The sequence below is a fragment of the Vulpes vulpes genome, chromosome 6, assembly GCF_048418805.1.
Source record: "Vulpes vulpes isolate BD-2025 chromosome 6, VulVul3, whole genome shotgun sequence".
Lineage (NCBI taxonomy): Eukaryota > Metazoa > Chordata > Mammalia > Carnivora > Canidae > Vulpes > Vulpes vulpes.
This window is the reverse complement of record NC_132785.1, coordinates 4,964,590-5,035,472: the sequence shown is the minus strand read 5'-3', so window position 1 is coordinate 5,035,472 and position 70,883 is coordinate 4,964,590. Positions and strand designations below refer to the sequence as shown.

The 70,883-nt window shown below is 49.5% G+C and overlaps 1 protein-coding gene and 1 long non-coding RNA gene across 12 annotated transcripts in view; both read right to left on the bottom strand.

Annotated features, from left to right (window-relative positions):
• Positions 1-4,492, bottom strand: part of LOC112933920 (uncharacterized) — a 9,603-nt gene extending 5,111 nt beyond the window's left edge. For 2 of the 5 annotated variants that reach the window (XR_012001976.1, XR_012001978.1), the window contains exons 1-4: positions 4,333-4,492; positions 3,958-4,064; positions 2,569-3,785; positions 1-132 (exon numbers count right to left, since the gene is read on the bottom strand). The exon at positions 1-132 is cut by the window's left edge. This is a non-coding gene — a long non-coding RNA (uncharacterized lncRNA). The remainder of the gene's footprint in view (positions 133-2,568; positions 3,786-3,957; positions 4,065-4,332) is intronic. The other 3 variants (XR_012001980.1, XR_012001977.1, XR_012001979.1) reach the window with 3 other exon arrangements.
• Positions 4,493-18,263: 13,771 nt separating this feature from the next.
• On the bottom strand, positions 18,264-57,565 carry RUBCNL (rubicon like autophagy enhancer). 7 transcript variants are annotated; one of them, XM_072760576.1, is made up of 14 exons: positions 57,399-57,565; positions 43,059-43,474; positions 38,565-38,641; positions 37,843-38,053; positions 32,735-32,836; positions 32,129-32,189; positions 31,427-31,559; positions 29,928-30,073; positions 27,937-28,001; positions 24,511-24,749; positions 23,505-23,566; positions 21,266-21,419; positions 20,531-20,621; positions 18,264-19,232 (listed from the first exon to the last, which is right to left on the bottom strand). In XM_072760576.1, the coding sequence occupies exons 2-14, from the start codon at positions 43,372-43,374 to the stop codon at positions 19,120-19,122; spliced, it is 1,770 nt and encodes a 589-aa protein (XP_072616677.1). In that variant the 5' UTR covers positions 43,375-43,474; positions 57,399-57,565; the 3' UTR covers positions 18,264-19,119. The 7 variants fall into 7 exon arrangements, with proteins under 7 accessions (XP_072616677.1, XP_072616675.1, XP_072616676.1 ...); XM_072760574.1 differs by lacking the exon at positions 57,399-57,565 and adding an exon at positions 56,764-56,896; XM_072760575.1 differs by lacking the exon at positions 57,399-57,565 and adding an exon at positions 51,559-52,204.
• Between the last annotated feature and the right edge of the window lie 13,318 nt (positions 57,566-70,883).

Here is a 70,883-nt window from a genome sequence, read left to right as displayed (position 1 = left end):
TCTGGTCTTCTCATTTTTGTCGTCTAGAATCCAGACTGCTTCTGAGTGACCATTGCCCAAGAGGATGCCAAACAGGGAGACAGAGAGCTGGGTACAGGAGAAGTTGGTTTTGAAAGATCCGAGTAGGGTCTCCTGAAGGTTGAGAACATGAAACAAGGGTGTAAGCAAGAGAGAGAGACCTTGCCAAGAAGAAAGAATTTAGCAAGAATGAGACCAAAGAGAAAAGTGGAAAAAAAAACAAAAAAAACAAAGAGAAAAGTGGACAGTAATGGAAACAAAGACAATGGAGAATGTATGAGAAGAGAACGAAAGCAATACGAAAGAGAGACATGAACCCAACACAAAGAAAGCCAGCACCGTTAACCAGTAGGTATTGGTCTGAACAGAATTGAAGTTAGCCCATTCATTGGCTCAACAAATACGCAATAAATCTATGAAGGAGTTACCATGTACAAGCCTGGGTAGGAAGGAATAAAATAGGCCAACAAACATTTTTTTAAAAAAGAGAGAAAAGGAAATATCAGATGGTAAGAATTAAAATAAATGTAGTTGAGTGACAAAGTTGTCTCCGGGTGGTGGTGGTTTAAGTTCAAATTTGAATGACAAAGAGGGAAGGAACCAGCCTGCAGAGATCGAGGCAAATGATGAGCAAAATGCAAATTGAAAGCATAATGAGCATAATGAGCTATCATATCACTTTAATACCTATCAGACTGGCAAAAATTCAAAAGTTCGGCGATGCCAAATATTGGCAAGGATATAGAGCAACAGGAATTCTTATTCACGGCTGAAGGGAGGACAAATTGGTGCAACCAGTTTGAAAGTAATTCTGTGTTACCTGGAAAGTAGTGACATGCTTATATCCTCCAAACGACTAGTCCACACCTAGGTATGTGCCACAGAGAAACTTTTACATGTATACTAGGAGATGTGTCTGAGAATGTTCGTAGTTTTGTTGTAACAGCAAAAGGTGGGATAGGCTCAATGTCCACCAATGGTAGGCTATAAAATCGATAATTGCATCTTGATATTTTAGTGCAATAAAATACGATATAGCAGCGAAAAGGCATGCCTTACACCCCCATTCAACATCATGATGAACCTCAGGAACATAGAACAGAGTGAAAAAAAAGCAAGTGGCAGAAATACTATGATTTCATTAACACGCAATCTAAACCCTGTTTAGAGATACAGACCAACCAACCATAAAGAAAAGCAAGAGGATGCTCGATACAAAATTCAGGCTAGCATTTATCTCAGAGTGGGCTGGGATCAGGGAGGAGCTCACAAGTTTGACAGTTAAATGACTGGTGATTGGTGGGTACATGAATATAAGGTATGTTGTTTTTCTTTAAACGTGATATGTATCTTATAAATATTGCATGTATTCATCACAAATTGCTTTTAGCTAAAAAACAAAATGCAAAAAGTGGGGCGATACTGTAGGCAGAGGAAACAATGAACACCAAGGCTAGATTTTTCTACAGGATGTGAGAGAGGAGGCCGGTGTGGCTGAAGCCCAGCCGATGAGCACGAGGTAGAGAAAGATGAGGTCAGAGGACTGAATATATGGGGTGACTGATAATGAGAAGAATAAGGGCCAAGATAGTGAGGGATTCAATAGTGTTGAAGAATTGCTGGAGTGAGGATAACAGAAGTATTCGTGTTTTCCAGAGAAATACAGACAACAGGATATAAAAGAAATTTATCGTGAAGAAGTGGTTCGTGTGACTATGAGAGCTGAGAAGTCCCAGGGCCTGCCATCTGCCAGCTGGAGACCCAAGAAAACCAGTGGTATAATTCGGCCCAAGTCAGAAGACCTGAGAACCAGGGGCCCCGTGATGTAAATTCTAGTTCAAGGGCAAGAGGAGATGAGACGAGATGTCCCAGTTGAAACAGCAAGGCAGAAAAGAAAGGGGGGTTGTGAGTTCCTCCTTCCTCCATATTTTTGTTCACTTCAAGCCCTCAACCGATGGAATGATGCCCACCCACCACAGGAGGCCCATCTACTTTACTGAGTCAACCAATTCAAATGCTAATCTTTTCTGGAAACACCCTCACAGACACCCCCCCCCCAAAAAAAATCATGTTTAACCAGACAGCTGGGGATCCCTTGATCCAGTCACACATAAAATTAAGCATCACAGTGGAGTAAGTGGTCTGGGGGGTCAAGGGATGATGCTCAGACAACAGGAGGCTTTGAAGTTAAGATTTCAGAGGTGAGGGGCGCCTGGGTGGCACGGTCAGTTGGGTGACCGACTCTTGGTTTCGGCTCAGGTCTTGATTTTGGGATCATGCGATGGAGAGTTGCATCTGGTTCTGCGTTCACTTTGGAGTCCGCCTGGGATTCTCCTTACCTCTCTCTGCCCCTCCCTCCCCCACCCTGCGTGCACATTGTCTTTCTCTCTCTCTCTCTCTCTCAAATAAATAAATCAATCTTAAAAAATATATTTTGGAGGTGACAGTGATGACGATGTCATAGGATCTTAAGAATGAGTAGTCAAAAGGGTTGAGAAAGTAGAAGGCAGGTGGGGTGTGGGACCTGGACTAATCTGACAAGCCACTTACCAGACAGCCGTGAGGGCCACCGCGGGGTCACCTGTCCTGTCACCTCCAAACCAGCTACCTTGAGATCCAACTTTTTGTCCTAATCTTCAGTTTCTGTGGGAAGGGGGAAGTTTGGTTAATGAATGGACCAAAGGGGGAGCATGCCCGGGCTCTTGGTGGCAGCAGAGTTCCAGGGGGCCGACACACTGGCCCCAAGAGGGCAGAAGGCCAGTCAGTGGGCCACACGGTATCTTCCCACAGCCCCTCCAATCTTCAAGGAGCTTACTAAGCTCAAAAGTGGTGAGTATGTTGAATTCCTCTTTGAAAATGGGGAAGAAGTCGAACCCCATGTCTAAATTTAATGCAGCATGCATAGGTGGGGCAATCTGCAAGAGAGAAGAGCGTGAGAACCAAGGCCCAGAAACAGAAATCACAGGAAGGACTTGACGGGCTGCCAGTCTTGAAGTGAGGAGCCTGTCCAGAGTTGCCACACCTGTGACAGGCAGTGGGGCACCAGCCACGACCTTTCAAGAGGGCACTGGGTCTCGGAGACATTAGCTATTTGCCCAAGATTATTCACTTGCTAACATGCTAGAGGCAGGATTTGAACCCAGGCCCACTGGACTCCGCACCTGTGTTCCTTACCACCATCCAGCAGCTGGAGAGAGGAAGTACATCCACTGGGTTCTGAGGCTGAGTGGGGGCCCTCCAGGGAGGAGGGGAGAAGGGAAGACGAAGGGAAATGGTAGCAGGCTGAGGAGCGCACGGGGCGAGCAGAGCCAGGAGATGAGCCACCGCACTGTGCACAGGCTTCGGCGGAGGCCACGCCAGCTGACCAGGTCCCCAGGGCCACACACTTTCTCACCTCCAAGCAAGGGAGCTGCTTCCTCCCTCCAGAATTACTTCTCCTCCGTCTTCACCTCAAAGCTTTTTCTTACTCTTCAAAATTTATTCCAGGGGCCATTATATCGATATTCATTTTCTGATTTTCCTTACTGACTTCTGATTATGTAAGACTATGTCCTTATTTATTTATTTATTTATTTATTTTGAAACTACCCACCGAAATGCTTGGGGGTAAAGGGGCACCATTCCTGCCATTATTCACAGAAGTCTCGGAATCACATACCTACATACGCCCAGAGAAGTGCTGGTGAGATGCCCACACTGGGGGGAAGCTAGGCCGAGGCGAATGGGTACGCTCTGCCCTGTGTGCGCAACTTCCGTAATTCTTGAAGCTATTGCAAAATCACAAAGGTGTTTACTGTTAGAGCTAAGAAGCAGGAAGGGAAAGCCAAGAAAGAGAAAGAGGAAAAGGAGGGGGGAGGGGTGGGAGAGAAGGGGGAGCATCTCCTGCTCCGCACCCCTGCAGGCTCTCTTACAAGGACATTGCACTCCTGAGACCTTCACCTTCCATGTTGCTGTTGTCATGGGGTCTCCAACCTGATATGGAGCCTTCAAAACTCTCTTTATCTCCACTAAGCAATGTAGGTGCAGGAAACTAGAGACCCAGGTTTCTTCCAGAAACAAAACAAAACAAAAGGTGGAGGAGTTATGCCCCAGGAGCCCTCCCTTCCCAGGTGGTCCAAGGGCACATGGTCCCCCCTCCGCCCATGGCCATACCGGTGGTTTCCCTTCCTTTCAGCCCAGCATTGCTGTTAACCCATTGGATGGCTTCTCTGCTTCCAGAAAAATAAGACTGTCTGTCCTGCCACCCAGCACCACGGAGACTATCCCCGAAGCCGGTTTTCCTGCTACTAGGTCGGTTTCCCGAGTCCCACTCACCGGCTCCTCCTTTAACCTCCCGTGGCTGAGAATTGCAAAATCCAAAGAGTGGATTAAATCATCCGCGGGCTCTCTTCCAGCCCTGCCATCTGCGGTTCTGCGGCTCTTGAGAAATCAGACCTGAATACCCCCAAAGGGGCCTGGCCTTCCTAGGAGATCTAAGAACCTTCTCGGCCTAGGCTGGGCTGCCAGCGCCCTCTCGTGAGCAGATCTGACCCGCCACAGAGCCAGGAAATGACGTCGTCAGGAAATGGCAAAATCAAAATAGCAACGAGGCAAGCACCTAAATATTAAGGGTTGACCTTGATCGGGGCCTTGGATGCCGACCTGCAGGCCGCACCAGGCTTACCCCCTCCACCCTTGCAGCACCCCCATGGAGGGAGCCGTGCTACTTCTGCCATTTTAGAGATGCCTTGTCCAAGGCCGCCCAGCTCCCACCGCAGCCCTGAACTCAGGCAGCGGGATTCCAAGCTGTCTTCAGAACTCACACTACCGTGTCCCATCAGAGGAAAATGTCTTTAAGAGGTTGTCAGAAGTGGAAAACTACTTTAGGGAGCCCCTAGCCAGCATCTCCCCCCCGCGTGGCCCACTCTAGAGGCGGGTCCGCAGAAGGGTGGTGAGGTTATGGGAGCAGGTTGGTGGGGGTGCGGAGACCCAGGGGTCCAAGATCAAACAAGTTTGACCAATTCCAAGTTGAAGAACATTTAAGGTGACGCAGCCCCCTGCCTTCATTACGCTCGGGTGAAAGAAAGAATGAGATAGAATAATGAGAAAGAACGTGATCGAATGTGTCACGTATACCCCCAACTCTTTAGTTTCTCTTTAGTTCCTCTATGTCAGAGCATATCAGGCCAGGTGGCTCTTTGCTGTGGGACCTTTCTTGTGGGTGGCAGGACAATTAGCCCCATCCCTCGCCTCTGCCCACTAGATGCCAGGAGCACCCCTGCCCTCTCCTCACGTTGTGACCACCAAAAATGGCTCCAGACATTGCCAAATGTGAGGGGCAACAACGCACCTGGTGACCCCCTTGTTTTAGGCCATCGAGTTCTTGTCTTCATGGAGCGACTCAAAGGACTAATGCTGCAGGGCACTCACTTCCAGAAACACCGTCCTAGCTCACTGATGCTCGGCTTGTAGGCGAGGAAATGAAGACCCAGGGAGGTGAGGTGACTTGCTCATGTCAGTTAGGTCACTGGGGTGATGCCTGTAAGAGCCATTTCCACAGGGGCTTCGGGCCTGTCCTAGCACCTCCTGGGTGACTCTGACAATGGGGGCTGAGGGCGGGATCCAGAGGCAGGTCCGTGAAGCCCTTACCTTGGTCACCGCCGCTGTTTCACAGATACTCAAATCCTCCAGCCGCGTGTTTTCCTCCTATTGATGCAGCTGGTGGACCCGGGGACTCAGACACTTGTCAAAAGAAAGACCAGCTCATGACTGACCCCGCCGTCAAGGTCATACTGCAATGAATTTCTCTTTTCCAACCAAAAGCACTGGGAGGCTAAGTTCAGAAAGAATCCCTTTTCCTTAAGAATTCCCCTGAAGTCCCCTTCCTCATGGGCTCCCCAACAATGGTAGTATTGAGGGCCAAAGGTAACATCCTGTGTCTCTTTTTCCCCGAGGAACCTTTGGAATGGGGGCAGGTTCCATCTACTGAGGCTGATGTGATGTGGAATCAGGATCAGGTGCGTAGATACTAGGGGGTCCGATGGAGTCTTAGAGAGCAAATGCTGTGCTTTCTAGAGTGCTCCTCAAGCAGAGGCCAAATTCTGAGGTCAGGAGGACCCAAAGGAGGGGGAGGTTGGATGAGGTATAAACTTAGTACCTACCCTTCCTCTCCATGGGCTAGCGTATAGATCATTCCAGAAGCAGGGACACACTTTATGCCTTTCTCGGTCCACTGCAACTTTGGGTTTCAACCCCCTAGATGCTAACCTTGGAAGATTAGGGGGATAGTCTATGGCCAGTTGCTTCCGGTCCACATGGTGCTCTAGAGAGAGCTGTGCTTGCCCAGGAGGTGCCCACACAGTGTGGACAAGGCTAGCTGCCGTTCCCACTGTGCTTGCCACGGGGCCAGCGCTGCTCTTCATGCTTTGCCCTTATAACTCATTTTGAGTAAGGAAAGGGTTAAGGTATAGGCAGGGAGCGATGGGGACCCCTGACCAGGCCCTAAAACTATTCCTGGTAGGCAGAAGCTGCTTAGAGTGAAGGAGAGATAAGGGACTAGACCAGACCACTCGGCCTTGCGTGCTGGGCCCTGCGCGTTTCTTTGGCATCTACACTGTAATCACAGAAAATGGGCAAAGCTCAAAGAAGTAAGTCATTAAGGCCATTGCCACCAGTCCCTGCTCAAACCCAGATGGCATAAGACTCCCGAGGCCACAGCTTCCTGGTCAAGTTCTCCATGAAAGGCCAGCCCTGAACACTCTCCGTGGCAGCCCACTGGGGACCCCTCCCCAGAGAGCTTTTCCTTTCCTTGCCGCTCCCACCTTCACTTAGTAGATGTTCACTTCCCCCCCAACCTCCCCCCCAACCCCTCCCACCCCCCCGTTGTGTCTGTGAGACCCGCTCTCCGACTCGGGAGACAAGAACCCTGCCATCCTGCCCCAGGTTCATGTCCACAAGCTCGCGTGGCAGGCACTGCTATGATGCCCGTCTGCAGATGAGACACGAGCATCAGATAAGTTGCACGAGGCCACAGAACTAGTAAGTATGGGAGCCAGCTTTGAAATCCAAGGGGCCTGGACCCAGAACCCCCCCCCCACCCCTGCCCCCCCCCCCCATCCCCACAAGGCTGAAAACACAGCTCTGGGAGCCCTGCCGTTAAGGTGATAAAGACACCGTGGACTTGGCGGGGAACCACCCAGGGCACAGTACTGACACGGGAGAGCTAGGTTCTTGTCTCCTGGAGTCGAAGGATGAATCTCAGGGACAATGGAGAATGAGTAAAGCCATAGGAGTTTAGTAAGCAAAGATGCAGAGAAAACTCTGGGAAGTGAGAGGAGTCCCAACAGGGTTGCCACTGAAGGCTTTTTGGTTGGCCTTTTATTGAGAACCTAGCCAGGGAACCCAAAGCCTTGAGATCCTCGTGCTGTCTTGGTTTGAGCAGGACTATTGATATCATCTTTTTTTTTTTTTTTTTTAATATCATCCTTAATGTCTTATTTCTTCAAGGTCTGATGAGTTTCTATGATTACTTGGTAACCATTAAAGGAAGATACTCCCTAACATTTTGGAGCTAGGGAGCCAGGTTTATTATTATTATTATTATTATTATTATTATTTTCACTGTCTTATCTCTGTTTCCTTAGGGTGGGTAGGAGCCTGACTCTGGGTCCTCTCGGTGTCTTTGGGATTTATGGGAGCCTGACTCTGGGCCTCTCTCTTGTCTTCCCCACCTAGCCCCGTCTCAGAACAAGCTCTGTAATGACTGGAAAGACAGGAAAAACCAACTCTTCCTTTTCAAAAGGCGACGTGTTGCCCTTTTGGGAAAATGACATATATAAAGCAGAATCTGATCAACCATCTTCCTAAAGGGTGATTTTCTAGACAAGGATAAAGACCCGAGTAAGTGCTTTTCTTCCCGTGGGGACACCACGATGAGCTAGAAACACTTGATTTTGGTCCCCTTGCTGGGCCTGCTGCTTTGCGTGAGGCTCGTGATGTGTGGAACCCAAAGCGATGCTGCCATCTGCTGTAGAAGTGGAGGATTTCCCCCTCTCTTTCCTAAACAATTTAACAGTTGGAGAAATAAAGGAGAGAGAGAGATTTCAGTCTCAATCCATCTCCCCATGTGCTAAGTTGGTGCCTAGTTGTGATCATGGCCAAAGACATAATTTTGGTTCACCTCCCATGAGAGTATATTTCAAGGTCTTTTTTTTAAATAAAGATTTTATTTATTTATTCATGAGAGACACACAGAGAGAGGCAGAGACACAGGCAGAGGGAGAAGCAGGCTCCCTGCGGGCAGCCGCATGTGGGACTCGATCCCAGGACCCCAGAGATCATGACCTGAGCCAAAGATAGATGGTCAACCATTGAGCCACCCAAGTGCCCATATTTCAAGGTCTTAATTGCAGTGTTGATGCTTAACCAACAGACCACTGACTTCCCTCAACCGCCACCACCACCACAGATATCCGGGCATGGTGATCTCTCACCTGGCCCTGGAGCCACTTCCAGCTAATCACCTGCCACTGTTTCCTTCCCTACACACTTTCTTCTCCAGGTGATCACCTTCAAGGAGGGCAGAGCACATACTCCCCTTCGTGCAACCCCCGGCGGTCCCCCAGGGTCAAATGCAGACTCTTAGCATGGCCTGGGCAGCCCCACCTCATCTAGCTCCTGCCTGCTCTGACCTCTGGGTTCCTCCAACCATGACCTTCTGTCTGTTTTTTTTTTTTTTTTGCACGAGAAAGGCTCCTTTGTGCCCCTTGGATCTTCTGTATTTGCCATTCTTTCTGCCAAAAGGTTGCTCTGGACCCCAGTCTCTGCAGTCTGTCTCCTCTGTGTTACTTAAAACTTAGAATCAATGTCACCTCCCCAGGGACACTTTCTGGCCACTTATTTTAAGACATAAAGCCTCCGTCTCTACTACATAACAGATAAATGATAAATATTAATTTCCTTCTGTTTACCAGACAGCACAGGCTCTGATGCTGTTGATCAGAAACAAAGCCACGAGCACGGAGAATTACTGTGTGGAGCCCTCACCTGCCCCCGGCTCTGATGTTGGCACAGGATTGGGAGAGCACATTACCAATTAGAAGAAGTTCATTCAGCTGAGAAGGCCGAGGGAAGAGCTATTAGCGGGTGAGTTGGGCTTGTCCCCCCTCCCGGGCCCCCCCCACGCACACACGGTGGTCCTTACCGTCACCCACACCCCGGGTCCCACACAGCTACCATAATCCATGTTCATAAAAAGAGACACCTCCGGATCTCCTCTGGTTTCTCCTCTCAGGCTAAAAGTCAGAGACGGATCTCAGGCATAAAAGCCATGGAAAAATGCACTTTGGATTGTGAATCACCTTCCTGCTGTTTTCATTAGAGAAAGTCCTTAACCATGTATGGAGTGTCTGAAAAAGACAACATTTGAGCGACATTTTACAGGCTGCAAATGCTTTCACATACAGGGTCTCGATTATATCCCATCACGACCTCTACAGGTGAGGGTGGCTACTGGCCCACAGATCTAGCAAGCAACCAAACCCAAGTCGCATGCCCAAGGCATTGGAAGTATTTCTTTTTCATAAATCTGGGCCCGGGAAAGAAGGTTCTCCCAAGTGGAAATTTGTTGGAGAAAATATTGTATAGAATGAGAGTGTCCACTCTGAGGGTTTGGAGCGTGATCACTAATTCACCTCCGGCAGGTACTAAAACACACCTGTTTCCCAGGGGAGACTGGCGCACTGACCTACATTTACAAACCAGTGATCACAGGCTACTTAATGATCATTTCTGTAGTAACAAATCTTTCCAGCGACTTGCTGGCTTGAACTCTAGGTTGAGAAAAATGACATATTTTTAAGCATCGTCTTACCAGGCCCCGGATGTACAAAAAGTAGACATCCAACATTTTTCAATGTTAGCCGATGCAGGCTTTGGCAACGAAAGAGGGTTGGTTGGGAAGTGACTCTCTGAGTTCACCCCGGCCACCAAGAGTAGCCCCCTGGATAGATGACTGGCCAAGACGGTGCCGTGTATCCTGGAAGATGGCCAGGAAGTGGTCAAAATGTCACGTTAGCTCACAGAAAGCCAGTAGTGGTTCACATGTGCTTTGAGAGTAGAAACCACAAGCACTGGTTTTCTCTGAGCTTTCGCATCAGAGGAGAGTAGGTGTTCTAAGTCCTAGCTCTGTAGCACTTGTGCTAATATTATCTTATTTGATGCTCAAACCAACCCTGCAAGGTGGATGCTTGCGAGGTGCTACCTCGCCTTCCAGATAAAGAAGAAAAGACGTGGAGAGATTAAAGGCTCTGGTCAACATGACACAACCTGAAAGCATCTGAGCCAGCAGCCTTCAAATGTGGGTTTCCTGACTTAATCCTCTGCTTCGCATTTTCATCATGCTCATGGGCCAATCACCTTCTCATTCCCAAGACAAGTTATGAGAGTTTGCAAAGCAAACTCTTAGGGAACAAAACCATAGTTGTAGTGCAGACGTGATTTTCAAAATGATGCATCCTCTAGACAGGAGAGCTTAGAAAAGAGATTTTTTTTAAAAAAATATTTTATTTATTTATTCATAGAGAGAGAGAGAGAGGCAGAGTCACAGGCAGAGGGAGAAGCAGGCTCCATGCAGGGAGCCCGACGTGGGACTTGATCCCGGGTCTCCAGCATCATGCTCTGGGCTGAAGGCGGCGCTAAACCGCTGCACCACCGGGGCTGCCTGAAAAGAGATTTTTCCAATCTCACTATTTGGAGATATTCACCATTAAATAAACATGGTAAATCTCATTCTGGTCTAGTTTTTCCATTTGGGCAGTTAACATATTGTTAAAATAAAATTATAATCATGGCTTTTAAGAAAACATACACAGGCAACCATGGCAGATCCTCCTAAGGGACAGACTAAGATGAAAGCAATGACATGACTATTGAACGTGGTAACAAAGATATTATTAGTGACCTGGACAGTTTGAGTGGAAGAGTTGAAATAGAAACTCTGTTGGATTAAGCAAAAAAGAAAAAGAAGAGGTGTGGGAAATAAAGACAAAAATTAAAGATTCTTCTTTGAAAAAAGCTGCGAAAAGAATGTAGAGGGAACAATGGAGGGACACTCGGGTGACTCAGCGGTTGAGCATCTGCCTTCAGCTCAGGGAGTGACCCCGGGGTCCTGGAATCGAGTCCCGCATCCGCCTGCTTCTCCCTCTGCCTATATGTCTGCCTCTGTCTCTCATAAATAAATAAAAATCTTTAAAAAAAAAAAAAAAAGAAGAAGTGACGGTGGAGATGAATGCGAAGTCAAAGAATTTCTTTCCCTCTGCTTATTCATTTATTTTTTAATATAAGGGATACTGGATGATAGCGGATGACCGACAGTGGAATGAATAGCTTCTGCCGTCTGTATGACGAACCTGCCCCCTCTTGCTGATCCACTTGACCATGGGCATCGGGACCGCCTACGTTAGTCAGGAAAGGCCGCGTTATGCTGCAGTAACAGGCACTACTAGCAAATCTCTGTAACCGAACAAAATCGAAGTTCGCTTTGAATCACGCCAAGTCCACGGCAGATGCCATTCTTAGGAGTAGGTCTCCTTCCAACAATCACTCAGGGTTTTGGGCTTTTTCCCACGTGTAGCCCTTTGCTTCTAGATGGTCAGAGAGGATTGAGAGAGGGGAAAGGCAAGCAGGACGTATAGGGCCAGACTGGAAGGAGCGTGCAGCACCCCCACTAGTATCTTGATCCCGCATTGGCTCACCCAGCGGGAGAGCATGTAGCTTCCAAGTGGGCTAGAGCATGTAGCTTCACCGTGTACCCATGAGGAGGGGAGCCTGATGTTGGCGGGCGGGCCACAGGCTGTAGACACCCCTCTCTTCTCGGCTTCTGTACAGCCCCATGGCTGATGACGGAGGCCGTTGTCTATCAACTCGCTTTAATAAAGATTGTCTCCCGGCTGCTCGTAAGCCATTTCCTGTTGGATATGGACAGAGAATCTGTCCCCCAGGGCCTTCCACCTTCAGTGGTACGGCGATGCGCTTCTGTCTGGCACCCGTGGAATCCATAATACGCAGAGCACAGGGGAAAGATCTACAGTGAAGCCCAAGGGCGTCTCTATGTGTCTGCCAATAGTACTTGGTCAACATATACCCTACTGGATGGCTTCGTTATTTTGCTTTTAATGTTGAAATTTGCTAAAGTGGTTGGGACTGAGGATGAGATCGATGTAATATGGGTAGGAGGGGATGCCTGGGTGGCTCAGCAGTTGAGCATCTGAGCCGGGATCAGGGCGTGATCCCAGGGTCCTGGGATCGGGTCCCAGATCGGGCTCCCTGCATGGAGCCTACTTCTCCCTCTGCCTGTGTCTCTCATGAATAAATAAAAATCTAAAAAATAATAAAAATACGGGTAGGGAAGTGGCAAAAGGGGATGCTCCTCAAATGAGCAATTAGAAGCTTCTCTACCTCTGCCTAGGGTGGTGGCCGGAGAACTGTGTGAGTGGAAAGCTAGTATGCAGGCAGGCCCCTGACCCTGGCCACCAGGTCTGGAGATCTAATACCTCTACACAGCACCCTCTGCACCCCGGGTTCCTTTTCTTGCTGAAAGAACCTTGCAGACTCACAGGGAGGAACTGGGACTTCAGGCTTGCCACCAGGTCTCGGGGGGTTCAACCTCAGCCAAACACGGCATATAGGGATCCTCCAGCACGAGCCTTCTCAGGTCACCTCCAAAAGGGAGTGAAGTAGAGAATCACATCGTCTCATTTGTCAACATCCTCCCCAAGCATGCTTCCGTAAAACGAGCTCTGTCTTTAAATAAACAATTCCCCAACTGGTGTGAAACGAGAAATGGCCCTTTTCACTTCACTAGACACTAAAATAGTGCTTTGGTGAGGGATGCCACGGTAGGTCGACTGCAAACACAACTGGAAAGTCTCAGGGTAAAACTGAGAAAAGCCACCTCTTCCGCTTCCACCCTCAGGGGCAGCGCCCTTGTCGAGAGGTCTAAGGAACCAAGAAATTAACCGTAGAGCTTAGACAAATCCTGCCCTTTCCTCTGCGCTTTTCGGGCCTCTGCCTGCATCTCCAGGCTTCTCTTGTCCCCGGGCTGCCCCTCACCCTCATCTTGCTGTATCCCTACCTCCTGCACCCCCTACCCAAGGTCACTGTGCATTTAGATCTAGAAACCAGAGGCCCTGCCGTGTGGCCTTCCTCTGGCTCCGTCCCTCCCCACAGGTGATGGAACAAAGGCCCAGGGGACAAACCTTCCTATACAGCCCCCGCCCCTCCCTCCAGATGGTGCTCTGGGGAACCTCAGCATTTCCTCCCCTGTGGCCCCAGACCACTCGCAGAGGACAATCAGGACCTTGCCCTTGGTCCAGTGTCTTGAAGGTGAACTGTGTTGCCCCAAGACCAAGACCAAGACCAAGACCAAGACCAAAACCAAGATGGCCTGTGGGATGGAGCCAGAGACAAGAAGAGAAAGAGGTCAGGCCTCAGAGGCTAGCCCTGAGCTCTTGTGATCCAGAGCATGACACCAAGGAGTCTGAGGTTCTGGACTCAAACGTGCCTCCCCCAAGGTTCTGATGAAGGTCTGGTCATCAAGGGAAGAGGATAAAATAAATCTTGTGTAATTTCTACATATTTAATGCTCTGGCACATGGGCCTCTATTTGTTTTCTGTCAGGGGCTCTGCAAATGTTTCTGGTGGCCTTTCCCCTCCTACTTCCCGCCCAACGTCCTCAGTTTTCAACATATTGCCCATGGTCACAGTGTCTCCTGTGTTCTTCCCCGGAGCTGGGATCTGGGGCAGATGCCTGAGGCCAAGGTGAGCCAGTCCACGGTAGGATCCTGTCTTTATTTGAAATGTTGATATTTTGAGGGGCCTGAGTGGCTCAGTAGGTTAAGCATCCACCTTCGGCTCAGGTCATGATCCCAGGGTCCCAGCCTGTTCGTGCTCTCTCTTGTTATATCTCACTCTCAAATAAATAAATAAAACAAAATAAAAAAGAAATGTTGATATTTTGAGGGGCCTGAGTGGCTCAGTAGGTTAAGCATCCACCTTCGGCTCAGGTCATGATCCCAGGGTCCCAGCCTGTTCGTGCTCTCTCTTGTTATATCTCACTCTCAAATAAATAAATAAAACAAAATAAAAAAGAAATGTTGATATTTTGTTCATGGTGAATTTTTTGACATTATTTTTTTAAAATATTGCCCAAAACATGATTTCTCTCGAGTCTTGAGTTTTCGGGTTCCCTTGAACTTTATGCCTGAAACGAGTACCTCGTTCCCCTCCCATCAGCTCCTCCCCACCTGTTCCAGCATCTCTCCCCTCCCATTTCTTCCATGACAGCCCTTGTTCAGAGCCTCATCTGGTCGGTTGGTCAGCCTGCAATTGCCCACCCAACCTCAACCCGGACCCAGCATTATCTTCCTATGCATAGGTTGAATTGTGAGCCTCTCTCTCCCTCTCGCTCGCTCTCAAAATCCTTCAAAGCTTCCCTGCCTCCCTTAGAATCCAAAGCCCATCATGCTCACTGGTAACATGTTCCGAGTCCTGCTAACCTTTCTGGCTTCATCCCTAGCCAAATCCCTCCACTCTAGGCCAAATCCCTCCATTCTAGGCCCGCCTACTGGTCCTTCCCCAGAGGAGCCTGTGGTGGGCCGGATGCTTGGTCTCCCGGGCTGCTCTTCCTCTGCTGGAGCCTCTTGACTCCCTCCCTTCCCTGTGGAGTCTGGCTGAGCCTCCAAGGACTAGTTTCCAGAAGCACCTGTGGTGTCCCACATAGATCCTGCTGCTCCTACAGTGCTTTGACTCAACCTGCTCTCTGAGTTAGACTTAATCTACCTGCCACTCTGCCCCCCCATCCCCCCCCACCTCCGGGGTGACCATAGGTCCCTTGATCAGTGAGCCTGCACCCTGCTTCCAACCCACAGGGCCGGGCGGCAACACCGCCCAGTTACTCCCTGGCATGTCCTCAGCCTCCAGTTCATACTTGGACAGACATTCTGCTTATCTCCTTCATGGTCTCCATAATGGAGCTTTCTCCTCAGCAACACGGATCTTCTCTGACTGATGGATGTCCCAGTGATGCCTCAGACTTGATCTGAAGTTGGAACCTTCTCCTAGACTGATGCTCTAAGCACCTGCGGCAAAGGGCGACAAAAGTGACACCACAACACCTTCTATTTGACAGTCTCTCTTCCCATCTGAGGTCCTCCCACAAGAACCTAGGAGAGGGCAAGGCCACCAGAATCCATCGCCCATTACACACAGACACCCCTGAGTGTGGCCGGCAGTGAGCACCAATCCCCCTCCAGCCCTCTGTAGGCAATGAGGGAAAGGAGGCCTTTTTTGTGCTCCCAGTCAGCGCCTCACCCAAGATTGGTCTGAAGGTATATTCCAATTTCTGTGAATTCTGAAAATCAAGATGGATTCGCTTGTTTTTTAACGTGAGGTAACAGCCACTCCCCAGCCACCCTTATGATGATTCAAACTAGCACCCTCCAAGCTCGTGGCTGTCCTCCCCGTCCTTGCACCTGAACCTCCCCGTTGGTGGCGGTTCGCTCCAACCCTCGAGAGTGGAAGTAGAAGAGGTGGAGGTGGTGCTCAGACGCGTTGCTGTGTTTGGGGATCTCCGTCCGTACCCCCACGCACAGATCGATAGATGGTGTTGTTTCTATGCTGTTGTTACCGTTTGGAGTCCATTCTCCGGGTCTTGACTCCTGAAGGCGAGAGACCCAGAACCAGAGGATGCCAGGAACTGTGCCAATCACTCACCATTTAGCCCTCCTGACAACCCCAATGTGGGAGCATTTGGTTTCCCGGGGCTGTGGCAACAGATGACTGCAAATCGAGTGAGTTAAAACAACAGACATTTATTGTCTCCCAATTCTGGATGTTAGAAATCCAAAGTCAAGGTGTGGGCCAGGTTGGTTCCATCCTGAGGCTGCGAGGGAGAACTTGCTCTGCACCTCCCTTCTAGCATCTGCTGCTTGCCAGCAGTCTTCACTGTTCCCAGGCATATAGACACAAGGCCCCAGTGTCTGTCTCCTTCCCATGGCATTCTCCCTGTGATTTCTGTGTCTGTATTTCTGTCCAGATTTCCCTTTTATTATAAGAACACCAGTCATTGGATGAGGACCCGCCCAATCCAATATGACTTCATCTTTTTTTTTCTCAATATGACCTCATCTTAATTACATCACCAAAGACCTATTTCCAAGTAAGGTCATATTCTTAGGTACCTGGAACGAAAACGTCAATATTTCTTTTTGGTGATGGTGGGGCGGGTGCCAAATCAAGCCACACTAGCAGGTATCGTTCTAACTCTCATGCTAAACTGAGACACAGAGTAACTTACCCAAAGAGACACAGAAAATAGGTTTTTTAAAAAAAGATTTATTTAGTTACTCATGAGAGACACACAGAGAGAGGCAGAGACACAGACAGAGGGAGAAGCAGGCTCTGATGTGGGACCCGATCTCAGACCCTGGGATCACAACCTGAGCCAAAGGCAGACACTCAACCCCTGAGCCATCCAGGTGCCCAGAAAATAAGTTTTTAATTTGTCTAGATCTAATTATTACCACTTAAAAATTACTTGTACCAGGCCCTCTGCTGGGTGCTTCATTTTTCACGTCTAATCCCAAACTGACAACATGTATTTATTATTCCCCCATTTTACAAACAGAGGCACAGAGCATTTAAGCAGCTTGCCCAGACTCACACAAATAGAAAGTGGCAGATCTGGGAATGGATCCAATAATTCTCACCCCAGTCAACCCACTAGAACGTCTCTGAGATGCCTCATCCTTCTTCGCTCCATGTCCCCTGCTGTCAGTCCCTACCTGCAACTGAGAATCATGACTGTAAAGGACACGTTACTAGAACTTTCCAAGTGAACAGTGTATAGGAAAAATTAGTCATTGCGATCGTAGTACTGCAACTGGATGCCTCATGGCGGGTGAGAATCTGATGAGAAAGACCAAGTCTTCATCTTCTTTCCAGCAGCCAGCAGAGTTGCACGGAAAAACCAGGACAGTGAATAAGACCCATTAAAGAGCAACATATGTCAAAAATAATCACGTCCCCACAGGGTGCTGCACATGAGCTGAAGCCGCTTCTGGGCTCTCACGGGCACCTCACTGGGAAGATGCAACTACCACCACAGTGGGGAGGAACCGCATCTCAGCCAAACCTATAGAGTGGCTATTTATATTGCCTCATTCTTCCTCAAAACGAAAAGTCAAAAGCATCACTTCCTGGCAGCTGCTGCGCACTCTTCCTTCCTCAACATTAAAGATGTACCACACACACACACACACACACACACACACACACGTACCAGTGTCTTGCAAACACAGCAGCCTGGACACGGAGCCCTTCAAGCAGTGCCTAAGCCACAGAAACTTCCTCAAGCTGATGCAAGAGAACGAGGGAGAAGGCATTCGGCCCAATACTGCAAAAGTATGACCAGCACTTACAAGCTAGAATTGGTTCTGCTTGTATCACCTCAAAAAGATATCACACGGGTAGGGACCAGGAGCACGGGCTTTGGAGGCCGGCAGCCTTGAATGCCAACTCCAGCTCTCCCGTGCACGGCCCGTGGGAACTTAGGTTATTTCTCTTCTCTCAGCCTGTTGTCTCACTTGTGCAATGAAGATGCTGACATGAACCTCCCAGAGGTGTTATAAGGCATATCGACGTGCCACTTGATTCTGGACTCCTAAGAAGGAATATAAGTGACGGGTAAGAATAAAACACTGCTTTAAATTTGATCTCAGTTATCTTATCCCACGGACCTAAATTTTTATTTAAAAGAGATCGGGTTAAATCATGAATGGGAGCACAGCTCTGGATGCATCTGGGATGGGAAACCAAGTGACGGAAAGAGTAGATACCAGATTAGTAGGACACATCCATTTCTTTCATGTTCTCAATATTAACCCCTGAATAAAATACACACACACACACATGCACCTGCACACAACTAGATGGGGTTAGGGAAGGACAGGTCCCACTCTATCGTCCGCCCCTACTGTTTGAGAAGTTCACTTGGAATAGGTTTAGTTGGGGCACGTGAGTCCTGGGGTGTGCGACCCCCATGCTCCAGGCGGAAGATGTGCTGAGAAAGGACGTGGGCCCGGGACCCTTCTCAAGTAGGAGAAAGTATACAGGAGGTAGAAGGAAAAACAACAACCACAAAACAGACCGACATGCCTCAAGAAATCATCTAGATAAAAGAAATATTAGGAAAAATAAATTCATAACGGTTGAGCGATTTACCTCACCTTTTTAATTGAGGTCCATGATTTTATTGTCATTACTAAAATCACATTGCTCATTGATGGGACTTTCCCACAGATTAAGTCTGTCAATACCTTATGTTCAGTTTTATATCCACGAGACGAAATCCTAAAGGGCAGGGATGAGCTTCGACTCAGCCATGCGGCCCTTGATTCAGTGTGTGGAAGGGAGAGGACAAGTACAGGGTCGGTGTGTGCCTGAGAGTGGCCCGCAGGGGTGACACCTTCGAACGGCAGCTGCAGCCCCGCTAAGCAGCTCACACTCATCTGGACATAGATGCACCTGCAGAGGGAACAGGGACTCCCTGTGCCAACCCCGGAATAAGTAAGATCTAAAACACGGATGCAATTACAAAGTGGCATTTAAGTCGGGGGGGAAAAGCCCCGGAGTAAACAGATCATTGTTCGCATTTTTGTTCATTGAAAGTACCAATCTGTTTAAAACTAGCTTTGTAGAAAGACGAACTGAGTAATTTGCCTTGTCAGTTAACAATTCATAAAAAAATAGGCTCCAGTATCAGCTGAATGCAACCAAAGACAATTATAAGAAGTATCAAAAAAAAAAATTCTTAAGAAAAAAACAGTAGCAGCAAAAACACTGAACGTTTGTAAACAAGACCACCAGTAACAAACCTATGCTTAATAACAAAAAAATGTGCATTCTTTGTAACACATTAAATATATATATATATATAATAAAAAAGATTGGCCACTATTTTTTCTTAATATACAATACTCAAAATCTGAAACATGATTGTCAATAATCGACACAAATCGGTGTTATAAGGCATGTTGAACAGTCTTTTCCACCGTGGTCAGGGGCTCATGTTGCTGCAGAGGGTAAACTTTCCAGAAGTCTTCTCCTGGCTGTGATCCTGGCACACCGGGGGCACTCGGAGGACTGGAAGCACTGCTTGTGAAAGCAAGCTCTGCACCCTACGAGCAGGGGAGGGGGGACAGCCGTCAGCGAACGGGCTACCTGGCTTTCCCACCTACTACAGGTGCTCATCCCCATCCCGGGGAGACAGGTGGTCCGAAGCCAGAAAGCAGAGTCATCCAACTAGAAATGAGGCAGCTCCACATGGAGGGATTCTAAAGCCCCCGGTAGGTCACGAACGGGAGGCTGAGAGGGCCTGATATCCTGGGGACGAAGTGCAACCCCCCCACCCCCTGCACCCGGGGCTGCCCCAGGGTGTTGGTGGCCGACCCCACAGGAGGCGGCCCTCCCTGGAAATGGCCCAACTGGAGAGACCTGCCTCCCCCCTTTCCAGGTCATCTCAAGGTCATTTTCCCTCTGGCCGGGATCTGGTGACCAAGCAACACTGGGTTTAAGGATGCGGCTGGGCCCTGTCCCCACGACGTGACAACGCTGAAGGCCGAGCTGCTCCAGCTCCAGAGCACCCTGTGGGAGTTGCTGAGCCTTCTCGGCTGCCACCCACAGCTGGACTCCTCCCTCTGCCAAGGCCTGCTGACCCCCCCCCCCCCCCCAACAGGTGCTGGCCTGAGAACAGGCCCCGTGAGCTTCGTGCATGCAAATCCGGGCCGGAGCTTGTCTGCTGGGGAGCCTGTGCTTGATGCCCCCTAAGGGGTCAGGGGAGACAGCGGGAGTGGCCTAAGGGGAGGAAGGGCTCCTGTCAAGGCTGAGGCTGCAGGCAGGATCAGATGGCTCCCAGGAGCCACTTTAGGGATCACAGGATTGCCTCGAGCATGGACACATCCAAACAAGGCTGCCACGCTCTCCTGGAAAGAGCCAGACAGTAACTGTGCTGGGTCCCCCCGCCTCCATGGTCTCCATAGCCACTCGGCGACTGCCACTGTCACGCAGAAGAAGCCGGAGCTGGTGCCCAGGCCTCAGGCACGATTGCGATCGATTGTGATTGATTGTGATCTGACTGTGATCTGATTGTAAAAATGGGCCGCGGCTGTGCTGGTGTAAGAGAGCTGGGGCGTGGGCCGAGGAGCAACCACCCCTCTCCCCAAACCCTACACGGGGAGTCCTCACCCTTGGCCCCTGCCCCACCCAGATCCTCTGCACCCGCCCCCTCCCCCCCCCCCCCCCCCCCCGCCCCGCACCCAAAACTCTGTTAGCTCCCATCCAACATCCGGGCCCATGCCAGCACCACGATGCTTTAAACAACGTTGTTGTGCTTAAAGTATTGAGTTGCCGTTAAGTTAATTCTGTCTCTCGGTTGTTAAGCTATTATTAAGCGCATGTTAGGAAGTTATTAAGATACCTGCACATCGTCTACACGTTTCGGTCTGAAATGGGAAGATGACGGCTGTACTCTGGCAAAATTCGCAGATGAAGCCCTTTCCTTGACACAGCTGTAAGGGAAGGTGCCAAAAAGTTAAGGCCCCCATTTGGCCTTCTGATGGAGGAGCCCCGTTACTACTTGTACAGAACCTTATAAACGTCCGTGTTTAAGCGTCTGTAACCCCAGCTTCTAGAAGGAATGGGAAGCTACATCATACTCTAGGGTAGCAAGTGGATTCAAACGGCACATGTGCACTGGTTCTGCGTGGAGACATTTCACAGCCTGGGAGTTGGAGGCACCAGGGAAAGATCTTGATTTTGCACGCGTGCTTTTTAATGATCTACTTTTGTTTCTGATGGTTGTGCCACCGTTCCTACGTTCACGCAGACACAGAGCGCCTGTGCCACTGGACTGTGAGTCCCCATGGCTGTACGTGGCACGGCAGGGCACACGGGGGTCCAGGGAGGCCCCATGCAGGGCTTTGGCCCCCAAGATGAAGAGGTCACTGGACCCAGGCTTGCATCCCGGCCCTGCCACTTGCCAGCACGGTGATCTCAGCTGTTCCTGAACAGCTCTGAACCTCATTTCTCTCATCTGAAAATACTGTCCTCACGGCTGGTGGGCGTTAAGTGAGATAAAGGCCAGAACACCCATCATAGGTCCTGATGGGTCAAGGATAGCTTGGGGACACAGCAGTCCCAGGTGAGCCCTTACCTCACAGCTGGCCACATGTGCGAGGGAAGCTTTGAGAATGTCCTTGAGCAAGGGCACCAGCAGCCTCTTCTTGACCCTGACCAGGTCCTCCAGAGAGAACAGGTGGAGATCGTCGGTCAAGTGCCTCGGCACCTGCTCAAATGCCTTTAACGTGCTGCCAGGGGGGAAACAAAGAGCAATTCAGACACCCACCCGCACGGAGGCCAGGAGACAAGAGGGGTTAGCAGGCACTCGCACTTAATGTTTTGGAACTCAATTTAAAAAAAAAAAAAACAACTAAAACTAAAAGAAGCCCAAGGGCCAGTTAACCTTAACTCGTCATCTTACATTTTGCAAGTATGTCAAAGATCCTGGAAAGCCAAGATCTTAAAATTCCATAAAAGCGGATTTCAGAAAGCTGAACCAGCAGAAAAACAAACCCCTTGCAGCCTGCCCATGTTACACTGCGCAAAAGACACCTGCAAATTTGTGCTTCAAGTCTGAAAAACATGTACTGAGATTTAAAAAAAAAAAAAAGGAAGAAGAAGAAGAAGAAGAAGGAAGAAGAAGAAGAAGAAGAAGAAGAAGAAGAAGAAGAAAAAAGAAGAAGAAGAAGAAGAAGAAGAAGAAGAAGAAGAAGAAAAAAGAAGAAGAAGAAGAAGAAGAAGAAGAAGAAGAAGAAGAAGAAGAAGAAGAAGAAGAAGAAGAAAACTACTTGATTCTCCATTCTGGCTCAATTTCAAGTCCATCTACATGCTGACTGTTGTCCAGCTGCCCGTAGGCAGGCGTGTGACACACCCCCCCCCCCCATCCCCATATCCAGGAGTCCAGCCCTGAGCATCCAACTGGGAGCAGATCAAAGCCACCTGAGTGTCCCAAGGACACCCAAATATTGAATGTAGCTTTCCCCGACCGCCAGTGACCTCTTCCCGAATGCCCCAAATCGGGTAGTGGCATTATCATGCACGCAGCCCCAACCCAGCCACGGCCTATGCTAGACGTGGCCTTCCAGTCGTGCCAAACTGCGTGGAGTTCTCCATCTGGCCTGGGGTGCTTGCTCACACCGCTTTATTGGCCGGGGGACCCCTGACACCTCTTCGGTCCAACTCACTCTTCAAGCTCAGGCATTTTCTCCGGGAAGCTTTGTGGCCCTCTTCCCCACCTCACCCCTTCAGACTTCAATGTCGCCTCTTCTGCACCCTCAGGGCATGTGCGTATGTGTCCAACACAGTCGGGCAATGATCTGTTTGTGCTTTCTCCCTGGACTTTACACCAGTCACACTGATTTTGTATTTGAAGCACAGAATGGATACTCGGGAAATTTTTGTAGACGGTAATAACTATGGGTCTTGTTATATGTTACGCACAAGAAAAGTGACAGCCTGAGAAGTAATTGAACTGTCACAACGTTGCCATGAGGTAGAGCTTGAGGCCAAATAACTATAGGAGACATGCTCCTCCTCAAGAAATCTAATTCAAGGGGTGTCTGGGAGGCTCAGCGGTTGAGCATCCACCTTGGGCTCAGGTTGTGACCCCAGGGTCCTGGGTTCGAGTCCTGCATGGGGCTCCATGCACGGAGCCTGCTTCTCCCTCTGCCTATGTCTTTGCCTCTTTCTCTGTGTCTCTCATAAATAAATAAATAAAATCTTAAAAAAAAAAGAAATTTAATGCAAAAGCAATACATTATCATTAAATGAAGATCAGAAGCTGAAAGAAGCTTTAAAACAAAACAAATTTTTAAAACTATATCCTATTATAATACATAATCTTCACCCCTTGAGTAATCTGTTTTTTCACTTAAAAAAATTCTATCTCTGTCAATGAAGGCACGCCTATACCTTTGTGTCATGGCTTCCAGAAATTTCCACTTCTGGAAATTTATCTTAAGGACATATTTTCAGATGTGCACAGAGATTCAGCTAAAGTCTAGTTTTTTTGTTTTGTTTTAAATAACCAATGGTATTACACATCTAATGAAGTATCTACTAGGTATTAAAATCTATTAGGTTTAATATCTACAAAGATATTAAAATCTATTTTAAAATAAATACATTAAAAATCTATTCGATTAAAAATCCACCGGTAAGACAACAAAACCGAAATTAGAAGTTCACTACTAGCGAGCCAGGGAGCGACCTAGGGAGAGACCATGTGGATCGGAGCGGCGGGGACCAGGTGGCACACGGCACAGGCAGGTGTGTGGAGGCTCGCAGCCCTCCCCAGCTCAGGCCCGGCCCGGCCCAGCCACACTAGTTAGTACCTTTCAGCAAACCTGCAGGTCTTCAACAGCTTCTTGATCTGAAAAAGTTGCTCCTGGATTTCCTAATGTGAGAAACCAAACAGGGGGAAACGTTAAGGCGATACATGACACAGGAAACGAGTAAATCAAATGCAACTGTTCTTTCTAACTTGGAAATGCTGCAGCTCTATAAGACGAGCCTCTGAAGTTAACCGTCTATGTAGCAGAGGTTCATGGCTGAGTCCAGAGATCCTCAGAGGGTCCAGGTGGACCCCAAGCTTCATGGAGTCTGAAGCTTACACAACCGTTGGGGGCCTTCTTTGGGGAAAGCAGAAAGCTAATGTGCCAAAGGTGGAGATCCTGCCGTTTGTGGCAACAAACATCCAGGTGGATGAACCTGGAGGACATTATGCTAAGTGACATAAAACAGACACAGAAAGAAAAAACCTCCATGGTCCCACTTACATGTGGAATCTTAAAGAAAATCCAATACACAGACGCAGAGGTGAACGGAGGTCACCAAGGATGGGGAGGTGGGGCAAACGGGGACATTTTCCAAAGGGAACAAAATTGCAGTTGCGTCGGATAAGTCTAGAGGTCTGATATATGACATGGGGACCACAGTGACTCATACTCTACTGAATACCGGAAATTTGCCAAGAGGGTGCGGTTCAGGTGCCCCCGCCGCACACAGGGACACACATGATGTAACGGCGAGGAGATGGGCACGTCCACTAACCTGATCAGTAATCATTTCACTTGCATTTGTGCATCTAATGCTCACGCAGTAAACCCCAAATGTAGAGAATTCCATTTTAAAAATAATAAGTAAATTTCAAAAGTTACATATAAACACAAAATGATGCATAAATAGGAAACGGGTTCTGAGGCCTTGGAGAGGGTCCTGAGGCTACTGCTCCAGCCTCTGATGGTCGATGGGCCCCTTGGGGTGGGGGTGGGCTGTTGGGGTCCCCGGAGACGGTGCAGCGTGCCCCTGGCCCGGCCTCCCCGCAGGGCAGCCGCTCACCCTGGCTCGGTCCAGCTCCTTGACCTTGGTGTACAGGCTGTGGCCTGCGCTCAGCAAATTGAAAATGGGCTGGTGCCACACGCTGTCCAGCAGGCGCTTGGAGAAGTTGCTGACGTAGTACCTCCTGAAGTCCCACGTGCTCAGGATCCGGGCCGGGATGCAGGTGTCTGCGTAGGTGTGGCAGCAGTCACAGAAATACTTGCCCAGGTAGTCGCAGTACCGCAGGCGCCTCACGAACTCTGCAGGGCGCACAGGAGGCTGAGCGCAGGGCACCTCAGAGGGCAGCCTACCCACCGCTGTCCATTCCTCCTGCTTCCCCGTCCCACCTCCCCTCCTCGTACCAGGTGCAAGGCTCAGATTGCTGGGTGTGCACGGCTGACCCCATCACTCGACCTCACGACAGCTGGGAAAGCTGGGGCAGCCACCCAAGGCCGTGGAGGATGGCCATGAGTGAGCTCTGCTTTCCAAAAACAGTTGTCAGAAAAAAAGAGAGAGAGAGAGAGAGAGAGAGAGAAATCTCCTAAAAATACTCCTGAATTTGGAAGAGGGGCACTGGAATAAACAAGAGTGTGGCCAAATGAGCACGAGATTTAGGGTCTAGAAATCTGGGGGGAGTCCATGCTCTGCCTCCCGTTGGCAGGCAGACTGAGGGCTGGTGGGAAACTCTTCAGGTTAACTATCCTGAAGCCATGAAAAGCAACCCAGAGTTAGATTATGGGATATCTCACACATGGGAAGGGCTTTGTAAATTATGAAGCACGCTTTGGAGGCTCTTAGGGAGGAGCACCCCAAAGACCTCCTGCATAGACCGGTGAGGAAGACCTTATGGAAATGCGCGAGGGATGGGAACAGGCAATACAGGGAAACGTGGAATGCGGATGACTGGTGACCACGTGAGAAACAGTCTCGGTAACAAGGACGTGCAGGTTATGAACTACTTGGTTTTGCATCAGACTGTCACCGTGGTAGAGGATCTGGAGCAGGTGAGGTGCAGAGGGGTGGGCGCCCCCTGCACCCGCCAGCTGGCAGGAGGGCTGCTTCCTAGGAGGACGTTTACCCGATATACTTCACCTCTTCGTTGTGTAGCAGGAATCCTACTTTTGTAACATGAGACAGAAACGCTAACGCACACACGGAGAGATCTAGAAGGGTGTTCCTACAGCACATTGATAACGCAGGAGAGGTAGCAATCTAAATCTACGTTAAAGAAGCAACTGGCTAGGCAAGCGCACTCAGCAGTGGAACGCCAGAGAGCCCAGGAACGCGTGGGTGAGCGTGCGGAGTGGACATCCCGTTCCAGATCTGTATGATGCGATCTTGAGTTTGCTTTTGAAAATACACACATGCACAGTCCAAGAAGATCCCCACCACAAAGCCACTAGTGAAGACTTCCAAAGGGTGGGAGGAAGGATTTTCGTTCTTTGCATTTTTTTCGTTTGCTAAAACGGGCAAGCGCTGCTTTCGGAAATACCTCGAACAGAATATGGTGGCACACAAAGGTATAGAGACGAGTGCAACAAGTCCCTGGGTACCCACCACCCAGGTTAGAAGAAGACAGCAATTCAGTTAAGTCTCCCGCGTGTCCTTCCCTCCCTCAACTCCTTCAACTCCTCTCTAAGTCCAAAAATATCTAAAAATAAAAAGTAAAAGGGCGCCTGGGTGGCTCAGTCAGTTAAGCATCTGCCTTCAGCTCAGGTCATGATCAAGCCCCGCATCAGGCTCCCTGCTCAGGGCTCCTTCCTGCTTCTCTCTCTGCTCTGCCCTTGCCTCTTGCTGGGGCTCTCTCTCCCTCAAATAAATAAATAAAATATTTTTTAAAAAATTTAAAAAAAAAAAAAGGAGAGTCAAACTATATCCTAAGAACTACATAGGAAGTTGATAGGCAAAGTCCAAAACCGACAACACGGCTGATAACGCATCCACCACGTGTGCCCTGGGCGCCTGTGATGGCCTGCTTTCTCCTCTCCGGTCACACGGGACTTCTCTGAAACCACTGCAGGCCCTTTCTTTGCTCATGGTGACCTCTACCCCCATGGCACACGCACACACATGCTTCTGGGCGCGATCACTTCCCTACAGGACTTCCCACTCCCAGCCCCCCAAGCGCAGATTCAGTTCCCGCGCTGTCAATCCCACAGCACTCTGGACTTTCTCTTTCATCACAAGCACCACCCTTGCTGTTCTCTTGGCTGATAGCTATGCCCTCCAGTAAGCAAGTTCTACGAGGGGAGGACCACGTTTATGCCACCAGCGCAGGCCTCCATCTCCATCGCTGAACCAACTTAAGGGAACACTTTAAGAGCTGATGGAGTCATGGTGACGTGTCCATAACTTCTGACTCATGCGCTCAGTCCTGTGCTCAACACGGAGGCACCGGGATACAGTGGTTAACCGAACAGGGTCCCTACTGGACTAGCTTGGGGATAGGGGGGATGAGTCATTTAAAGGAAACTGGTTTACAACTGTGATGAATGGCTAGAACTGCCATTCAGTGTGGTAGAAGGAATCCCAGACAGACTTCTGTTTTCTATTTTTATTTCTCGAGGTGGAGTCCTCAAAGTCTTTTCCCTTCCATGACTTCCCATCGAAGGCCAAGGGAACCCTTTCCGGCAAAGCTCCTCTCCCCAGCTTTCCACAGGGCAGACCTGGGGACACCCTCATGAGCAGAACATGTGATTCCCAGTCTTCAGTGGGCAATTTGCATTTCTGACTGGAAGAAGTCTGATTTTCTAGGCCCCAGCTGACCCAGGAATGATTCCCCTCAAGCCACCTCCTCTTGGAGGGGTTTGGGTAGCTCCTCCATAAGCCACACAAACCTTCCACAGGTATCTTTTGGGGAACAGCTGTGTACCGGGTGCTGGTGTAAGACGCAGGGGATAAAGCAATGAATAAAACAGACAACACGTCTGTCCCCACGAAACTTAGAGTCTAGATAGGGACACAGGCCAACAATGAGAAAAATCAGTAAAATCTAAGAGTATTTTAGGAAGAGAAGCACAAAGGAAGAAGGAAGGGTAAAGTGTATGTTTGTGGCCAGGAGTGGGGCAAGGTTGACGTTTTCAATACGGGAGCCAGAGGAAACCTCCTAACTTTTGAGAGAAGAGTGAAGTAAGGGAAATCATTCTAGGGAGAGAAAACCACGAATGCAAATCCCTAAGTCAGGAGTGAGCCTGCCTCCTTCGAGGACCAGCAGGGAGGCCACTGGCTGGAGCCGAGGGCCCCATGAGGAGGGGACTAGGGGATGGAGCCAAGGGCACCAGGCCAGCCACACAGCCCTGATAGGTCAACGTGGCCTCTTCATGAAAGAAAGGGCAACATCATGACGTCCTTGTAACAACCTCGTCCACAAAAGCAATGCACGCTCCGACTGGGCTCCTCTTCGCCCTGTCGCCACATACTAGGAAGGAAGCCACTGTCCGTACTTACTGGGTTCTATCGGCGTGCCACAGCCAGCACACAGAAAGTTCTGGGCTGCTACCACGAGATCCCTCCTGAGTACAGAAAACGGTAAGTTACATTTCGGAAATAGCCAAGGGAGCATTTTTCACTGACTGGAAAGGACATTGACATCATGGTGCTTTTCCCGCCTTGGGGCCTTTTTTTGGTCATTTTTCATTATAGGATTCTTCAGTAGAGTTTTCTAGTTGAGATCTCTGGGTCTTTTGTTTAAGTTATTTTTTATTTATTTTATTTTACTATTTTTTTTCTATTTTTGTTATGTTGGGGGGGATCTCTGGGTTTGTTTTTTGTTTTTGTTTTTTTTTGTGTGTGTGTGTTTTGTTTTGTTTTGTTTTGTTTTGTTTTTCTGATCTCTGGGTCTTTTAAAAACGTCTGCTACCAGCCAAGCAGAAGTTGGTATCATGAATAACTCTTCCACCACGGGATCTTTAGAGACTGCTCAATACGCGGGCACAGGAGCCCCGCCAGAGAGAACCGGAGACCCGTAACTCATGGGAGAAAGCTCAGGAAGACCAAACACCAAGAGGTGATGCACTCGGGAAGTTCACAAATGGATCCAAAGAAATCTGGAGGTCGGGTAAGACGTAAGCATCAAACATCTCCGTTGAGCAACAGTCTACTGACGTGTTTTCTACTGGACTGTTTGATGCCACAACTTCACATGTGATTTGGAAATACAAAGGTGGTTGTAAAGTTTTATTACAGTTTAGGATCAGCCAAAATGACCCAGGTAAAAATATGTGGAACCCTACCCGTATCCCTAAGAGACGACGTAGGAAGTTCTAGAGAATAAAGACACCCCTTGCTAAGGAAAGTGATCCCTCTCAAAGCCTAGGGAAGGAGCTCTCCCGCCCAAGCACCCCAGAGGCCTTCACGGTGTTCTCTCAAAAGAAAAACGTAGGGGGCAGCCCAGGGGGCTCAGCGGTTTAGGACTGTCTTCAGCCCAGGGCCTGATCCTGGAGACCCGGGATCGAGTCCCATGTCGGGCTCCCTGCATGGAGCCTGCTTCTCCCTCTGCCTGTGTCTCTGCCTCTCTCTCTGTGTCTTTCGTGGATAAATAAATTAAAAAACAAAACAAAACAAAATAAAAAAAAATGCATGACAGAGCTTATGAGGCACTTCCGTGGGTCACAGGCAGTCACCATCGCCAGTCCCTTCTTTACGCTGCAGTGTGGGTGCCACATTAAATACAACCCAAGAGGAATGGAGAAACTGCAGCTGGTTAAAATGTCCCCTTATAATGTCATATACTCTCAGAGACAAATAAAACTACTACTTTAAATAATTACATATTGTATTTATACAAATACATCTATAAAAATGAGTTTATTTCTTTTTTTCTTTTGCATCCTCTTTGTCGTTTGTCTTTTAGGATTTGGTTACTTCTTAGAGAACAAAGTTTTTTTGTTTGTTTGTTTTTGTTTTTGCATTCTGTGTCATTTCTTAACTACAGGAGCTCTCCTCAAGAATAGATTTTCCCTTAAAAAATGTATCCATTGGGGTTTTTTAAATTTTTAAAAAAAATTTTAAAAATTTTTATTGATTGATTGATTTTTTTATCCATCGTTTTTTATTTCACATTGCACTGGTGAAAAGAGCCATCTTTTAAAATTCTTGTATATGAGTTTTAAGGTCCCATATTAACCCCTTAAAAAAAAATCTCCACTTGAACTTATTTAATTTTCAATTGCTATGTAACATACATGATGCAGGACACAGTTAAATTCTCAACTTGTCCAACTACGGAGCCCAACCCCCCACCCCACCCCCAAAACCCATGATAAACAGGGTGCTAAGAAGCTGACTCAGAAAAATATGCCCAACTTGCCTTTTCCTAAAACAAACTTTCCTTCATCCCTTGGTGTGTAATTTTCTTCCCTTTACCTCCTTCCACGGGGAGGTGGGACCCATCACACCTTGTCACCCGGCCTGGAGGCCCAAGCAGCAGCCCCACTTACTTGAGTGGTGGATGAACATCAAATATGATTTGAAATCGGGGGGGCTCCCAGTCTTCAGCCTCTCTGATCTTCGACTGAAGTTTAATTTCCTGAACCACATCCACACTGGATTCAAAGTCTTTCCGGACGCGCTCTTCATTTACAACCTGTGTGTAACACAGAGGAGGATTTCAGAGCGTGTACCTGAACGAGCATATTTCAGGAACTGAAAGAAAAAGAGCATCCAACTGTGTCTCCAGCATTAAGATTTGCCATGAAAAATTAAAACTGCCCTCCACTGAACGAGAGGAGCCCTCCCCGTCCCTGAAGCCGTCTGCAGGATTGCTGGTTGGAACACCACCCGGCTGAGATCACTTTTCTTATTTTGGGGAAGTTCATTTCTTTCCAGACTTGGAGTTACTGTAAGTAGGTCACTGGGACCTGGAATGCTTTGATTTCCCAGCAGGAGCCTCACCGCTCTGGGTGGACAGACTGACAGATGCTGCCAACCGGACCCCCCAGCTGTTGTCAGACTTCCCCAGAAACAGCTCTTTTAAGCCCCTTCCCCTGCTTAACAACATCCAGTGGATCCCAACTGAACCATTCAATTCTCCTGCAAAAATTTAAAATGCAAACTCCAGGGGATCCCCAGGTGGCTCAGAGGTTGAGCGTCTGCCTTTGGCTCAGGGTGTGATCCCGGGGTCCTGGGATCGAGTCCCACATCAGGCTCCCCACATGGAGCCTGCTTCTCCCTCTGCCTGTGACTCTGCCTCTCTCTGTGTGTCTCCCATAAATAAATAAAATATTTTGTTAAAAATAAAATAAAATGCAAACTCCTCGAATTAGCATTTTATGTCCTCCACAATTTGACCATCTTCAAACCCAACCTCCCAGGAAGATCAACCTCCCTCACCCCAACACAGATACACACAAACACGTGTCACCCCCACACCAAGCCGCCCTGCTCAACAAATAACGCCAGGTGCCCTCCTCCCTGTCACTTTTGCCGCAGCTGCCCTTAGCCAAGATCCCCTTCCACGTGTTTCTACCTGCTACCATTTCTCAAGTCCTGAGATCTCCAGTTGGCCTTCCCAAGTCCCCCAAGAAAATGAAACACTCCTCCTCTGCAACGTGCAGAGTGCTTTTCTCCTACCCCAGTCCTGGCTTTGCTGCAAAGTCCTCTCCCCGCGGTGGGCTCCCCGCTGTCAGGGGGCAGAGTGCTCCCCAAAGGACCAGGCTGGGTGGGCTCCTGCTCTTCCCCTGACCAGGCCCCCCCCCAGGTGCTGGGTCTAACGCTCTAACATCTACTCAGTAGGATATTTGTGAGAAAGAAAATGCAAAATGCTGAATTCTCGGGGAGAATAATCCACCCTCAATAAATGCCAGATCCATCCATCTGTTCCTGTCTCCCCCAACACCCGGTGACCAAACAGGGAAACGCATAAATGTCTGAAGGGAACAGCAGGCAAAATGAGAACTTAGGAACTTTCGATTCAAGGCCCATTTCTTTTGATACTTACTATGGAGCCAGCAGCATTGGGAGAACCTTCCAGCTGATGATGAACTTCTGACCACATCCAGCACTTCTGGAATACTCGGTACAACTCTTTGGCTATTAGCTCAGCGGAATTGAAGTCTGGCTCATAAACGATACTGAAAGGTAAGGGATGCAGAAAGTGGAAAACTATATTCGCGAGGAGTATGTTATGGGTCTTCAGGTTTTCAACTCTCTTTCCCGCTCCAAAAACTCGGAAGGGGTGTCACATGAGGCAGCATGCACCAACCATCCACTGGTTGTCTTACTCAACACAATTGCCCCGTGCTCAACAGAGCAGCTTTCATTTAGGTATTGAGGGTACCGAGACTGGGAAATGTGGTAAGAAGAGCACTGGATTTGGAGCCTTCGGCCTTGAATTCAAGTCCCACCTCTGCTCATTTAGCAGCACTGTGTCCTGAGGCACATTTAATCTGAGCCTCAGTTTCCACACTTATAAAATGGGAGTTAACCCCCAACCCCCCCCCCCCCTGATTAAATGAGAATGTATATAAAGGCCTCTTAAACTCTGTAAAAATTATAGCGGTGATTGTTCCATTGCTAAAGAGTAATCCCTGTCATCGGAACTGGCTGAACTCGGTCTGAGATGTCAGGGGTTGGGCATTCACAGTGCCTCAGAGGTCACGGCCCAGGGGTCCCGGCCCAGGTGGACATGGGAGAGAGATACCTCTTGGAAGAGCTGCAGGAGCATCCACAGGTTTCTGTGATATTGCTAAACTCACCAAGTTCTGCAAGCAAATAGAAGAAAGGGCATTAAAATCTGTCAGTCTGTTTCGCTTACTCATACTCGATTTTGTAAGACTACAAAAATAAATCCCTGCACCGCAGAAAGAACGAGTTACTCAGCATCTCCGTACTTCAGGTTCTTTGGTTTCTATTATGAGAAAGTACAGCTAATGACCGAAGATGGCATTTCAAAATACACCATCCCGGAATTCCACCCAAACGTAACTGAGAGGCCAGACAGATCTCAGACTACAAGGAGTATCTGCTTTTTTTTTTTTTTTTTTTAGTATCTGCTTTTGTGTTCAATTCTGTGAGATGAGAAAGATGGATCATCGAGACATTTGAAATAAGAAGGACACCTTTTTTTTTTTTCTTTTTTCTTAAATCAGGGACATAATCTGATCCTGGGAGAAGTTCCTTTGAAAGCCACTATAATGTGGGATGGCATGTGATGCACGTCAACACGTCTGTGTGTGTGTAGCAGGAGGTGGCGGGGGGGGGGGGGGGGGCGGTTACGAGTCACGGCTGGTGAGTTTCCAAATCTTACCTACGACAACAAAGTCATCAAAGTCACATTTACAGGCTTCTTTGAGAACGTCACCGTAAGTGGGTGTCCCAGCCACCGGGCTGCCCTGTAACACAGCACAACCTAGAACAAGAGAGGAAGGGGGTTCCATCAACAAGAAAAAAAAAAAGAAAAACTGTACCACCTGTCACATCCAACTAACCAGAAACTGGGGAATAAAATGGGCCAAGAGTTTACTTTCAAAGAGTTTTAAAACCCAGTTTTGAGAATTCAAAAATGCAGGGAGCTATTTTTGTGTTGTTCTTACATTTGCTGTGATTAAGCGAAACAGATGGATGAGGATCTGTGACGAGGCCTTCAGAAGAGTGAGCGGCCCGCTTTTAGGCGTGTTTGAAATTTTCCATGATACGAAGTTTAAAAAAGAATGAAAGAGGGTAAAAAATCAGCCTCACGGTGAGGCAAAGGGTAGAGGCGACATAGAGGGTTGAAGAGAGTCCTCCCGAAATTCATATCCACCCAGAGCCTGTGCATGTGACCTTATGTGGAATTAGCCCCTTGGCAGAGGTGATCCTGTTGAGCTGAGGTCATACTGGATGAGGGTGGGCCCTAAATCCAACATGACTGGTTAGATTAGAGAGAGGGAATTATGAAAAGAGGGAAATTTGGACACAGACACTGATCTCCGGAGAGAAGGCCCTGTGAGATGGAGGCAGAGACGAGAGTGACACGTCTATAAGCCTAGGATGCCCAACGACCATGGGCAACCACCCGAGGCCAGGAGAGCCATGGGACGGGTTCTCCCTCAGAGCCTCCAGAAGGAACCAACCCCTCCAACAACTTCATTGCTGACTTCTGGACTCCCCAAGTGAGAGAAGATACATTTTCTGTTGTTTTCAGCCACCTGGTTTGTGGTATTTTGCTCCAGCAACCCTAGGAAACTACTTCCAATACGTCTAGGTTTTTCTATCCCAAATGCTAGTCTTGGAATTTATCCTAAGAATATCATTAAAAACAAAATTAAGGGATGCCCGGGTGGCTCAGTGGTTTAGCACCGCCTTCAGCCCAGGGCCTGATCCTGGAGACCTGGGATCAAGTCCCACGTCGGGCTCCCTGCATGGAGCCTGCTTCTCCCTCTGCCTGTGTCTCTGCCCCCCCGCCCCTCTCTCTGTCTCTATGAATAAATAAATAAAATCTTAAAAAAAAGAAAAGAAAGTTAAAAAGCTGAAAAAGGCGGGCTTTGATCGTAAAGGAACTATTGGCAGTCCATTTAAATATTAAAATATGGAAAGCCACCTACGTGCCAAATATTGGTAAGTTAATTTTGCAAATCACGTTATGAACTCAAGAAACACCATCGTGGAAACATGTGAAAACCGTAGCAACTTGGAAAACTGGTTATGAAATAGTGTTAATATGATATGATCATATTATTAATGGAATTACAGTAATACGAGTACATAATCACTATGAAACTGTACTCACATGATTAAGTTTAAGAGAAAAACACACACACACACAAAACATACACAAATAAATAAATAAATAAATAATTTAAAAAAAAAGAAAAACACAGAGAAGTGGATACAGTCGTTTAGGGAAATATTCTAGGCCACAGGTTACACAAATGGGCTTCAGAAGGGACTGGCCAGGGCTTAAAACAGCACTGCCTGGGTGGTGCGGTCAGTTAAGTGTCTGACTCGATCCTTGGAGCCAGCTCAGGTCATGATCTCAGGGTCCTGGGTTCGAGCCCCGTGTCTGGCTCCGTGTGCTCAGTGAGGAGTCGGCTTGGGGTTCTCTCTCCCTCTCTCTCTCTGCCCCTCCTGCTCATGCTCTCTCTCTCTTTCTAAGATAAATAGAGAAATCTTTAAAAAAAAAAAATTTAAAAAAAAAAACCACCACCACACTGCCCCATCCTAGCGAGGTGACCATGGACAATCAACTTCTCAACATTGATTTTCTCCCGGGCAAAACAGGGGCAACGTCACCCTACCTGTGTGTTCCCCACACTCTTTTGACCATGTTCCACAGGAACATGCATTCACATTGCAACTCAGTACAAACACAAAAATATATTTCACCGATTAAACAAACAAACAAAAAAGTTCCAGGACACATTGCCTCCTCTAGGTGAGGTGAATGCTGACACTTTCCATTCGTTTTCAAATGCTCTCAAGACCACCCTGCAACTTGAAGTATGCTGACCTACCCCAGAGGAGAAAAGCTACTACTAAAAAGCTAATGTCCCAAGAGAGAGACTTAATAAAAGATGCATATTTTTTTATTGGGGCAATAGAAATATTTTTGAGATTTCATTTAACATATTTATATTCATATTTAAAATATTCAGAGGCACCTGGGTGGCTCAGTGGGTTAAGCATCTGCCTTCAGCTCAGGTCACGATCCCGGGGTCCTGGGATGGAGCCCCCCACCCCCTGTCGGGCTCCCAGCTCAGCTGGGAGTCTGCTACTCCCTCTCCTTCTGCCTGCCGCTCTCCCTGCTTATTTATGCTCTGTCTCTCTCAAATAAATGAAATCTTAAAATAAATAAATAAATAAATAAATAAATAAATAAATAAATAAACTCAGCTAGCATTTCAAGAAATATTTATGAAATACCATCTCAGGCAAGGTACTACTGTGCAGAAGGGAAATTCAAATGGGAACAAATACTTGTCCATCCAAGAGCTTAACACCTTGTAAGGGAGCTGAGACCCCGACGCACATCACCCACCGTCAGGAAACAGAGGTGCGTGCCATGGGCCTTCAGAAGGCAGGGCGGCTCCACCTTGCACAACTCCAGGGGGCGGTGGGGCGCACACACAGACAATCATAGAGCATTGTGGAGCACAACTTACACTTAATTTCACATGAATGGTGCCCCTGTCTTGTGATGCGAATCTGGGAGCCTGTCTCGGTGCTGGTGGCAGGAGACTGCTTTCAAAGAATGGGGAGAATGAAGGAGCTCATGTGAAGTTCCCGGGGACCCAGCATTCCAGGGAGCCTAGCCAAAGCAGAGGGTGGGGGGCAGAGGCTCGTCTGCAGGCAAGTTTACCAGACTAGGGTATCTGAGGGACAACCTGGGGAAATCAGGAGATGCCCGTTGGAAAGCTGCAGCCCGCAGGCCTAAAAGTCCCAGGATAAAACGTGGCACAAACTCGACAGGCCATTTGAGAGGCGCGGAAGCTGTTCTAGGAGGACAGATGTGTGTGGGATCGATGAAAGGAGAGAGGCCGCAAGTCAAGAGAAAAATTAAAGGCAGCAAATGCATCGTGAGGACCTGAATGCACTTCTGGTAGAATGACCGGCCAGAGGCTGCGGCGATGGTGCAGCTCAAGGGCAGGAACAGGGACCGGAGGGAGGGGATGTCACCATTACTGAGAAGTCAGGGCTGATGTGTTCACTAGAAATGGGGCCAGGACACAGGCCAACCCCCCACCCCCCAAAAAGAGTTAAAGATAAGAGCGCAGAACTAGCAGGTGCTCACTATGTTCATGCCCTGGGAGATGTTCTCCACGGCAGGTGCTCCTCCCTGGGACCTGGACCTGGGGTCCCGTGTGCCTGGGTTGGGCTGCGCAGCCCTGGCCGGGCGCTCAGGAGGACTGCAGAGCTGCAGAGCCCAGGCCAGATGCTGTGGGGCGTGGAGGGCATGGGGAGAGGAAGTCAGGCTGCAGGAAAGGAGAATGAAGTCATCGCACAAGGCGAAAGAGGCCACAAAGCCCCAGAAAGGGCAGGTCCTCTATACTGGTCAGCCCTGTGTTTCCCACCACTGGGTTGGGGGAGGATGCTCTGTATCCTGTAAAACAAAACAAAACAAAACAAAACAAAACAAAACAAAACAAAACAAAACTTCCTGGGATGCCTGGGTGGCTTAGCGGTTTAGAGTCTGCCTTCAGCCCAGGACATGGGAGTCCTGGGATCAAGTCCTGCATCGGGCTCCCTGCATGGAGCCTGCTTCTCCCTCTGCTTGTGTCTCTCTCTGTGTGTGCATCTCTCATGAATAAATCAATAAAATCTTTAAAAAATAAAATAAAATAAAATAAAATAAAATAAAATAAAATAAAATAAAACAAACTTCCCTTTCACTCTGAGCTAGGTGGTGCATTCAACAGCCAGCTATTGTGCATGGATCTGGTGCCAGGCGTCATGCTCTATGGTGGGAGCTGGAGTGAGTTCTCCCCTCATTACTGAGAAGCTCCTGAGGAAGACGCTTGGTCAAGGAAGCCAAGAGGAAAAGCAAACTTTAGTTTTTCATCTTTTTTCTTTTGGTAAGAAAGGGGTTGGGAGGGAGGAACAGATGACTAGTTGAGACAATGTTAAGTTCGTTACTGCCTGCCAACCAGGTAAACGTGGCGAGCAGGTCCCCGCCGCGTGGAGCAAGCACTTGTTAGGAGACGGGCAGGAGGGGAAACAGATTTGGGAGGTTCCAAGGGAGACGGAATCCTGGGCAGACACCCCGGTGCAGAACATCTCCTGGGACGTGAGTACAGACGAAGCTCCTAGGGCTGGAGCAGGGCTCCCACTTAGGAAGGGCAAATGCTACCTGCAGTTCTCAGCTTAGGGACCTTCTCTTCCAGGAGGGACTCCCCAGTTCCCAGGATTAAGCCTGCTCCTCCCGCTCTGGGGCCTACAGTGGTGGGGGGGGGCTGCCACTGCTACCCTGGGGACCCCATATGGCGTCCTCAGCCTCCACTCCTGCATCCCCACAGGGATGCTCCTGCAAGGAAGGAGCACGGCGTGTTGCCCCCATTGATACCCATCTCCCAGCCCCTCGGGCTCCTGGTTTGTGGGATAAAGGACAGAGGAGTCCTCGGGAAAAGAAGCAATGTGTGAGAAGAGCTGGGGGACGGCCAGGTGACAGAAAACAGAGGAACAGGGAAACCATCAGCCACTGCCAAGGAGAAAGTACAATGGAGTCGAAGGGGGAAAAAAAACCCAAACCAAACATATTGATGTACCAACCGAGTGGAACATGATGACAACCAAGGCCAAATCCCAAAGGCAAAAATAGCAAGGACAATGGTTATTCAGGACCTTTTAGACAAAGGATATGAAGATCTACTTTGGGACATGCCCGGAAGAGACGTAAGCACAGAACACAGCATAGAGTTCCCCTGATTTGCCCCCACTTGCCTTCATAGCCGCTGTCAGAAGAGTTGGAAGACCCAGATCCTTGCTTCATGTTGCTATAGAAGGTCGTCTCAGCATCAGCGTGACCACTGCCGGGTGCCCCCCTGGCCTCTTCCTCACCCCAGGGGTCTGGGTGCTGCTGACTCAGGATGGCGTACTTGACCTTCTCCATTGCCGCTATAATCATATCCGCAACGTAGAAGTGGGCGTTTTCCTGCAGGGAAAAAGAAAAGTATCAGTTAAAATACTCACAAGCGTGATCGCCTGTTTTCCACGGAGGGTGTATTGGGTTGAAAAATCAAGAGGCTACATCTAAGTGGAGCCAATGCACGGAAACAGAAATGTCCATTTACCTGAGGGACCACAGGTCATCATCGGAAGGACGGCCCATATCTTCCAGACACACACAGTTTAGCCCCCTGCGACCAACAGACAGCCCACGCTGGATTTCTCGTGATGGAAAATGACCCCCGGGGTTGGCAGTGGCCCGGGGGGTAGACGTCAGTCATGGAAACCTGCCCAGCTGAGCGCACTGACTCAGAGCCCGCCTTAGCTTATGCTCCTGCCAAAGCCTGGAAGGAAGCCTACGTGCCACGCTTCATCAAGTGAAGTTTCCAGATTTAAATCAGAACAGTACCATCTATGGAATTAACACCCTCTGTGGTTAAAAAAAAAAAAAAAAAGAAGAAAAAGAAAAAGAAAAGAAGAGAGAAAGATGTGTTCACCTTTTCAACATCGACAGGGAGCAGGAATGCCTCTGGTGAGAAGGGATTCAAGGTTCTTCCACTGACTTGCACAGCACCTGCCAAGGCAGCAAGTTATTAAAAAAGGAGAAAAAGAAGTTCAAAGAATCCTAAGAAAACCAAACAATTGTAGGCAGTGGTCTTTGAAAAAAATTTTTTTTAATGAGCACAATTCTAGAATAAATTAGGATGCCAGAAGAAGACAGATCCTTCTGGTGGTTGGTGGTAGGCATCGCAGATACTGCCCGAACAATGATCCCAGCACCCAGGGATCATTTCTAGCCTCTTGGAGCAACTTGGAGGGACTCTTCAGAGAAGGGATGGGAGACGGAGGAGACCCATGAGGAGGCCAAGAGGGTAGAAAGAGAAGAAGATCGTGGAAACTCCCTACACGAGGTGGAGAAGGGCAAGAAGGAACAGCCTAGAAGCAGGGCCCTAAGGGTCGTGGGATCCCTCCTCCCGGGCGCTGCACCGGACCTGAAACTTCTTGTTTAGGGAGACAAGTCTGTCTGCAAAAGGCCCACGTGAAGTGCTTCTCTAAAATGCTCTTCCTCCAGCCCAAAGCAAGTAGAAACCGCAGAGGGTACGTCCAGCTGACTCCCGTGCTCTGCACCCCGAAGCCTCTGCACCCCGAAGCCGCTCCCTTCCTGGCAGTCAAGGCCATTGAGACAAAAACGCCCCCAAACAAAAACGCCCCCTGCCGTGTGTGACTTCTTCTTGCAGGTGTCAGGCAACAGGTTCCTGCGAGCGCCCCCCGAGGGCTGAGCTGCTCCAACCCGCTCCCTGGGACCAAAACGCTGCAGGTGGCTCGTGGATGACGCAGCTCTCAGGGCGAGCGGCAGAAGGGCCAGCTGGATCCCCCGGCCCTGGCCCCGGCTTCAAGACAGTGACCATCCCCCCCAGACCCTGCATCTCTGGGCTGCAGAATCCGCATGGGGCGGGCACACTTCTCCTGAGGACTCCGTAGCCACCAGTATAGGACCTGAGTGAGGCCCACCTGTTGCCGCCACGCAGTTCTGTCCTGAGGGTGACAAGCAGCTACAGCGACACAAAGCTTGTATTTGTCAGATCAGGGGACGGGCTGGCTTGGGCCCGCAGGACATGGGCTTTGAACCCTGAGCAGAGATGGAAAAAGGGACCGAGAAGATGCCAACAGGGTGGACACCAGCCGGTCCGGCCTCTGCACTAAAAGGTCCTCACCCCTTAAACTGGTTAGTTCCCAATTAGGAGGTTGGAGGAGACTGGGAATGGGAATGGGCGCCTCTGCAAACGCCAGGAACTGTGGCAAAGTGTCCTCGGGCCTCGGGAAACGCTTCTCGGCTGAGGGAGCGGGTGGGGGGTCTTGCTCTATCATATTTTCTAGAAAAGGACTAACCCTGCTGCTGTCGTTGGTGACCCAGTGGGGAAAATGGGGGGGAAATCCTGTATCCTAGTACAAAAGGCCTGCTCTTTGCATTGCTGTCCCACAACAAAGACCAGACCGTCGGGGACTTCCTTTTTTGTTTTTTTTTGTTTTTATTTTTTTAGTCCCATGGGCTGAATCCCCCAACCAAATTTGACATGGAGTGATTTTTTTTTTTTTTAAGGTACTTAGAGAAGTTGCTGGGGGTTAGCGTCTTGGGACAAAAGGGGCTGGAGTACGACCAAGCTACAGGAGAATTTTATTTTATTTTATTTTTTTATTTATGATAGTCACAGAGAGAGAGAGAGAGAGAGAGAGAGAGAGAGAGAGGCAGAGACATAGGCAGAGGGAGAAGCAGGCTCCATGCACCGGGAGCCTGATGTGGGATTCGATCCCGGGTCTCCAGGATCGTGCTAAAGGCAGGCGCTAAACCGCTGCGCCACCCAGGGGTCCCCTACTACAGGAGAATTTTAAATCGCAGAATCACTTGCTGTAGAGTGTGGCATTTTGCTCAAAAACATTTTTTTTTATTTTAATTTATTTGAGAGAGAGAGTGAGAGAGAAAAGAGAGGGAGCAGGGGCAGGGGGAGGAGCAGAGGGAGAGGCAGGAGCAGGCTCCCAGCTCCCAGCTCAGCGGGAGCCCAATACCAGGCTCGATCCCAGCACCCAGGGATCATGACCTGCACTGAAGACAGACATTTAACCCACTGAGCCACCCAGGCGCCCCTCAGATTTGGTTCTTATTTCAAAATTAGTCCATTTTAAGATTGTCCACAATCCACCATCCTTAAGTGATGAATAACATGTTACAGGCTGTCCTCGGGGATCCCTGGGTGGCTCAGCGGTTTAGCGCCTGCCTTTGGCCCAGGGTGTGATCCTTGGGGTCCTGGGATCGAGTCCCGCTCCAGCTCCCTGCATGGAGCCTGCTTCTCCCTCTGCCTGTGTCTCTGTCAATCTCTCTCTGTGTGTCTATCATGAACAAATAAATAAATAAATCTTTAAAAAATAAAAAAAAGGCTGTCCTCATCTTGGACTATTCAGAAGTTTTCCCCATCGAACAAAAAATCCCTCCTATTTTAGGAAAGGGGTAGGGCTGGTTCTCGCTAGTGAGCAATACTAAACACAGCCAGACACACACCCGGGCAGCTCTCAAACTGATTTGAAAGACAAAAAACTTCGTTGACAATCTGAGCTAGGGCTCCAAGAGAAACACCGTAACGCAGTGCGGATGGCACATTTTGTTAAGAATTAGAAAGAAGGTCGCGAGGCAGCCCAGGGGGCTCAGAGGTGTAGAGCTGCCTTAGGCCCGGGGTGTGACTCCGGGGTCCCGGATCGAGTCCCGCATCCGGCTCCCTGCATGGAGCATGCTTCTCTCTCTCTTTCTCATTAATAAATAAATAAAATCTTAAAACAAAAAAAGGCCTCGGACGCCTGGAGGGCTCAGCGGTTGAGCCCTTGCCTTCTGCCCAGGGCGTGACCCCCGGGGTCCCGGGATCGAGTCCCACATCGGGCTCCCTGCATGGAGCCTGCTTCTCCCTACCTGTGTCTCTGCCTCTCTCTCTCTCTGTGTCTCTCATAAATAAATAAATAAAATCTTTAAAAAGAATTAGAAGGCCACGAATCACAAGAGCAGCGGATGATTTACGGACTCTTTGGTGCCTTCTCTTAGGGATTCCAGGGGTTGTGTTTTGCTGTTTTGTTTGTTTCTTTGTTTAGGAGACCCGAGCCTCCGTCCACAGCAGTGCGAGGGCGCCCGGCTTTAACCATGCAGGTCTCCCACAGTCTTTGGGTGGGGGGAAATTGCGATTTGGGGTTTTTTGGGGTTTCTGATTTTGCAGTCCCACGGCTTCGGGCCCAGGGCCATGGGACGGGGCGGGGGGGGGGCGGGGGAGCCTCGCGTCCATCCCAGGGCCGCAGTGCCCCAAGCCCCGCGGGCCCAGGCCGCCCGGTCACCCCGCAGTCACCCAGCAGACGGGGCAGGGGCATCTTCCGGGGCGCACCCCCCCCAGGGGATGCACCTGCCGCGGGGGGCCCGGGCATACCCAGGAGCCAAGTACCTTCCCGCGTGGGCCCGGGCACAGGCGGGGCACAGCCCCTCTTGGGGCGCCCCTCAGCCCCCCACCCCCCGGGGATGCACCTGCCGCGTGGGGCCCGGGCCGCACCCTGGAGCCATGTACCTTCCGGCGCAGGAGGCCACGGAGCAGCGCCGCCCTGGGTCCGGGGCGCAGGTCGGGGGCACAAGCACCTCCTGGGGCCCCCCTCTCCCCCCACCCCCAGGGATGCACCTGTTGCAGGGGGCCCGGGCCACACCCAGGAGCCACGTACCTTCCCGCGTGGGCGGGGGCACAGGCGGGGCACAGCCCCTCTCGGGGCGCCCCCTCACCCCCCCACCCTCAGGGATGCACCTGTTGCGGGGGGCCCGGCCCGCACCCAGGAGCCACGTACCTTCCCGCACGGGAGGCCGCGGAGCAGCAGCGCTCTCGGGCCGGGGCGCAGGCGGGGCACAGCACCTCTCCGGGCGCCCCCCGCCTCCCCAGGATGCACCTGCCGGGGCCCGGGCCGCACCTAGGAGCCTCGTACCTTCCCGCGCGGGCCGGGGCGCAGGAGGGGCACAAGCACCTCCCGGGGCGCCCCCTCACCCCCCCACCCCCGGGGATGCACCTGCCGCGGGGCCTCGTACCTTCCCGCGCGGGGTCGGGGCACAGGCGGGGCACGGGCACCTCCCGGGGCGAACCCCCCGCCCCATGCACCTGCCGCAGGGCCGCACCCAGGAGGCTCGTGCCTTCCCGCGCGGGCGGGCCGGGGCGCAGGCGGGGCACGGGCACCTCCCGGGGCGCCCCCTCACCCCCCACCCCCGGGGATGCACCTGCCGCCGCGGGGTCGGGGCGCAGGCAGGGCACAGGCACCTCCCAGGGCGAACCCTCCCCACCCCCCGGGATGCACCTGCCGCGGGGCCTCGTACCTTCCCGCGCGGGGTCGGGGCGCAGGCAGGGCACAGGCACCTCCCGGGGCGACCCCCCCCCCCCCCCCCCCGGGATGCACCTGCCGCAGGGCCGCACCCAGGAGGCTCGTACCTTCCAGCGCTGGAGGCGGCGGAGCAGCGCCGCCCTGGGTCCGGGGCGCAGGCGGGGCGGGGGGCAGCTCCCGGGGCTCCGGGCCCCCCTTGCCCCGGGGACAGGCCGGCCGGAGGGCGGAGTCCGGCCCCGGGCGCTGCGCGGGCGGCGGCTGCACCCAGGCGGCCCTGGGCCTCCGCAGCCGGGCGTCGGGCGCGCAGCGGGGCCGCTCGGGGTGCGGGGAGCTGCGCGGGCCGCCCGGGTCGCCGGGGCTCCCGCCCATCCTCCCGCGGGCGTCCCCGGGGGCCTCGGGCCGTCCTGCCGACTGCGACACCATCTCCCGGGCTCGGGGCTGCAGGTGTCAGCGCCGCGGGGCTACCGGACTCGGGCCTCGAACTCGCCACGCGGCCGGCGGGCCGGGCCGGGCAGCAGCGAACCTGCGAGGGGCAACAAACGAGAAATGGTTGGACACGCAGAGGACGGCGGCCGGAGGCTTCACTCCAAATCTTGGGAGGAAAAGAAACAAAAAACACACAGGTCTGTGCTTGACAGTGCACAACACAGTGAATTCCACTTGGACTTCCAAGACGGAGGTAAACGCATCAATCATCAATCAATCAATCAGCAATAACACTAGCAGCCAACACAGACACTGGGATAGAACAAGTTTTTTTTTAATCTTTTTTTTTTTTTTTAAAGATTTCACTCATTTATTTATGAGAAACCCAGAGACAGAGAGGCAGAGACACAGGCAGGGAGAAGCAGGCTCCATGCCGGGAGCCCGATGGGGGACTTGATCCCAGGTCTCCAGGATCACACCCTGGGCTGAAGGCAGGTGCTAAACCGCTGAGCCACCCGGGGATCCCCGGGAATGGGTTTCCAAGGCCTAAAGATAATAATGGAAGTTTGCAGGATAGAGTCATAGACGGTACAGCTGATGAAACAAGCCGTGCATTCTTCCAATAAAATTGAAGGTCAAGCCCCAAATGGGAATACCATTTGGAAGTAAATGTGCACTTTCATCGTTTCTTGCTTTTATTTAGTCTGCATGTGTATTTCTTTTCTTTTTTAAAGATTTTATTTATTCATTCATGAGACAGAGAGAGGCAGAGGCACAGGCCGAGGGAGGAGCAGGTCCCTGCTGGGAGCCGCATGCAGGACTGGATCCCAGGACCCCGGGGTCACGGCCTGAGCTGAAGGCAGACACTCAACCGCTGAGCCACCCGGGCGTCCCTCTGTGTGTCCATTTCAACAAAGTAGACCGGCGGCATGTGAAACAGGACAACCACTAGCCCTAAAAGTTTGTTTTAAGTAACTGAGATTACAATACTGAGTTACAGCAGCAAGAGCAATTGGTAACTGGCTTATCATAGCTCAAGAACACACTGTGAATCTAGACTCTCTATCTCAACTGCGGGCACGGAGCCTGATCCAGGGCTCGAGCTCACAACCCCAAGATCCTGATCTGAGCTGAAATCAAGAGTCGGCTGCCTAACCGACTGAGCCACCTGGGTGTCCCAGTTTGCTCACTATTAAAAGCTTAGTGTTTAGCTCTAGAAAAGAAAAGTCCCGATGAAAAGGTCGAGAGCTACTCAAAGGAGGAGCACTCCGGTCACCAAAAGAGGAGCACTCCGGTCACCGGGTCACCATAGTCACAGGCCCAGCATGTGTCTCTCCACAGCTCCCACCCAAGCAACTGGGAACAGCAAAAAAAAGGTCCGAGGGGGAAGGCCCAGAGATGCAAGCAGTCGGCTTAGGTGAGCGGAGCGCCACGGAAGGGTGGGAGCAGAGCCACAGGGTGGTGAGCTGAGACTTTGCAGTCAGTCCCAGGGCTTTAACTACTCCCATTATGTATACAGGGGCTCCCCGCCCCCTATCCCTACCCAGGCCTCCCCTGGGACCTCCGGCTGGGGTATCCTGCTGCCTCTCCGACACTCATCCAGGGGACATCACGAACTAACACATTCAAGCAGACTCTCATTTCCCCCAAAGCCAGTGCTCCCTGGTCTTCCCATCTCAGGAAACACACCTGCCGGCTGCTGAAGCCCAAACTCTGGAAGTCGTCTCTGATCCTACCTGTCCCTAGCGCTCTCTCTCTCTAATCCATTAGCAAGTTCCTCCCTATAGTTGCCATCCCACCTAGGTTACCATCTTCTCCCACCTGGGCCTCCTTCCACCTGCCCAAAGGGTCTCCCTGCTTCTACTCTCGCCAACTTATAACCAAGAAGGACGCAGAAATCTCTTCTAAGCCTAAGTCAGGTGTGGTTCCCCCCCCCCCCCATCACCCACCCACCCCCTGACGGTCTCCGGTCAAATCTGGAATGAAATCCAAAATCCTTACCTTGTCCCTAAGGCATGTCACGATCCTGTCCTGCAGACCGCTCTCACTCATCTCCGTCCACCCTCCATAAGCCCCAACCACGCGGCCAACGCTTACGGCCTACAAGCTGTCGCCCACCCTGATGGTGTGGTCCCCGTCCCTCTGGCCCGTGCCTCTCTTCCTCCCGCTGAGCACACATCTGGCTCCTCCCTGCCTTGCTGCATGCTTTGGTTGATGAATTACTTCCTCAAAGAACTCTTTCCTAACTACCTCCTTAAAGTAGTTTCCTAGCCGCTCGCTATCACATCACCTTGCTTAATTTTCATCAGAGTAGTCTCACTTCCTGGTATTTTTTTTTTTTTTTAAGCTCCTTACTGTCATTCTCCTCCACCCCCTGCCTAGAAGCTCCATGAGAGCAGGGGTCCCGTCTGTTCTCCGCCAGGCCACAGAGTTACATAGGGGGTTGGGGGGCGGGGGAGAGCTCACCAAGCTCACGGACTGAATGAACAAACCCAACAAAATGGAAATAACGTCATGAGCTGGAGAGAAGACCTCTGTGGTGGGTACAGCTGTTCTGTTACGGTGGGAGAGTTGTTCACACAAGGTGTAGAAGCGAATCCATCATGTTTCCTAGAGATGGGACATGTTGCTCACCCAATGCTTACAAATACCCCCACGAAGGTACATGTAAAAACTGTACTACGGTTCCTTAGGTTTTCTTGATTTGGGGGCCTCCCATTCTAGGTCACACCTTTGGAAGTGACGCCTGTACACCCCTGAGATACGTACAATACCGCGCAATACGCATCCGCCCCAAATCACCGCTCTCGCCAAACATCACGAGGTGTGGCGGCAATTGCCATAACTCATCTGAAGCGCTTCGTCTTCCTTCTCCAAACCTCAAATCTCAGCTAGAGCCTCAATTTCTCTTCATCATGCATCTTCTCCTCTCCAATAATTTTGGGGTGTCGTAGTCACAAACACGGACCCCGACTGCATTACTATGAAGTGCCCAAAACACAGAAGCCTAGAACGAGCGAAGCACTCACCCTGCACCAAACAAACCCACCAATCCCACCTCATTCCCAGAAATGATGTTGGAAACGACGTTATCCCTCCCAACCTTTTCCTAGGAATTCACATCCGTACGTCAGCCAGATCAGACTTACAACGTGGGATCCTCTATACATACACGTGGGCTCACTCCGGACAGAATCTGCAATGGATCTTCTTCTCCCAACAAGGTCTTGAGGGTGTATATCACTCTTAACTATCCTACCACTTTCTTTACTATTAACGTCTCAAAATTTACTTAACCAGACTCCTAACGACAGAAACTTATTTTCCGTTTTTCACTATCGTAAGATACACAGCAACCAACATCTTGCTCACGTTGTTTTTTTTCTTTCACTAGATTTCTTCTCTTACAGCTGCCAGTTTTAGTTCTGAGTCCACAGCTCATGATAACATCACTATTTCCACAAGAATGAAGCTGAAAGTCATGTTTTACGCTTGTTTCTCTACATATCATAGCTGTCCTTGTGTGGGGGAGATGATTGCAGATGTGAAATCACATTAAAAAAATGCACAGCCTCCAACCAACGATACGCAGCGGTGATCCCTGCGTGTTTTTTTTTAAGAAACAGACTAAAGGCAATAGTTCAAGAAGAATGAGGTTATTTATGATCCTCCCTGATATGGAACGGACTTAACTGCACTGGGCAAAACAGACTTTCTTTTAAAAAGTAATTTCAGAAGCAGGTGCTTGCTCCACTTCCTTCTAGAAAGATGTTCTTGTTTCACACACATAATCGGCAGGTGTTGGCTTGTCTGGGTTACAAAATGAGAACATTTTAGAGCTGGAATAGGCCCAGCGAGATGCAAAGCCACGTCTAAGGACACCACTGAGTCATGTCAGAGAGAGGATGAAAAGGCAGGTGGGACACCCATTAAGGAGCATGAGTTTCTCTGAGCGGGAGATTGACACAGGAGAGAGCAATGATTAGAAACCAAGTCCAGGCCCTGGTCCCAGAGGTCAACACCACCATTGCTTGATCTTTGGGGCAACAGATCATTCATGGGATACCATCGTATCGTTGCGTTGCTTGCTATCGCCTTGCTCGTAGTTTGTTAATTATCCGATTAAACAAACGTTTGCTGAGCATCTACTACATGACTGGCCTTGTTTCTGTTTTGGAAGCCCGGGAGTAAAATGAGCGCTATGCTCCCCGCAGTCGTTTACATTCTGGTGGAGGAGAGACCGTGACCGAACCCATACGTTCACACGTCTCGGTGCCGATAGGCAGTAGGCACTATGAGTCTGAGCAATGGTTGGCTTCTTCCCAAGTGGGGTCTTTTGAATCACAGAGGCTTAGGTACAAAGGCAAAATCAATTTCCAAACACATTTTAAAGGGAGAGAAATCAAATTACAAAGCTTACTGTCATTTCTATCGGGAGTTTCCTGTTGAGGGTGAGCACAGGCCAGATTATTAATTAACATATATGAAGGAGCAAAGGTCCTAGATGAAAAGAGAGACTCCTGGGTTCCCCCTGCCAAGTCATTCTGGTTGGGCCCCTGCCCATCAAAGTCAGTGTGGCTCTGTCAAGAATGACTGCATCACGAGGACAACCTTGGAGCCACAGTGCCAACGGCAAAGACACAACTTTTGCAAAAGGGGTAGATGACTCAGTTGGGCATGAGCCACCATGACCTCTATAGTGACCTCACAAAAGTCTTTCAGACCATAACCAGCCAGGACTTTGATGGCAGAGGAGCAGCTTTTAGCTGCTAATGCCCCTAACAATCTTAGAGTCACTCCATGAATAAGCACAAACGTGTCAGATTTAGGAGTTAAGACTTTCTCCGCCCCAGCAAAACTACTAACTGAATGCATCACTGGGAGCACTAAAGACTCATCTTAAATGTTACCTCCTCAGCGAGGCCTCCTTGGTCCCCCTAAAGGTCTAAGCAACTGTCCAGCCAGTACTTCCTCTCCCCCTTTCCACCTCTAGTTTCCCTACTCCTTAGCACTAATCCGCATTTGATTTAACCTCAAAGACTAACACCCACTAGAATGTAAAATCCCTGAGCCTAACTTTTTTTTTTTTTTTAAATTGTACTTTGGATATACTACTTTGTTCCCAGAAACCAAGACAGGGGCACATAATAGGTGCTCAGCAAATTTATTCTTTGAGTGTGAATAAAATGACTGCAAGAAGGAATGCGCAAAAGGTAGCTAAGTATGGTTCCGTTGGTTATTTCTGTTGCCCAAGAAAGAAAGTCAAGAACAGATGTCAACCTTTAGAAGAAATCAGAGATCACGACCCAAGATTTCTGTCCATCATCGCCTTAGAATAAAGGAAGTTGGAGAATAGAAATCATAAATAAGAGTGGAAGGGAAAGGTAAACTTCGTTTACGCCAGTTTGGTGGTGCCTTACTGAGCATGCTCAGGAATAAGCAAACGCGAGTGAACAGACAGCTTGTGAGCTATTCGGGGTTAACGCAGTTCCCCAGTCCTCTTCCCATCTTTCAGTATCTACTTCCCTTCACGCTTTAAACAAGACTCACATCCCCGAGGATGTCGACAGACTCAAACTATCACTTGTCACACAGAAACCGTCAAGATGCCCAATGGAGTGGCTCCACAGGTTCCACCAAGTGGCCAGGAATCAGTCCCCTGCCATTTTCATACAGCTCCAATGTCACCCACAACACATGCTGGACTCTGTGTTCTAACACGACGTGCACCAGGAAGGAAACAGGGCTATATTGCAATGGGGGCTGGTGGCATCATACGGACTCCTCTCTGACCAACTTAACCTTTGGCAATGACCCTGAATTTTGAAGGTCTGCTGTCAGAAGGACAGAAGGACAGAAAGTAATTATGACAGATGGGCGGGGTGAGAAGGGGAAGACCCAACAAAGGCAAAGACCAAGGAACACCAGATACTTTGCCCAATAAAACCGCAAGGTTGCCCAAGATACACAAATGACTAACTTCCTGTGGTCACTGCGTATGTCAGTATGTCACACTTACCGCTCTCATTCTACACAATGATACCATGAAATGTTTCAGGTGTTATTATGCTGATTTGGGGACTGAAATAAAGAACATTAGGGGACTTGCCCAAAGCCTCACCATGAATAACCACCAGAAGGAGAACAAAAACCAAAAGTCTGACACCTGATCCAAAGCTCCTTCCACTGATATTTACATGTGCCATTTGGGCTGAAATTAGGATATTTTTAATTTCATTGGCAAAGTCATATTAAGAATTTTCTCATGAAAAAAAAAAAAAAGAATTTTCTCATGAGATCTGTCGCAAAACAAAGGATTAAGAACCACACCACTATATCTGATTCCATGTTTTTAGAACACCATGCCCGGAATTTTATGATTATACCTATTCATAAAAACAAACAAACAAAACCATTGTACATACATCTCCAATATGGGACTATTTATTTATAAATCTTGGGATGCCTGGGTGGCTCAGCGGTTGAGCATCTGCCTTTGGCTCAGGGCATGATCCTGGAGATCCAGGATCAAATCCCGCATCGGGCTCCCTGTGTGGAGCCTGCTTCTCCCCTCTGCCTGTGTCTCTGCCTCTTTGTCTCTCATGAATAAATAAATAAAATCTTAAAAAAAATACTTTATATGTGCACAGCTCTTCTAATATACTATGTAACTTAAAAAGTCCTGAAAATATCATTTTGTTCTTCCTTTCCAATACATCATCTTGCAGCCTAAAAATACATACCACCACTCAACTAATGTTTTACTTAAAACCTTCCATATAAAAAAAACCCACAACAGACAAAAAATTGCCTCTCTACGTGGATATGAAACAACTGAATAAGACAAAAATTTACCCAAAGTAGGGGTAGGTACCTATCCATGAATGATGGCGAGGTTCTCATGTTTGGGCAAAATCAAATGGGGAGCCATATCAGAAAACAGTCTTGCAGTTCCCCAAATAGTTACACATGCAGTTACCATTTGACCTAGCAATTCCTCTCCTGGGTACGTACCCGAGAGAGTGAAAGTACATGTTCACACGAGAACTTGTGCACAAATGTGAACGGCAGCATTATTCAGAATAGGCAGGAAAATGGAAACCACCCACACGTCCAGAGACTGATCGCGGGGCGAGCAAAGCGTGTGACAGTAGGGTCTTTGGGCCGCAATACGAAGTGAAGTGCTGAGACACGTGGCAGCACCGACAGGCCCTGAAAACGATATGTGTAGTCCAACAGCCCGTCCCAAAAGATATTTCATTTCATACTGATAAGTACTTTTTTTTTTTTAATGAAATGTCCAGAATGGGGAAAGCCGTAGAGGGAGAACATAAATTAGTGGGTTTTGGGGGGAAGGAGGAAATGAGAACATCAAGAGTGATGACGGTTCAAGGATACAGGATACATCTTTTTTTTTTTTTTTAAGATTTATTTATTTATTTATTCAGAGAGAGAGAGAGAGAGAAAGGCAGAGACAGGCAGAGGGAGAGTCAGGCTCCATGTAGGGAGCCCGACGTGGGACTCGATCCTGGGCCTCCAGGATCACACCTCAGGCTGCAGGCGGTGCTAAACCGCTGAGCCACCCGGGCTGCCCTACAGGATACATCTTTGGGGATCTCAGCGCTAATGAGGACACATATCTGCTGCATATACTAGAGCCACTGAGCTGTACACTTTAAAAGCAGCACTTAAAAAAAAAAGATTTATTTATTTGAGAGGAGGGAGGGAGGAGCAGAGCAAGAGGGAGAGAGAATCCCAAGCAGACCCCAAGCCGAGCATGGAGCCCTAGGCGGGGCTCGATCTCATGACCCTAAGCTGAATGAAGCCGAGAGTTGGATGCTCCACTGACTGAGACACCCGGGGCCCCTGCACCGTACAATTTAAATGGGTGAATTGTAGGTTATGTGACTCCTATCTCAATCTCAATAATGTTGTCCAATACAACGAAATGGGAAGAAGTTCCCTTCGTCATCCTTCAAGAAGGTCTAGGAAAGGGCGCCTGGGTGGCTCAGTCGGTTAAGCGTCTGCCTTCGGCTCAGGTCAGGATCCCAGGATCCTGGGATGGAGCCCCACGTCGGGCTCCCTGCTCCGTGGGGAGCTTGCTTCTTCCTCTCCCTCTGCGGCTCCCCCTGCTGTGCTCTCGCTCTCTCTCGCTCTGTCAAAAAATAAATAAATACATACATGTGTAGGGCGCCCAGAGGGTGCTGGTATCGCGTGGGCTGCGGGGATCAGAGGAGCACCAGCTGTAGGTCAGGCTGCACACAACGGCACTGAAAGTTCAGGGGGAAACAGAGCGTAGATCAAGGGAACACAGAACATAGACGCCTGAAGTAGGCAGGGAGGAGACAGGGGAAGTAGAAGTGAAATTGCCACAACTGAACTATCTAGAAAAAGAAAAGAGGAAAAAACACAAAAACCGAGAGCTGGTAAAGATGACTTCATGAGTGTGATGGCAACTAGTCACTGGGCACTCACTGGTCACCGCACCCTACACGACCGTCCAGACCGCCACCCTCGTCCTCAGACCAGCACCGCCAGGCAGGTTGTGCGGGTCCCACTGTGCAGATGGGAAACAAAGTCAACGCAGCTCAGTAGTGTGCTTACGTGGGACTAAGTGCCCATCTTTGAGAAACATACACAGACGTACGTAGAAATCATTTCTGGCAAAGTCATACCGTGGGAAGAGCCAGCCGGGGATACGGATGACACCCAACTGGCCATGGTGAGAACTGTTGAAAATGGGAGAAGGGTACATGTCCTATTCCCTGTGCTTTTAAGTTTGGAATTTTCCATAAGCAAACTCCCTAGGTAAAAGATTTTAAAACAACAACAGGGGCACCCGGGTGGCTCAGTCGGTTAAGCGTCTAACCTTGATTTCCACTCAGGCCGTGATCCCAGGGTCATGAGATCGAGCCCGGGCATGGAGTGCACTTGAGATTCTCCTCCTTCCTCTGCACCACCTCCACCCCCTGCCTCGTTCTCTCTCTCTCTCTCTCAGAGAAAGAGTAAAAAAACAAATTAACAAATTTGTTAAATTTAACAAATTAAAAGAAAAGAAAGAATTCCACATTGCCATATCTGTCCATGTGCCCCTGGGTACCTGTCTGACCTCCTTATCTACTACCTCTCCATCCCCACAGCTCTATACTCTTCTGCACCCCTACACCCATCTAGACTCTTCTACATGAACTCCCATCTCTATTCGAATTTACCTTTGGAATGAGACGTTTTTCATCACCCTTTTTAAAACTGCATCCCTAAGGGGTGCGCTATCCTCATTTACTGTCCTATTTTTTTTTCCCCAAGAGCACTCGTCTTTTATTATCTTGGCCATCATCATCAGTTGATAACTGACACTTACATGGCTTTTACTGTCTGCCTGGCACTGTTCTAGATGCTTCTACACACACACACACACACACACACACACACACACACACACACGATCCTTCTAATACTTTATGAGGTAGCTATAACAACACTATTTTCATTTTACAGATGAGAACTCGAGGCACAGCTTGTAAATGGTGCATTTCACCTCCGGGCAGTCTTGCTCCCAAGTTTACATTCTTCCCCATAACAGCACAGGGGTAAAGGAAAGACCTTCAAATCTCACGGACCCAAAGATTTTCTCCAGAACATTAAAATTTATCAAGCAGGACGGGACTGCTGGCAATGTCATGCTTGATAAATTTTAATGTCCCTTGGCCCGAATCTCCACAGACACTAAGAGTTTAAACGAAGGGTGAGCAACCAAAACCAAAATCAAAACCAAACCAAACCAATCCAAAAAAAAAAAAAAAAACCCAAAAAACACATTTTACATATGTCATGAGACAGTTCAAATGATTTGATGATTGAGTCGTATCGCTTAAAATACCCTTAAAATGTGCATAAACAAGAGTTCAACTCCCCTGACATACCCTATTTAAAAGAGCTATCCTGCAAGCTGTCTTCTAAGAACAATTTCCAAAGAAACAGAGAATAGGGAAGGACTTTACATATATTTTCCAGATAGTTGTTCTCTGACCCACCACAGATTGCTGAAATAAAAGAATGTAGAAAAGTGAAAGGATAAAAAACAAAAACCACCAAAATCCCCACCCTGCCCTCCAGTCCGAAATCAACAAGACAAAAGCACCTGCTGGCGGGGGGGTGGGGGGGTGGGGGGGGGTGCTTTTCATTGTGACCTGCCCCCCAAAAGCTCTGAGGTCTGATTTACATTTATTATTATTATTTTAATAAGTGAAAAACTAAGGCTCCAAGAATCTGATTTACATTTATTATTATTATTTCAATACGTGTAAAAACTAAGGCTCCAAGAACAGAACTCAAGTTTTGTTCTTTTTTTTAAAATGTAATTTCCAAACATTAATAGTTGGGCAGATCACATTTACGTGTGCAGATTGTTTTGGCTTTTTCTCCTTTATCATTTTCCAGCCGACTGTTAATGAAGACAAAAGCCACTTTCCTCTGAAACTTCTTTTTTACTTGCTGGACTGGTTTCTCTTTCACAATTCACACTTCATGTTCCAGCGAGAAGTAAAGCATTTCAATATAGGATTATTGTGACTATTTTGTGGATGAGAAAACAAACGGAGGCCCAGAAAAAGGAAGTAAAGAGGAGACCACCCAGCAACGGCAGCAAGCTCAGCACTGGGGACCTGGAGCCTTGCTCTGGCCCTCAATGCTGCCTCTATATATGAGGGAGATAAAACCCGGTACATAAGTTAAGAAGAAAAAAAAAAAAACCCACACACAAATGTCCCCATCAAATATAATTTTATGCCAATCTGAGAAATTCTCCACTTACTAGCTGTGTGACTTTGGGCAAGGCACTTAACCTCTCTGTGTTTCAGTTTCTTTATAGACTGTTGTGAGAACTCAATGAACGGGAACATGCATATAATCAGGCGGGCACACAATATTCAATAAAACTTAGCTTTATCATCACTATCAATGTTATTTTACAAAGACTTGTAGTTCAGCATATACAACAGCACAATTAAGGAGGCTTAGTTTTACTTCTCAACTTTGTAAATGAGTCGCCTCTCAACTCCTTTTAATTAGACTCTAAAAAAAAAATTTTTTTTTAATTTATGTATTCGTGAGAGACGCGGAGAGAGGGGCAGAGACACAGGGAAAAGGAGAAGGCTCCCTCTGAGGAGCGGATGCAGGACTCGATCCCAGGACCCCGGGATCAAGGGCCTGCATCTCAGGACCCCTGGGCCTGGGCCTGAGGCAGAGAGTCAGCCTCTGAGTCCCCCGGGGGTGCCCCATAACTCCTTTCAATTAAAATGAAAAATCAATCTCACTGGGGGGGGGGCAGTTGACGGGATGAGCACTGGGTGTTATACTATATGTTGGCAAATGTTGGCAAATCAAACTCCAATAAAAAAAATACAAAAAGAAAAAGGAAAAGGAAAAACCAATCGGAGGCCTTGGTGACCTTGTCCCGCTTACCTTATTTTATCTTTTTAGAACAGATACAACGTGACACGCAGGCCTTAGCCCTGCTCTCCTGTACAATGGCTGGGAATCGCTTATTTACAAAGAGCTGCTTAAATTGCGACAGTCACACAAGCAACCCTGTGACCTTTCCTTTCCATATTAGCAACACGAGTCTCCACTTAGGAACAAGGGAAACTGCTCCGGCGGGCAGGGCTACTAGCTGTGTGCCCTCAGACAGGTGGGGACGACCTGTTAGCAAGCAGGGTGACTCCCTCTTTAGCTCCTGCTTCTTCTAGGGATCGTTCAAACGGAAATGCTGATTCTCTCAGAGTGACCCTTGGCTCTGACATTGTTTTCCCCTTATCAGAAACCAAGAACTCCGACCCCAGAAAGCCAACCCTGTTTTCGGAGCTCAAAGGTTTCCTGTAGGGCAGTCAAGTCAAATCAGATCCACCCCCCCTGCCCCCCCACCCCCACCAGAGGTCACTACCAATTTGTCAACTTTCTTAGCCTCTCAGGCCCTGGAGAAGATGAGGAAGGCAAAGTTCCCGTCCCCTGGTGGGTCCCCTGATGGGTCCCCTGATGTGCTGGGAAGAGGAGCTGCGGCCAGACCCCGAGAAACAGGCACATCCTGCTACCGAGGGCAGGTAAGGGAAAAGGTGAGCCCCACCCCAAGCGACGGCCCCATCTGCTCCCTCCGAGGCTGTCCTGCTGGGGCCAGGAAGGGGCGTGGGCCGCAGGGTGGGACCTCTGTGTCCACCCCACACGCTGCAAGCGCTGCCAAGCGCGGCCCTGCCCGACCCTGCCCGACCCCCCCGCCCCGGGGAAGCAGGGCGGGGACGCCCCTCACTCCGCACACAGGCGCCCAAGGGCGACCCTCGGCCCCCCAGGCCTCCCGAGACACCTTCAGCGCAAAGATCCTTCCGGGGGCGCCGCAGGCGGGTCTGGAAGGCACCCCTTCCTTTTAGCCCTCAACCCCATTGAGTAACCCCTCTTGTGAAGGTTCTCGACGTTCTCCAAGCTGACAGTGTCCAGGATCGCGCGGGGGGGGGGGGGGGAGGCGGGGCGGGGAACCTCCCTGTGGCCATCTCAGAGGGTGCACCCCCCCCCCGCCCCTGGCCATCTCAGCAGGCGCACCCCCCATCATCTCAGCAGGCGCACCCCCCCCCCCCCCGCCCCTGGCCATCTCAGCAGGCGCACCCCCCATCATCTCAGCAGGCGCACCCCCCCCCCGCCCCTGGCCATCTCAGCAGGCGCACCCTCCCCCCCGCCCCGGCCACCTCGGCAGGTGCACCCCCCCACCCCGGCCACCTCAGCAGGTGCACCCCCCCACCTCAGCAGGTGCACCCCCTATCTCAGCAGGTGCACCCCCCCCCCCCCCCGCTCCGGCCATCTCAGCAGGTGCACCCCCCCACCTCAGCAGGTGCACCCCCCCCCCGCCCCGGCCATCTCAGCAGGTGCACCCCCCCCGCCCCGGTCACCTCAGCAGGTGCACCCCCCATCTCAGCAGGTGCACCCCCCCACCTCAGCAGGTGCACCCCCCCCCCCGCCCCGGCCACCTCAGCAGGGGCACACACCCCCACCCTGGGGCCGCTCGGACCGCCCCCGGCGCCGCGCTCTCGGGCTGTCCCCGAGCTCGCTCAAGCAGCCACACGCGTGGTGGTCGCCACGAGACGCCCAGAGGTGTGGGCGCCGTGGGGAGGGGAGGGGCCCGCCCAGCCCCCGCCCAGCCCCCGCCCAGCCCCCGCCCACCGTCCGCCGCCCCGAGGCCCCCGCCCGGCCCGGGTCGCGCCCCGCTGCATCCGGCCCCTGCAAACCCGCCGCCCGCGGGGAGCCCGTGTGCACGCGCGCCGAGGCCCCCGCGCCCCTCGCCGCCCCCTCCCCGGCAGCACCTGCACCGCCGCCCCCGCCCCCGCCCCCGCCCGGCCGCCTCACCCCTGCCTCCAGGTGGGCGCCGTGAAGGGGGCGCGGAGGGCAGCGGCGCCTGACGGGCCGCCCCCCGCGCGGAGCCACCGGGCGGCCCCGGGAGGACGGAGCCGGGACGAGCTGGGCCCCCGCGCGGCTCCACCCCCGGAGCCGGGCCAGCCGGGGTCCCGCCCCGGTTCCTCCCCCAAGCCGCGCCCTGCCCTCTGGGGGGGCCCACCGCGCCCTCCGCGGCCGCAGACCCCGAGCAACGCGGACCTGGGCCCGGCCCCCCCCGCACCTGCTGCTCGCCGAGCCCCGCGGGGAGCCCCCCTCCCGGGACCTGGCGGCAGCACCCACCACCCCCACCCCCACCCCCACCCCCACCCCACCCCAGCTCGGCGCGTCCTGCTGAAGCCAGGGTTGGCGGTTCCATCACACCTGGCGGGGGGGGGGGGGGAGCATCCAGGTGGACGCTGCGGGGAAGCCGCCAGGCCAAACCCAAAGTGTTCACGACTCGAAACCCGAGCCCTAAGGAAGGGTCAGGAGGCTGCGTGCCCCGCGTCCGTCCCCCCCTTCCAGGCGCCCCAGCAGCGCCCCGACCTCTCCTGGGGGCAGGGGCGGGGGTCCCGGAGTTACCCGCCCTGGTAGCAGAGGCCGCAACCAACCTGCCCTCGCTTCCTTGGTGGCTTCTAGGTGGTGGAACCAGGTGGCAGGTCACGGGGCCTTGGTTTTGCTGGACGGCTCCGCGGAGCATCCCGGTCCCTGGCACAGCCCGCAGTGGGGTGGCCAAGCGCGGCTCCGGGGGTCCCTGCTCCCAGCAGAGGTGGGGTCCGCATCAGCGCCCCTAGACAAGCTAGCGGCCCGCCCCCCCACTCCTGGGGAGCCTGTTTGGAGGCCTAGGAAGGCTTGGACCTGAAAGGAGTCTGGACTTTGGAGGTTCTGCCCCAGGAATTCAGATGGGCTGAAGGCAGACTGGGAAGGGCTTTCTTTACATTGAAAGGGAGGAAGGAAAAAGGGAGGAAGGGAAGGAGGGAGGGAGGGAGGGAGGGAGGGCAGCCCGTACGTAGATGTGCGCTGCCCGCCTTGGTACCAGGTTCCAAATTGTTCTGAGCTGTCCTGTGGGCATCGCTGAGAATAGACAGATCACCTGCTTCCATTTCACAAAGGAGAAATCTGCGTGTTGAAGAGGTTAAGTTACTTGCCCAAGGTCGCACAGCTGGTAGAGCACCGACGGGCTTTAAAGACCCAAGTCCAAGGCAAGAAAAGCATTCTCGGAAAGGCACTAGGAGATTTTTAGACCAAGATGGCAAGGTTTGGGCAGTTCCCCCTTGAAGTCGCTTTGACACCATCTTTTTGTCTGTTTGTTTTAGAGATTTTATTTATTTATGAGAGACAGACGCAGGCAGAGGGAGAAGCAGGCTCCATGCAGGGAGCCCGACGTGGGACTCGATTCGGCGTCTCCAGGGTCAGGCCCTGAGCTGAAGGCCGCGCTACACCGCTGAGCCACCCGGGCTGCCCACTGTGACAGGAGGCAAGTAGGCCGGCCCCTGCGCTTCTCTGCAGGCCTCGTACAGACTTGAACGTGCCCACTCGCTAATCACAGATAAAGGAAGCCCACGTTCTGGAAAAGTATCTCTACAACGAAGAAAGAAAGCTCAAGGACGGGTTTTGTTTTGTTTTGTTTTTTCATTTAAGAAATACTCACTGGAAACCTACTGTCCCCTCTGGGACTAGAGTCCTGGAAGTAGGATTTCCCAAGTCCTGCTGAGGGCGGGCGTCCCAAGACTACCTAGTGTCAGCTGTTCAATTCTGAGAACGTCGCCAAACATCACCAGCCCCAAACCACCTGGGAAAAGCAGAGGCTGGTTTTCTCTTTCACGGGAAGGTCATCCTGCAGGTCGCGGTGCCCTCCACGCCGCAGGGCCCAGGGGCAGTGAGACCATCAGGAACAACCCCCCACTTCAGCTGGGCGGGCCCAGGCCCAGCACCCACTGGTCAGGCACAAGGCTCCACTGTGGCCAAGACAGCCTCGGAGGAGACGGGAAGCCGGCAGCTGCCTGCCCCAACCCAGCCAGACTTCATGAGAGGTGACTTGTGCCATGAGCAGGGCTGCGACCCTGGTTCTGAGCTCGCCCGACCACATCAGCACAGGAGAAATCAGTCTCTGTGCAAAGCAGGGAGGGAAAGAGATGAACTGATACCATCACAGCCGTCCAGGGAAGGGGGGAGGATCCCCCCCCCGTCCCCCCCCCCCCCCCCCCCCCCCCCCCCCCCCCGGGAGGGAGGTCAACACATGCAACAGGAAGCCAAAGAACCCAGGGAGGCTGCATTTGGCTTGCCTCGGTTTCTTTTCCTCCTTTCTGTCTGAAACACCCGTTATCCACAAAAGGGCACATCTGGGTGACTGCCTGAGGAGCCTAAATAGGCAAATTCATTGAGGCAGAAAATGGAATAGAGGTTACCAGGGACCGGAGGAGGGGAAATGGGGAATTATTGGCTTATGGGCACAGTTTCTGTTTGGGATGATAAGAAAGTTCTGGAGATGGATAGTGGGGATGGTGGCACATGGTTGCAAATGTACTTAATGGCACTGAAATTCATACCCACAAACAGTTAAAATAGTAAATTTTATGGTATGTATATTTTACTATAGTGAAGTACATATGTATGTGTGTATGTATATACATGCATGTAAATGTATATTGAAAATATATGTATTATAATGTTATAATGTTATATGTTATATATGTGGAAGGCGCCGTGACCTGGAAGATGACCTTCCCCATGAAAAAGAAAACCAGCCTCTGCTTTTCCTGAGTAGTTTTATTTTATTATATATAATAAATGTATATGTAAATAATAGACATTTATACATTATAGATACTATTTGTATATGTTAAATATAATGTGTGTTATATTCTTTAATGTATAATGTGTTACATCATGTATCTATTAATGTAATATATAATAGTGTATATTAATGTTACTATGATGTGTGCTGTATATTAAATATATATAATGGGTGTTATGTAATATAATGTGTTTTATAACACACTATTATATATATTGTGTTAAATATAATGTGTGTTATATTATATCTGTATTATATATGAGTATATATATTACATACATATTTGAGATCTACAAAAAAAAACAAAAAAAAATTTGAGATCTGTTATCATGATGTCTTACTTCTTTGGAATAAAAACCCAAGTGAAAGCGATATGCCAAGAGATGGCTTCTGCCCCTGGAAACTCTTTTCGTGAATTTTGTCCTACCTTACTTTTCTTTCCTTTAGGGGTGCCAGGGCCTCGCTTCTGGGTTGTAGCACCCCTCATTCAGAAGGAAGAGTAATCCTGCCATTTTGCTACTTGCTTCAGCTGGTGATCGGTGGCTTTGGGGGGTTGTGAGGGGCATGTTCAGAAGCGCCACGTCCTGCAAGAGGCTCTTTACCTTTCAGAGAGAAAGGAAGCCAAAACGGGTTTAGAAACAAATTAACTGGGTAGATTTCAAGCCCTAACTGACTTCATTCCATGATTCATGAACCAAGCAGCATCCTCTCCAGCTAACAGAAGGGAGCTCCGAGGCTCTGTACAAAAATGGAAGGTTTTTTTAAAGGCAGAAAGGGGGCGGGCCAAGGAAGTCAAAAACAAAAGGAAGGATTATTTCCAGCAAGATCCCTTTCGTCTGGGAGAAAGGCAGGGGCTTATCACGCACACTAACCTCACTAGCACTGATCATTTCATTGCAGATTGACTGGTTGAAGGACACGTTCCCAGGCGTAGCCGAAAGCCTAATGAAACCTCAGTTTACTCTTGTGGGGCCAAGTGACTCCATTTCAGGCCTGTTGTTCCTTCTGTAACAAACCAGCAAAAGGAGTGTGGGCTCTGGTGAAAATGTTGTTTGCTTCCAGCCAACCAGGAATACCAGACACGCATACCCAGGGTCAGCCTGTTCCAGGGGGGATGACAAGATGAAGGGCATGTGGCCTAAGCCTGACAAATAATCCGTAAACCTTGTCCCCATCCCTCTCCTCCACTTTCCATTCCACAGTCCCCACTCTTCCTCTATGAAAATACCCTCGGCAGGGCTGGGAGAACCACCAGCTGCACCTGTTCTGTTCTGCACCTGTTCTTTTCACAAGCTCTGCGGTGTACGTGAACACGGGGGGCTCGGCTCGTGCATGAGTGCCGTGGTGCATGGTCATCTGCCTTCAGGACTAAGAATTGTAAGTGGTTTGTACGCTGTCCTGCACTCGAGACTGTGGACCGAGGAGGACCTTCCTCAATTCTGAATTTCCTCCCCCACAACCTCCTTCCCGTGGGCCTGGTCCCGTACTTCTCATGTTTCTGGTGTTCCATGTATTTGTTAACCGCTCGGGTCGCTTGTGGGGTGTGATCTGAATGCCGTCCTACGGAGGAGAAAGACGCTGGGCTTCGATTAGCTCATGTCTGGGAACACTTAGTGTCCAGCGTTCGGTTTCTTAGTCAACACGTGAAGTGTCCTTTACTGTGATCTCAACCCAATTTCCAGTCACTTCTCTCACTCGGGCCTCAATTACCCTAAGATCCTCAATGGCCCACCGATTGTTCTGGGAACATTCTTCGCATTGTCCTACCTTTATACCTCAAGCCATCAACCACATCTTATATTTTTCACGTTGAGCTGACCTGGGACTCCTATGTGGCTTGCCCAATATTTTCATTTGCCTTTCGGATAGCCTGCTAGCCGAGGTTAGACCATTCATTCCTGAAGTCATTTCCACATGGACGGTTTGACAAGGAAAAGCTACGCCTAGATTAAATCCTGTGTGGCTGGTGAGAATCTTTCTCCATAACCTGGATACCAAGGGGAAAAAAAAAAAAGTTACCTGGTTTTTCTAATTTTTTTTTTTTTTTAAGGATCAGATTTAGTTGACTCGGTATCCCTACTTGAAAAAGTAGCAAGAAAAATCCACCATGCGCTGAGCCTCACCCCCTCCTTGGCGTTTCTCAAGAGCTCAGGTACCTGTATGACATCTGAGGAAAGACTTCTGGTTTCTTCCAATCAAAGTTGCTGCAGAGATTCTCAATTTTGAAATCTTTTAATTGGAGCGGTTCCACGCTCTACGCCGAGTGTGGGTACCAAGGTGCTTCACAAATCTCTTAGGGGTCCAGTCACTCAGCATTCAAATGTTACCCCTTCAGAGACTCTGTCCCTCTCTCACAGACCCTCTCTGCCCTTCCCATTAAAAAAAAAAAATCTTCCTCTTTTTGAAGAAGCCACTTGCCACTCAGGCAACTCCTGCCTTTCTTAATTCCAATTAAGTTAAACACGAAATCTCTTAGCTCCACCCTGGGCTACTCAAGGCCCTACTGAGCCTCTTTAGGGGGATGAGAGAACAGTGGTCTCATTCATTTGGATTTTTCTGCAAAGCACTAAGAATAAAACAAGTGCATTGCTCAATAAATTATCATGAACAATGACATGGAAATTAAATTCTCAACAAATTATTTTGCCACATTAAGTTACAGTCATTTAATGTGCCAGTAAAATGAACATCAGTGGAGACTGGTGTCCAGTCTGGAGAGAAGTGAGCCGAGATGGAGCCAACCATCAGCTTCTCTCTCCTCTTGATTCATTTCATCAGCCGTTAAGCCGTTTAGCCTGACTTGATGCTCTAATCTCATGCTCTCCAGGCTGGCTCCTACTTAAAAGTAGACTTTCTGTATCAATTTGCCTACAGGGAAGGAAGGTGCAGACCAGCCACCATGGGCGTTCCCACCTACTCTACTTCCCCAAAGTTCTATCTTTCATAGTAAACAGTAATGAATTATCATTCCTCCCTACCTATTAATTGCCAGTGGGTTTGGTTAAATTAAATCAGGTCCTTAAATAAATAAATAAATAAATAAATAAATAAATAAATAAATCAGGTCCTGTAAACGGGAGAGTCATGGTCCCCCAAAGACATCCACATCCTTATCCCCGGAAATCCCCGGAACCAGTAATTATGTTACATGGCAGAGGGGAATGTAGGTTGCAGATGGAATGTAGGTTGCTCATCAACTGACTTTGAGATGACAAGATTATGCTGGACCTTTCACATGTCCCAATATGATCACAAGTAAATAAAAGAGGGGAAAGTCAGAGCCATGCTACGTGACAAAGACCTGGCTAGCCATTCCTGGCTTTGAAGATGAAAATAGGCCAGGAGCCAAAGAATGGAGGCAACTTCCAGAAGCTGGAACAGACAGGGAAGTAGATTCTTCTCTGGAGCCTCCAGAAGGAACCCAGCCCTGCTGACACCTTGATTTTGACTCCATGACACCCGCTTGAGACTTCCGACCTCCAGAAATGCACGATAATAAATCTGTATTGTTTTAAGTCACAGACTCCAAGAGACTGAGTGATTTTGCTTGCACTGATGAAATGCAGGTTTTGGAGCAGCAATGTAGAGTCTTTGCCAAGTGGTTTCCTGGATTCCATTGGAAATATCTCAATTTTTTTTTTTCTCTCTGATCATCAGAGAGAAACATCACATGGCCATCTTAAAAATATCTGCCGAATAAGTAAATTTTGGCAAAATATGGAGCCTGTAAGCCACGACTGGTGTACCTCTGAGAGCCTGGAACCCTAAGGATGACCATCTCTCTCCCTAGCTGGCTGTGAGCGAAGGCCTCTGCTATCAAGAACTTGGTAGTTAAATTATACGGACGTGAAGTAACAGAGAAACTTGTGACGAACGATAATACCCAGTTCTTTCTCCTGCTTACAGAGAAAATGTGGATTCAATTTAAAAATAAACGCCAGTCCTAGCAGACAGTAGTGACTTCTCTCACAAGAGGAAGCTTCATTTGGACTCTGCAGTGTGAGGAAGCTCTTTAGGCTGGGGGGTGAAAGAGCTTGTGACATTCTTGTCAACACAGCTGACACCCATAGCACGTACAGCATGGAACACTGGGCCTCTTTGAAGAAGGAGAGACAAGCAGAGCATTTCAATGAACCATTACAACAGTTGGCCAACTTAGAAGGGCTCCCAAGAGTCCTGTTGTCATTCTCTGGTGTTGGAGCTACTGTCAGCGAGTCAAATCCAGTGTAAACACAAAGGTCCCTTGAAAAATACCACTAGTTGAAAGTTGCTGACTCAAGACCCCTCCCGGGGCGAGCTCTACTTCTTGAATTCAGCTGTGTGCAGAGCTGACATGCTGACCCAGCCACACGCACATTCACTGCGCTCCCCGGGGCCACGGCACCACTTTCTTAGGTTCATCGCCCCTAACTAGTGCCATATTTCCCTGGCTTTAAGACAGTCCTGTTTCAATGAGCAGAGATATGTGCAACACGGAGAAGAAAAAGTTTCCTGTTGAGCTTGGGTGGAGCACACGAGGGAAGAGTGAGGGGAGGAGGCTGGCAGTGGGAGTCCAAGGCCACGTGAAGGTGTTGGAGTCTTAGCCTAGGGACGGGGGAGCTACTAAAGAGCTCTGGATGGTGGGACGGGATCAGGTTGGGAGCCTGGTGATGTTTGCACTTTCCTTCCTTGGTGATCTAAAATGTCTCAAGTTCTCCAACTCCCACGTGCATGGGAATCGCCTTGCGTCTTGAAAAAGTGCAGATTCAGTGGTCCTCAGGAGGAGCCCCACATGCTACAGCAAGCTCCTTGGGGATGCCACGGCTGCTGAGCTGCAGGCCACACTTCCAGTAGCAAAAGCCTGAACAGAATCACTTGTAAGATCCACCACTGATTTTTTTTTTTCCAGAGCCTGTAAGAAGGCAAGGGAGCAGCTGGAGGGCACACACAAAGCTCTTTTCCAATCTTCAAATAGCTGTGTGTTTTCCTGGGGTGACCTAATAGCCCGGGCAGAGAACATTGTGGCCATGCCCTTAGTCATTCTTTCTGAGCTCTTCGTTTGTTCTGGACCATTACTCAGAACTCCCTGTCTCATCCTGCTCTCCATGCACTTTGTTACAAATAGGAGTTCAAATTCCTTTTTTTTTCTCATGTCTTAAGTGGGATTGACTATTCTGTTTCTTGAGTTGATGTCAAGCCAAGAACACCCGATTCTTCAAAAATGATCACCATGCCTCGGTCGGGATGATTTAGAGATGTGAAGGAAGGCTGCAAAAAAAAAAAAAAAATTTAGATTCCTTCAAATTGAGGCTGCAGAGGGAAACACAGGACTGGTCAAGCATTTGTGTCATCAGTACGGCATAGCCACACACCGTTGTGTAGTACGAACGACACGATAAATGTAAAGTACTGAGCACAATGTCTGGTACACAGGAAGCATCCGACGTATGACTTTATAATTTACGATATTAAACTGCATTAAGCTTGGGTCTTCTCTTCCTTCCAACCTCAGAAAGACAGTGTAACTCACTAGTTAACGCTCAAGGCTCTCGTCAACTAATAGATCAATGGCACAAAATCGTGTGAACAGACTCACAGGCCACTCGAGAGGCAACAAAGATGCTGCTGACAGTCAGGGAGAGAAAGCTGGGCTTATGTGAGGGGTGCGGTGCATCGTGAATGACTCTTGAGATGGATCCCAATGGTCGCACACGCAAAGCCTTAAGTTCCACATTCATTTCGTGGATGCATTGCAATTGCAAAATACCAGACCCTTTCCCAACTAATGGTTTATAAGAGAGAACAAAAAAGAGGCTTCAATGGTGCTTTGACAACCCCCCCTAACAAGAGAGCAGCACAGAAAGACTGGCTGTCGGTGCAGAGGGCTCCTGATGAAGCTGTTGGCATCATTTGGGGTCATGTGACCCTCCCAGCTTCAGGATCTTGTCTCTCCCAAATCTTTTTGTTGTCGTGGTTGTTGTTGTTCAAATGTATTTGGGAGAAAAGTGAGTGGGAGAGAGTGGGGGGGCGCCTGGGCACTAACGGGGGCAGGGGAAAGCAGGGGGAGAAGCAGACTCTCCAGGGAGCAGGGAGCCCCATGTGGGGCTGGCCCCAGGGACTCCGAGATCAAGACCTGAGCCGAAGGTAGACCCTTAACCAACTGAGCCACCCAGGCGCCCCTCCAACCTTTCTAGGCAAGCAGCCCTTGGCCAGACTTAAGGATGGGCTTGCTGACGTGAAGGTTGGTAGCAGCAGGTCTTTGCATAAAAGCGAGAGCATCATGTGTGCAATTATACATTGGATCATTCTAGCAGGATAATAAGGTAGACGATCTCTGGCAGCCCTGCGACCCCGGGAGTCCTGGTTCCCATATCGCTTTGACTGCTTTTTTCCAGACTGAAATTTATGTAACGTGTTCGATTCGACGTCTCTACTTTGTAGGGTCTAACCCATTTTTATTTCTTCCCCAAGTCTTCCTTTTATTGGTTTTGGTTCCCTCCTCAAATCCCCTCAAGTTGGCAGTGAACACAAGCGGAAACAGGGTGGGTAGGCAAGGCCGCTCGCTCCTCCTCAGCCGGCGGTCTTCCCCCCCTGTTTAGTTTTCCAAAATGCAGTCAGGCTGTGTTTAGGCGGGGGGCTCCCCGCCTGACATCTGCGGGCTCCTGTCCCTTTGCCACTTACCAACTGGATGCCTTGGGCGCTCGCCTCTTGAACCTTAATCCCCTTCTTTGTAAGATGGATAGAATGCCCACCCCACCCCACGCAGCGCCTGGGCCTGCACTTCCCGATCTTAGCACAGGGCCTGGCATGGAGAAGTCACCCACTGGTGTGCACCCACTCTTGTGCGGGGGAGCCACGTCCTGGTTTTGCCCCACGTTCATCTTCCATAAGGACCATCCCACAAATGTTTCCGGTACCATCAGACTCTTCTTGACTCCCCGCAACCTAAGACCCAAGCTTCCCAAACCTGTGTCCATTACATTATGGAAACTAAGGGAGAAAAGGCCCCCTCCTGATGGACTGAGGTGCAGGTGTGAAGACACGGATCTGCTCCATGCCAGCCTCTTCCCGGTTATCATAAATGAGGAAGTGCCTTGCTAAAATCTGTCTTCCTGGTATCGGTATGCATTTCTCAGAGACAGGCTGGGAACCAATGGGGACTAACATTTGGACTCTGTCAAGGACACAAAGCCACAGATAGTACGAATGGTGAGTGTTTACATGGCATTGGGCAAGATGGTGAGGCTCTCTAGGCCTCCGTGTGCTGCACGATGAGCGCATCCACTGCAATATGGTGACGATGAAGGTCAAAATAGGCAATACGATATTTCGGAGAACTTAGTAATAAATGCTTAGAACCTTGTTTATTAACAGGGCTGACCATTTCATGAGCACTTATTTTCCCTATCTGTAAAAAAAAGGATGATAACACCTATACTACAGGTTTTTATGAAGGTGAAATGAGATCATCGTTTAGAGTTCCTGAGCCCAATTTCAACACGGGGGTGGGTTTCACCATGACCAACGCCGAGAAATTCTCCGACACCAGCAGGGCATCCAAGAGCTTCACTCAATTCTGACACTATTAGCCCAGAGGTAGCATCACACAGGCTGAGGGCTCCGTCCCGCAAGGCCACCTGCCACCCCCCTTGTCCCCCACTTCGGAGGCCAGTCTCAAGCCCCAGGCCGCTGCGACTGCTGCAGACTGGAGGTCCCAGGGACTTCTTCCTTAGGTTTGATTAATTTGCCAGAGCGGCTCACAGAACTCAGGGAAACATTTACTTAGGTTTACCTTTTTTTTTAAAAGAGTAAGATAAGGATACAAATGAATAGTCAGATGAACAGAAGCACACAGCGACGTCCTGAACAGAGCAGCTCTGTCCTCACGGAGTTTCCTCGTGGCTGGGTGGCATGAGGAAGCATTTTGGTTTCCCAAGGGTAGAAAAATCTCTGAAAAAGACCAACAAACTACCCAGTTCGGGTTTTTAATGGAGGCTTCTTACATAATCATGACTGACTAAATCTTTGGCCACTGGCTGATTCGACCTCCAGCCCCTGTCCCCTCTCTGAGGCCCCAGAGGTGGGGCTGAAAGTTCCCAAACCTTCAATCACATGGTTGGTCCTCCTGGCAACCAGCCCCAGCCCTGGGGGGGGGGGGGGGGGTCCAGAAGTCACCTTTGTTAATACAAATACAATCATTTCACCTTTACGGCTCCAAAGCATATTCAGGAACTGTGGATGGAGACCAGCTGTCTCCGAGAAATCTATTTGGCCATCTGATGACCGAGCTTTGTATTTCTGGGAAACCACTGTATTGCAGATAATATTTAAATATTTTAAAATGTGTGTGGCACATTTCTGATAGTTTGTAGGAACTTAATAAATGTTAGGTTTTTTTTTTTTTTTTTTGCAAGATTTTATTTACTTATTTGACATGGAGTGTGGGCAGAGGGAGACGTAGGCTTCCCACTGAGCAGGGAGGCAGACGTGGGGCGCAATCCTAGGATCCTGGGATCCTGACCTGAGCCAAAGGTAGACACTTCATTGACTGAGCCACCTAAGCAACCCTAAATGTCAGTTTTTTAAAACAAATTTCTGTAAGTGGGTTGCTTCACCAGCACTACACACACACACGCACACACACATGCACACAAGTGCACGCGTGATTTTCCCTGGTCGGCACTGATACTATTGAATCAGGAAGAAAATCTATATGTTGCTGCATGAACCTGTGCACTGCTTAAAAGGCTCAGGTGCAGTCATAGAGATTTGTACCATCAAACATATTGGGTAGATTTAAAAATGAGTATTTTTTAATGTATTCTTTTCCTTGAATAACCTTCTATTTGATGGGGGGAGGGGGACGGATGCTATTTATCCTGTATCCATTTTTTCCCCCTAATCCAAATGGAAATTATAAACGACATCAATTTGAAACACAAAGATTCCTTCATAGTGTTGTTCTCTCTCCTCCAGCTATTGCCATAAAAAGCCGGCTGCTTGCCCTGTCGATTCCCATAAAACCCAACTGGTCCTTATCATAATCCATTGGATCTCAGTGCATTTCCTTTTCGGTGAATCAGAAGTGACTCTTTTTTATATACTTTCATATTTAGATTTATGAGTAACATGGTACTGTGTCCCAATAAATGTCTTTTTTTAAACAAAGAGGCGTTTGTTCAAGCAGCTAAATATAGCAATTACTCAATACATTCCCCCCCCGCCTTTCCACATAATTCTTGCAATGGGACCTCGTACTTACTGTGTCAGTGGCATAAGGCAATAGACTATAAGGGATGTGTTTATTTGACCTTGGGCAAGATATTTCAGGTCTCTAAGCCTTAGTCTGCTCATCTGTAAAGTGTACATGATAAGAGCACCTACTTCAAATAGAGCTATTATTAAAAATTAGACAATATGAATATTTAAGGTAGTCCCAGCGTTGCTCTAAACAATTGATCTTTTATTTATTTATTTTAAAGATTTATTGATTTATTTTAGAAGAAGCTGGGCAGAGGGAGAGGGAATCCTGAAGCAGACTCCCCACTGAGCAAGGAGCCAACCCCAGGGGCTCCATTCGGGGCTTGATCCCAGGTCCCTGAGATCCTGACCTGAGCTGAAATCAAGAGTCGGCCGCTTAACTAACTGAGCCACCCAGGTGCCCCAACAATTGATGATCTTTTAAAGATGTCTAAGTCCTAAGAAAGAATGTCTTTCTATTTGCCCATCGAGTGCTACGTATATCCCCCCATGTAGTCCTCATTTCCATTGTTTGTTCCTTTGTGTGGGTCTGGTTGAGCCGAAGTAGAGTTTATGGTTATCAGGTGTGTGCAGTTCCTTGTCTAAGCCCTTGGTATGCAAGTCAGAGCCAGGGCCAGATTCCTAGAAGGAATCCCCACACCCCCAGCACATGGCCCTTCATCGTTAGAGACGCTGTTGAATGGAGTTGTATGCAAGCGAGCACCTTCCGATTACTCTGGAGCATCGGTTCCCTCTTGCCAGTGGTGGTGCCATTGACCCACTAAAGGAAACCTTGAGCTGCTTCTCCAGCCATTATCAGCGGCTATTATTTTCGAGACAGTTCTGCAGATTTAGGGTAGCATGGAGCCAAGGAACCAAAGTTAAATAGTTTGCAAAATGGGGGATCCCTGGGTGGCGCAGTGGTTTGGCGCCTGCATTTGGCCCAGGGCGCGATCCTGGAGACCCGGGATCGAATCCCACGTCGGGCTCCCGGTGCATGGAGCCTGCTTCTCCCTCTGCCTATGTCTCTGCTTCTCTCTCTCTCTGTGTGTGTGTGACTATCATAAATAAATTTAAAAAAAAATAAATAAAAAGTTTGCAAAATGATCTAATTTAATCATATTTGCGAATGCAACAGGACACAGATTAGACACTTCAGGAGTTACAATTCTTATAAATGTTCAAAACGTGAGGCTTTTTTCTGATTTTAAGTATAATATATTTATTGTAGGATAGTTGGAATGGAAAAATACTCTCAATTTCTAAGTTGTACATAACCCTGTAGCTTATAGACAACAGCTTTTAATATTTCAGTGCATTTCCTTTGCTTTTTGCATATATATATGCACATACCTGTTATTTATATGCATATGCACACACATTTATTACAAGTAGAAAATCACCTTGTATATACAGCATGATCCAGACTTAAAAAATAATGTCATAAAAATAATAATAATATTATAGCATCAGCGTTTCCACAATTCATGAAATATCTTTCAAAAAAATCTAATTTTGATTGACTGTAATAGCACACTACATAACTGATCCCTGGATTTATTTAACTAACACTCAATGCTGCAGATGATAAAATTATCATTCCACTGCCGGGCTCCCTTTTATGGAAAGGAAAGAAATGCACCTCAGTTACTACCTAACTTATCTTCCTGGGGAAACAATTCATTTTTTTAATACAAAAGGTGAGACAAACTCTATTTAGAGAGTTAGACACCAAAGAATACCTCGTTGGTTCAAGCACCTCACCTGGTGGATATATACAAGAAACGACAGCAAATAAGAACTTTAAATCTTCTTTTTTTCTCACCACCTCTACGCTTTGCCGGAAGGAGGTCATGTGGTCACTGATGTGTTTGTCTATGAAGTTGATACTTCGTACATTACCTTGACTCCTGTATTTAGTTGTTCACTCCCAAATTCCCAGAGGATCCCAAAGAAGTAAAAGCCCTGTTTATAAATGAATTATTTTCCCCTTGATAAACTAAACTTTTACCATATGTTGCTATTCCCCTTGGCCACGCTGAGCTGTAGACAAATGGACTCTAATTTGAGAAGAGATCTG

Bases quoted from the DNA above. Each gene is read 5' to 3' on its own strand.
- RUBCNL (XM_072760576.1), bottom strand. From the start codon at position 43,374: ATGGTGTCGCAGTCGGCAGGACGGCCCGAGGCCCCCGGGGACGCCCGC. The intron at 38,642-43,058 runs GTACGAGCCTCC...CTGCCTTGGCAG, and splicing joins GCCGCCTCCAGCGCTGGAAG to GTGCTGTGCAAGTCAGTGGA. The intron at 31,560-32,128 runs GTATCTCTCTCC...CTTACCTTTCAG, and splicing joins TCCTGCAGCTCTTCCAAGAG to TATCGTTTATGAGCCAGACT.